The 72,089-nt window shown below is 40.1% G+C and overlaps 1 protein-coding gene and 2 long non-coding RNA genes across 3 annotated transcripts in view; all 3 read left to right on the top strand.

Annotated features, from left to right (window-relative positions):
- LOC123739079 (uncharacterized) overlaps positions 1-1,793 on the top strand; it is a 4,668-nt gene extending 2,875 nt beyond the window's left edge. The window contains exon 3 of the long non-coding RNA XR_006767614.1: positions 1,690-1,793. This is a non-coding gene — a long non-coding RNA (uncharacterized lncRNA). The remainder of the gene's footprint in view (positions 1-1,689) is intronic.
- Positions 1,794-12,746: 10,953 nt separating this feature from the next.
- Positions 12,747-15,758, top strand: LOC106598822 (haptoglobin). The gene is made up of 4 exons (XM_014189827.2): positions 12,747-12,932; positions 13,261-13,373; positions 14,540-14,808; positions 14,994-15,758. The coding sequence occupies exons 1-4, from the start codon at positions 12,928-12,930 to the stop codon at positions 15,555-15,557; spliced, it is 951 nt and encodes a 316-aa protein (XP_014045302.2). The 5' UTR covers positions 12,747-12,927; the 3' UTR covers positions 15,558-15,758.
- Positions 15,759-21,825: 6,067 nt separating this feature from the next.
- LOC123739078 (uncharacterized) lies at positions 21,826-40,654 on the top strand. Its single transcript, XR_006767613.1, has 3 exons — positions 21,826-22,117; positions 23,075-23,264; positions 40,598-40,654. It is a non-coding gene; the product is annotated as an uncharacterized lncRNA (long non-coding RNA).
- The last annotated feature ends 31,435 nt before the right edge of the window (positions 40,655-72,089 follow it).

The following is a 72,089-nucleotide window of genomic DNA, read 5'->3' as shown; positions in this document are numbered from 1 at the left end:
ACATTCTCTGTCCTGCTACTGGTAGGACTATAACATTATGTTGATCTGAACAGGTTTAGACTGGTCATCTATGATATGTAGGTTATATACAGTACATTCTCTGTCCTGCTACTGGTAGGACTATAACATTATGTTGATCTGAACAGGTTTAGACTGGTCATCTATGATATGTAGGTTATATACAGTACATTCTCTGTCCTGCTACTGGTAGGACTATAACATTATGTTGATCTGAACAGGTTTAGACTGGTCATCTATGATATGTAGGTTATATACAGTACATTCTCTGTCCTGCTACTGGTAGGACTATAACATTATGTTGATCTGAACAGGTTTAGACTGGTCATCTATGATATGTAGGTTATAGCCGAGGTATAGACCTTGATCTGCATATCACTAACAAACTGCTATTATACATTATAACCTAGTCTACTTTACATAATATAACATCTCTCACTTGATGCAAAAAAAAAAACTTCCAGAATGGATCAACAATTTCCTCCTCGGATCAATCATGTCCGTTTTAGCCCTTCTGTCTACATTCTCAGATACGTTTAGAAAAGAACAGATTGAAAGACAATAAATAGTCTACTGTTAGTGAATACAAATACGTGTGAGACATGGCCTCGTGTTGCTGTACTGTCTATAACTACCTTAACAAACAGTGACTTATTATTATTATTATTATTATTATTATTATTATTATTATTATTATTGTTGCTGTTCTGTCTATAACTACCTTAACAAACAGTGACTTATTATTATTATTATTGTTGTTGTTGTTCTGTCTATAACTACCTTAACAAACAGTGACTTATTATTATTATTATTATTATTATTGTTATTATTATTGTTGCTGTACTGTCTATAACTACCTTAACAAACAGTGACTTATTATTATTATTATTATTATTATTATTATTGTTATTATTATTATTATTATTATTATTATTATTATTGTTATTATTATTATTATTATTATTATTATTATTGTTATTGTTATTGTTGCTGTTCTGTCTAGAACTACCTTAACAAACAGTGACTTATTATTATTATTATTGACAGTTACCATGGAGATGAAATGTCACAACTACATGTTCATGTGATGCTTTAAATCACCTGACTGTTTCCATGTGTCTGTTAGTAAATGTTTCATAAGAGATAAGAGATAATTAATAAATGACAACAATTGACATTAAAGAATGACTGTGTTAACCACAACCAACATGCTGGATCTCTGTTTAGTTGTCACTGTGTTAACCACAACCAACATGCTGGATCTCTGTTTAGTTGTCACTGTGTTAACCACAACCAACATCCTGGATCTCTGTTTAGTTGTCACTGTGTTAACCACAACCAACATGCTGGATCTCTGTTTAGTTGTCACTGTGTTAACCACAACCAACATGCTGGATCTCTGTTTAGTTGTCACTGTGTTAACCACAACCAACATGCTGGATCTCTGTTTAGTTGTCACTGTGTTAACCAACATGCTGGATCTCTGTTTAGTTGTCACTGTGTTAACCACAACCAACATGCTGGATCTCTGTTTAGTTGTCACTGTGTTAACCACAACCAACATGCTGGATCTCTGTTTAGTTGTCACTGTGTTAACCACAACCAACATGCTGGATCTCTGTTAAGTTGTCACTGTGTTAATCACAACCAACATGTTGGATCTCTGTTTAGGGGTCAGTGCTCTAAAATGAGTCTCTCTGGGGAGAGAGAGGAGGGACCTGCCTCTAAAATGAGACTCTCTGGGGAGAGAGAGGAGGGGGGTCCTGCCTCTAAAATGAGTCTCTCTGGGGAGAGAGAGGAGGGGGGCCCTGCCTCCAAAATGCATCTCTCTGGGGGACATGACACCAAAGCTAAGAGGTAAGATGACAATTTTATGAATACTTGATTTAGTTTATTTCCTAAATAAATAGCTATCTTAAGGTGAATGCACTTACTGTAAATCTCTCTGGATAAGAGCATCTGCTAAATCAGGGGTTCTCAATCCAGGGTCTGTGGAGGTACTGCAGGGGTTCTGCAGGAAGCTCGGGGAGTGGTGGTGTATCCAGGGAGAAAACTAAACTAATATTCTGAAATGTCATTGTGGTCTTATGTTCCCATCTATTGGAATTATTTAGCAACTGCAGTAGTGCTGAAAAAATGTGTTATTCCTTACTAAAGTAGTAATTACTGAGAATTACTAGTTAATTTTATCACTTACAATCATAAAATAACAACTTATACCATAACAAACAATTAAACTGACATAAACCAAAATCACTATATATGTAGTTATTTAGTTAATTACCAAATTGAGCTGGTCGGTCACATTTGAGAGTGAGGGAGATATATAGCATTTTGCATAAAAAAACATGCTTTTTGTCTCTCTGAAATGAAACCATCAAGTGATAGATTTTAAACAAATCCTTGTCTGTGAGAGATGTAATAATTAATACATAATGTCTTTAAACAATAAAAGCTCATTTCTGTAAAGTGATATGTTGCGTTTTGGAACTCTTCTTATGTTTCCCATCTGAGATCAGAGTAGATGAGAGATGTAATGTTTGTCTCTGTTGTGTTGAAGTCCAATCAAGCAGGAGAGACCAGCCTCCCCTGTTCCCAGCTGTGTGTCCATGAAGAGTGACTGGTCTATGGAACCTCCTATCATGTTTAGAGAGGGAGACTTTTCTACTGAACAAAGGTAAGAAGAACTCATGGGTCATGGTCAGTGAGTTAAACAACACTGTCTCTAGTCATTTCTCCTCTCCCATTTTCACATTTATTTTTTCAATTTTCATAATCCATAGGCTAATCCTTTAGTCCATTTTCATAGTCCTTAAACAATATTAAACAAACATAACATTCCCTCCCTGTGTGTGTGTGTGTGTGTGTGTGTGTGTGTGTGTGTGTGTGTGTGTGTGTGTGTGCTCTCCCTGGATGAGGAGATGTAATCTCTATCCTGATTGCCTAGTCACTTTTACCCCTACCTACATTTACATATTACCTCAATTATAGCCTCATTATTACCTCAACTACCTGGTACCCCTGCACATTGACTCAGTACTGGTACTCCTTATAGTCTCATTATTACCTCAACTACCTGGTACCCCTGCACATTGACTCAGTACTGGTAATCCTTATAGCCTCATTATTACCTCAACTACCTGGTACCCTTGCACATTGACTCAGTACTGGTACTCCTTATAGTCTCATTATTACCTCAACTACCTGGTACCCCTGCACATTGACTCAGTACTGGTACTCCTTATAGTCTCATTATTACCTCAACTACCTGGTACCCCTGCACATTGACTCAGTACTGGTACTCCTTATAGTCTCATTATTACCTCAACTACCTGGTACCCCTGCACATTGACTCAGTACTGGTACTCCGTATAGCCTGATCTCTGAGAGTGAGACAGATATATATTATTACTGTGTTAAACCTAGCAGTACTACTGATTTCTCTGAGAGTGAGGCAGATATGTATTATTACTGTGTTAAACCTAGCAGTACTACTGATTTCTCTGAGAGGAAGATATATATTATTACTGTGTTAAAACTAGCAGTACTACTGATTTCTCTGAGAGTGAGGCAGATATATATTATTACTGTATTAAACCTAGCAGTACTACTGATTTCTCTGAGAGGCAGATATATATTATTACTGTATTAAACCTAGCAGTACTACTGATTTCTCTGAGAGGCAGATATATATTATTACTGTATTAAACCTAGCAGTACTACTGATTTCTCTGAGAGGCAGATATATTTTATTACTGTGTTAAACCTATCAGTACTACTGATTTCTCTGAGAGGCAGATATATATTATTACTGTATTAAACCTAGCAGTACTACTGATTTCACTGAGAGGCAGATATATATTATTACTGTGTTAAACCTAGCAGTACTACTGATTTCTCTGAGAGGCAGATATATATTATTACTGTGTTAAAACTAGCAGTACTACTGATTTCACTGAGAGGCAGATATATATTATTACTGTGTTAAACCTAGCAGTACTACTGATTTCTCTGAGAGGCAGATATATATTATTACTGTGTTAAACCTAGCAGTACTACTGATTTCTCTGAGAGTGAGACAGATATATATTATTACTGTGTTAAACCTAGCAGTACTACTGATTTCTCTGAGAGTGAGGCAGATATATATTATTACTGTGTTAAACCTAGCAGTACTACTGATTTCTCTGAGAGTGAGGCAGATATATAGCATTTAGCAAAAAAACATTATTTCTCTCTCTGAAATGAAACCATCAAGTGATAGATTTTAAACAAATACATGTCTGTCACTGAACAACGCCATGCCATGATTAGATAGTGAAAAAACACACCAATCTCTTCCATAATTTCTTTAAACCATAAAGGCAAATTTCCGAACATTTCTGTAAAGTGATATGTTGCATGTTGGAACTCTTCTTATGTTTCCCATCTGAGATCAGAGTAGATGAGAGATGTAATGTTTGTCTCTGTTGTGTTGAAGACCAATCAAGCAGGAGAGACCAGCCTCCCCTGTACCCAGCTGTGTGTCCATGAAGAGTGACCGGTCTATGGATACAACCTATATGGGTCAACCTATATGGTTTAGAGAGGGAGACTTTTCTACTGAACAAAGGTAAGAAGAAATCATGGGTCATGGTCAGTGAGTTAAACACCACTGTCTCTAGTCATTTCTCCTCTCACATTTTCACATTTCTTTTGGTTGTTTTGATAATCCATAGGCTAACCCTTTAGTCCATTTTCATAGTCCTAAAACAGTGTGTGTGTGTGTGTGTGTGTGTGTGTGTGTGTGTGTGTGTGTGTGTGTGTGTGTGTGTGTGTGTGTGTGTGTGTGTGTGTGTGTGTGTGTGTGTGTGTGTGTGTGTGTACTCCCTGGATGAGGATATGTAATCTCATGTTTTGTCCACAGAAACCAACAGGAGAGATCAGAGTCAGAGATTCTCAGTGGTCAGTCTTCCCAGAGTCATCAAACAGACCTGGACTCTATATTCAGTGTATGTGGTCCTGTTATGAACATTTGTTTTTGTTTACCTCAAGTAAAGTTGATCTGTCAATCATTCATTAATGTGTTAATGAGAAATCATTTATTCTCTTGCTTAACTTATTTACTTGATTTATTTTAGTTGCTTGAAGAGAAAATTATGACATTTGTGAAGAACGAGCTGAAAATGTTCAAGAGGATTCTTAGTCCAGAACTCCCAGAATGCTTTGAGAGTCAGAAGCAGGATGAGGTATTGGTGGATGCTGAAGATGAGAAGCAGGAGAGCAGTGCCAGAGAGGGGGCTCTGAAGATCACACTGCACGTCCTGAGGAAAATGAACCAGAAGGAGCTTGCTGACACACTGGAGAAATGTAAGATCTGTCTGCCTCATGTTGAATGCTGTTTTATAACATTTAAAAGCTGTGGCTAAAGTACAGCTAAAGTAGCTGTGTAACTCAATGATATTGTAGCAGCCTTAACACAACACCTAGTGGCTACATCAAGTAGCAGCAGGGATGTGTTGTGTTGATTAATTTAGACAGAGAGAGAGAGAGACAGAGAGACAACATTAATAATACCATCAATAATACCAATAATAATATAATCAGTCACACCAGTCTGTAATGCATTATGAAAACATTTACACGTTTATACTGTCAGTTAAGAGAATAAATGATTATAATTTAAAATTTTATAACAGTCCTACAATACTGTAGGCATTAAAACAGACGTAATATTAATATCCTCTGTGTTATTTCTTCATTCAGATGAGCTTGCTGTGATTTGCCAACGTGAACTCAAATCTAATCTAAACAAGAAGTTTCAATGTGTATTTGAGGGGATCGCTAAACAAGGAAACCCAACACTTCTCAATAAGATCTACACAGAGCTCTACATCACAGAGGGTGGAACAGGAGAGGTCAATAATGAACATGAGCTGAGACAGATTGAGACAACAACCAGGAAACAAGCAAGACCAGAGACTGCAATCAAATGTAACGACATCTTCAAACCCTTAACTGGACAAGACAAACGTATCAGAACTGTGCTGACAAAGGGAGTTGCTGGCATTGGAAAAACAGTCTCTGTGCAGAAGTTCATTCTGGACTGGGCTGAAGGAAAAGCAAATCAGGATGTTCAATTTGTGTTTTCATTCCCTTTCCGGGAGCTGAATTTGATGAAAGAGGAAAAACACACTTTGATTGAACTTCTTAATCACTTTTCAATGGAAACCAAACAATCAGGAATCTCAAACTTCGACAAGTACAAAGTTGTGTTCATCTTTGATGGTCTGGATGAGTGCCGACTGCCCCTAGACTTCCAGAAGAACAAGATCTGTTGGGACGTCACAGAGTCAACCTCAGTGGATGTTCTGCTGACAAATCTCATCAAGGGAAATCTGCTTCCCTCTGCTCTCCTCTGGATAACTACCCGACCTGCAGCAGCCAATAGGATCCCTTCAGGGTGTGTTGACCAGGTGACAGAGGTACGAGGGTTCAATGACCCACAGAAGGAGGAGTACTTCAGGAAGAGATTCAGGGATGAGGACCTGGCCAACAGAATCATCTCACACATAAAGACATCAAGGAGCCTCCACATCATGTGCCACATTCCAGTCTTCTGTTGGATTTCTGCAACAGTCCTCGAACACATGCTGAAACATAAGAGAGAAGAGATGCCCAAGACTCTGACTGAGATGTACACACACCTTGTGGAGTTTTATACCAAACAGAAGAATGAAAAGTATCTTGGGAAAGAAGAGACAGGTCCACACTGGAATAAAGAGAGCATTCTGTCACTGGGAAAACTGGCTTTTCAACAGCTAGTGAAGGGCAATCTGATTTTCTATGAAGAAGACCTGAAAGAGGCTGGCATTGATGTCAATGAAGCCGCTGTGTACTCAGGATTGTGCACACAGCTCTTCAAAGAGGAACCTGGGCTGTACCAGGACAAGGTGTACTGCTTTGTTCATCTGAGCATTCAGGAGTTTCTGGCTGCTGTATATGTGTTCCTCTCATTCATCAACAACAATGAGAATCTAATGGCCGAACCGCAATCAACGTCCAGGAACCTTTCTGCGCTGTTCAGAGACAAGTCTGAAGTTTCTTTCTACAAGAGTGCTGTGGATAAAGCCTTACACAGTGAGATGGGAAACCTGGACCTTTTCCTCCGCTTCCTTCTGGGCCTCTCACTGGAGTCCAATCAGAAGCACTTACAAGGTCTACTGACAAAGACAAGAAGCAGCTCACAGAGCCATGAAGAGACAGTCAAGTACATCAAGGAGAAGATCAGGGAGAATCCCTCTCCAGAGAGGAGCATCAATCTGTTTCACTGTCTGAATGAACTGAATGACCATTCTCTAGTGGAGGAGATCCAAAGCTACCTGAGATCAGGAAGTCTCTCAGAACCCAATCTGTCACCTGCACAGTGGTCAGCTCTGGTCTTTGTGTTGCTGACTTCAGAAAAGGAGCTTGATGTGTTTGACCTGAAGAAATACTCCAGATCAGAGGAAGGTCTTCTGAGGCTGCTGCCAGTGGTCAAAGCCTCCAGAGCTGTTCTGTGAGTACATAAAATGACATATAAAATTTAATCATCAGGAAGAAATATTCAGGTTAAAGAAAAATATGCATTATAATATGTGTATAATATTATATTGAAAACATTGAATAAATGCATTGATTTTCACATTAGTATAACAATATGACCATACAATTCTAGGAGACAGAAGAAGAATCTATATGTTGTTTGGGAGAATTAACCAAATGCATCTGCCATTGTCCTTCTACACTAAATTAACAATGTGTTTGAAGTCATGATCTCTTTGTCTCCAAAGAATAGCAGTGTGGTTTTAATATGATTAGACTCTTTGCAGGCTGTCAGGCTGTGGAGTCACAGAGGAAGGCTGTGATTCTCTGGTCTCAGCTCTGAGGTCAAACCCCTCACACCTGAGAGAGCTGGACCTGAGTAACAATGACCTGAAGGATTCAGGAGTGAAGCTGCTCTCTGCTGTACTGGGGAATCCCCACTGTAAACTGGAGACTCTGAGGTCAGTATTATCAGATATGAAAGTACTTTATGCATGTAGTTCTCCCATTTGAAAAAGTCGTAATTATTCGGACATATTACTTATAGTGTATTAAAGTAGTCATAAGTTTAGCATGTTGTCCCATATTCCATGCCTGCTGTCACGTTTCTCTAAGACAGAACCCAGAAGCAGACCAGGACAAGGTGAGTAAAATGAAGGTGAGTATTTATTGGTAGTCTTGATGTGTAATTTGAGTGATCCAGGAGACGAAGCGGAGGTGAGTTGATGAGAGTAGATGGGTGGATTCAATGACGTCACTGTATCCACCGACGGCCAGGCAAGGGAGTTGAATGTTCCGGGAGGTTGACTGTAGAAAGAGTAAACGGGAGTAACCAGTAACAAGAACAAAACAACAAGACTAGCTCAGGAAACATGAGGCTGTTCGTTGCTAACGATCCAGCAGGGAATGGATGTCAGCTCAGGGCTTATGAAGAGGTGATGATCAGGACCAGGTGTGCAGAAGGTTGATGAGATGCAGGTGTAGGGTAATCACTAGATCTCCCGCCTAACTTCGTCGCCTGGCAACCAGATAGGGTAATCATATCACTAGATCTCCCGCCTAACTTCGTCGCCTAGCAACCAGATAGGTTTCTGAACGCACCCTTAGACTCCAAACAGAAAACAGTCAGCTCAGGCAGAAACAGACTCAGAAAGCGGGATTCCTGACACCTGCAGTGAGGCTTGTGATTCTACTAACTTGTTGAATTCATTTGCAGTTTGTCTTGGTTGTGTTTTGGATGATGTTTTTCCTAATAGATACTGAATAGTAAATAATGTCCTGTCATTTTGGAGTCACTTCACTTGTATTGTCAGTGACTTCTACATTCATGTGGATGCTACCATGATTATGAATAACCATGAATGAATCGTGAATGATGATAAATGAGAAACGGAGGCACAAAGATCAAACCCCCTCTGTTATTGGTAATGGTGAGAGGTTAGCATGTTTTGTTGTAGCCTCTGTTATTGGTAATGGTGAGAGGTTAGCATGTTTTGTTGTAGCCTCTGTTATTGGTAATGGTGAGAGGTTAGCATGTTTTGTTGTAGCCTCTGTTATTGGTAATGGTGTGAGGTTAGCATGTTTTGTTGTAGCCTCTGTTATTGGTAATGGTGAGATGTTAGCATGTTTTGTTGTAACCTCTGTTATTGGTAATGGTGAGAGGTTAGCTGTTTTGTTGTAGCCTCTGTTATTGGTAATGGTGAGAGGTTAGCATGTTTTGTTGTAGCCTATGTTATTGGTAATGGTGAGAGGTTAGCATGTTTTGTTGTATCCTCTGTTATTGGTAATGGTGAGAGGTTAGCATGTGTTGTTGTAGCCTCTGTTATTGGTAATGGTGAGAGGTTAGCATGTTTTGTTGTAGCCTCTGTTATTGGTAATGGTGAGAGGTTAGCATGTTTTGTTGTGGCCTCTGTAACTTTCTCACTCATTATGATTCATGATTCATTCATGATTCTTCTTAATCATGGCATCATCAGAATTTCGTTTTTAATCGTGAATCACATACAGTTGAAGTCGGAAGTGTACATACACTTAGGTTGGAGTCATTAAAACGTGTTTTTCAACCACTCCACAAATTTCTTGTTAACAAACTATAGTTTTGGCAAGTCGGTTAGGACATCTACTTTGTGCATGACACAAGTAATTTTTGAAACAATTGTTTACAGACAGATTATTTCACTTATAATTCACTGTATCACAATTCCAGTGGGTCAGAAGTTTACATAGACTAAGTTGACTGTGCCTTTAAACAGCTTGGAAAATTCCAGAAAATGATGTTATGGCTTTAGAAGCATCTGATAGACTAATTGACATAATTTGGATGTATTTCAAGGCCTACCTTCAAACTCAGTGCCTCTTTGCTTGACATCATGGCAAAATGAAAAGGAATCAGCCAAAATCTCAGAAAAAAAAATTGTAGACCTCCACAAGTCTGCTTCATCCTTGGGAGCAATTTCCAAACGCCTGAAGGTAACACATTCAATCAATAGTACGCAAGTCTAAACACCATGGGACCACACAGCCATCATACCATCCCAACTGTGAAGCACGGCGGTGGCAGCATCATGTTGTGGGGGTGCTTTGCTGCAGGAGGGACTGGTGCACTTCACAAAATAGATGGCATCATGAGGTAGGAAAATTATGTGGACATATTGAAGCAACATCTCAAGACATCAGTCAGGAAGTTAAAGCTTGGTCTCAAATGGGTCTTCCAAATGGACAATGACCCCAAACATACTTCCAATGTTGTGGCAAAATGGCTTAAGGACAACAAAGTTAATGTATTGGAGTGGCGATCACAAAGCCCTGACCTCAATCCGATAGAAAATCTGTGGGCAGAACTGAAAAAGCGTGTGTGTGCAAGGAGGCCTACAAATCTGACTCAGTTACACCAGCTCTGCCAGGAGGAATGGGCCAAAATTCACCCAACATATTGTGGGAAGCTTGAGGAAGGCTACCCAAAACCTTTGACCCAAGTTAAACAATTTAAAGGCAATGCTACCAAATACTAATTGAGTGTATGCAAACTTCTGACCCACTGGGAATGCGATGAAAGAAATAAAAGCTGAAATAAATCATTCTCTCTACTATTATTCTGGCATTTCACATTCTTAAAATAAAGTGGTGATCCTAACTGACCTAAGACAGGGAACTTTTACTAGAATTAAATGTCAGGAATTGTGAAAAACTGAGTTTAAATGTATTTGGGTAAGGTGTATGTAAACCTCCGACTTCAACGGTATATCTCCCTGACTAACTTCAAGCATCAGCTATCTGAGCAGCTTACCGATCATACACAGCCCATCTGTAAATAGCCCATCCAACTACCTACAAATCAAATCAAATCAAATGTATTTATATAGCCCTTCGTACATCAGCTGAAATCTCAAAGTGCTGTACAGAAACCCAGCCTAAAACCCCAAACAGCAAGCAATGCATGTGAAAGAAGCACGGTGGCTAGGAAAAACTCCCTAGGAAAAACTCCCTAGAATGGCCAAAAACCTAGGAAGAAACCTAGAGAGGAACCAGGATATGAGGGGTGGCCAGTCCTCTTCTGGCTGTGCCGGGTGGATATTATAACAGAACATGGTCAAGATGTTAAAATGTTCATAAATGACCAGCATGGTCAGATAATAATAATCATTGTAGTTGTCGAGGGTGCAACAAGTACGTCCGGTGAACAGGTCAGGGTTCCGTAGCCGCAGGCAGAACAGTTGAAACTGGAGCAGCAGCATGGCCAGGTGGACTGGGGACAGCAAGGAGTCATCATACCAGGTAGTCCTGAGGCATGGTCCTAGGGCTCAGGTCCTCCGAGAGAAAGAAAGAAAGAGAGAAAGAGAGAATTAGAGAGAGCATATTTACATTCACACAGGACACCGGATAAGACAAGAGAATACTCCAGATGTAACAGACTGACCCTAGCCCCCCGACACATAAACTACTGCAGCATAAATACTGGAGGCTGAGACAGGAGGGATCAGAAGACACTGTGGCCCCATCCGATGATACCCCCGGACAGGGCCAAACAGGCAGGATATAACCCCACCCACTTTGCCAAAGCACAGCCCCCACACCACTAGAGGGATGTCTACAACCACCAACTCACCGTCCGAAGACAAGGCCGAGTATAGCCCACAAAGATCTCCGCCATGGCACAACCCAAGGGGGGGGGCGCCAACCCATCCCCATATTGTTTTATTTACTTTTTTTGTTCTTTTGCACACCAGTATTTCTACTTGCACATCATCATCTGCACATCTATCACTCCAGTGTTAATAACACTGGATTTTTTTATTGTGTTATTGACTGTACTTCTGTTTATTCCATGTGTAACTCTGTGTTGTTGTTTGTGTCGAACTGCTTTGCTTTATCTTGGCCAGGTCGCAGTTGTAAATGAGAACTTGTTCTCAACTAGCCTACCTGGTTAAATAAAGGACTTGTTCTCAACTGGCCTACCTGGTTAAATAAAGGTGAAATAAATGTTTTTGTTTATAAAAAAAAATGTCTGACATCAATGTGTGAGCAACTACAATAATTGAATATGGTCAATTTCAAACATTTGTATATAACATAAACATACTGTTGACATGTAGGCTATGGTGTAATGGAATGGTTTGCCTTGTGTGGTAGGTTTTGTGGGTTTTGACACTCTTATGTAGGTGTTATAACCAGCCATAAAATAACTCAATATATGTCACAACAGGTCCAAATATGTGTCATAACAGTGTTATGACCATATTATAACAGGCTATGACAAGTTATGTCAGCTGTTATGACATATTATGACATGGTTATGACTGTGTCATAATGTTTTATGACGCTGGATGTCAAGTACAGTGTTACCAAAGTGAGTCGTAAACAGCAAATGTGAGTCAACAACAAACAACAACAACCATGACGGTATCACATTTTTTAAATAATACACTCTGATGCGGCATTTATATGCACCTCATTTACTTTCAATAAACCAAATTGACGCACAAATTATAGATGTGCTGTGTCCTGTTCTGATTTCATAATTCATACCCTATGAAATGATTTATCCCTCAGATGGTCTTCTCTGATACTAGTTGGCTGTGGCTGAGCTCCAGATGGGGTCAGGGTTAGGGTTTGGACACGATTCCAATAATGGGTTGGCATGAACAGAGATTTTGCAATCTCTCCGATTTTCGGGAATCAGAACTGAAGCTGTGTCCAGCAAAATTCCCAGCGGTGGGCAGACAGGGGGTGAGTTCTCTCCTCAGCAGATATAAGGCCTTGGTCCTATAACTTCTCACGGAGTACCATCGTCTTTACAGAGGAGACACAGCTCAACATACAAACTGATAAACAGATATTTCCATCAAAATGTGGTATGTTATACTTTTCATATTCTTTCTTCAACAAAACCCTAGTTGCCTGGCAATTGTTGTCATTGCAGTACCAATCCAAATGAATCTCTGAAATGTCTTTGGACAATGGATCTTTGTAAAATGGCAGGGAAACACAGCTACTTAAATCTTTCAAAAAACATTCAAATTGCTTTAGCTAGAGACCTTTTCTAAATATAGGTTAACAAGCAAGCCCAGAGACTTCCTAAGTAAAGGAACCGTTAGTTGTGGTACTAGTGAGTGTTTGGGCGCTGTCTGTCAGTTGGCTCTGTGTGTGTGTACTGTACTTATGTGTTCCTTCTGTCCGCAGGTCATCCCTGGTAGTGCTCCTCGCGGCCTCCTGTGTCTGTCTGGAACAGGACAAAATCAAAATCAAAATCAAAATCAAAACCAAATCAATTGATGAGATGTCAGACAATTCAGGTAGCTATCTGTCTAACTGACACATAACCAACTCCCTGCCTTATGCCAATACGGGCTTACTTTTTCTGATTTAGATTGAAATGTCAACAAAGTGAGAGGGATGAAACGTTTTCAAACAAAAACATGTACATTTTAAAGATCATTGACAACCTTTCTTGTCCCATGTCTATGTTAAGGTGGGTGTTAGTGACACCATTGATGCAGAATATCGCCCAAAAATATTGGACTTACACATTACACGTGTGTTTTCACACGTGCAATTTGTCTATTTCCGAAACATATTATATTTGCTGGCCCATTGTGACTGGTTCGTGTAAGGATATCACTCACATTTCAATTACACTGTCACTCTCATCGGATGTTCTGAAGCCAATCTTCACTATGGATCCCCTTACGCAACTCTGAGCTGAGCAGACACAAGCTGTTCCTATTCAGCCTGTTGGAGAATACAGTAGCTGTGGCCAAAATGAGGATGTCACTATCACTTTCAAGTGAGAACCTTGTTAAGTCTCACGGCTCACAGCTATTATCCCGATTATCTTAAAAATCGATTCAGCAGCGACACACATGAGATGACAGGGATCAAAGAGAAGGCAAGCAGGGAGGAAAGGAAGGAGAGATCCTCAGTCTCAGCTTCCTCCAAGCTGGATGGTAAAATATGTCATTAGGAAAATCTACAGAGCATGAAAGCCTTGAAAAGTAAAATTCCTCAAAATCCACCTCTCATCAAACGTTTCAGGAAAATGTTTGAGAAGAGAAATGACACTAATTCCATCCTCATCTAGGTTTCTGCGTATTGTGACCTCCAAGGTAATTCTGTGAAAGCTAGCCTTGTCTGGCTCAAGTCATGACAACACTTATTTTTTTTAGATAATAGTAGATGATTAATGAATTTACTGAACTTTTGTCAGGTCAAAGCTAAAAGGTTCCAGAAAGCTACTACCAAATGTTATGTGTATTCAAGTGAATAGTGTTGATTTTAGCAAACTCAAACTCAAACTAAAACAAAGGCTGGAATTGTATTGAGGCACATTTCATTTTTCTGCAATAATCTTTTATGGTTGTGTTTGAGTTGCACAGCAGTAAGTGCTAGGTGGTGCTGAGTTGGGGATGTTTTAACCATATAGAGATTGTATAGAAATAATGTTGTTGTGTTTCTTGCCCAGACCTGCGCTTCAGGCGTATGGTTGGGGGCACCCTGGCCCCTCATGTCCCCTGGCAGGCCATGGTCTATCTGAGTAAAAACGTCATGAACGGGGGCTTCGCTGGGGGAGCTCTAATCTCTGACCGCTGGGTCCTGACCGCTGGCAGGAACTTGTTTGTCAGGAAGAGTAGGCAGGACACCCAGGGGAAAGAACCAATCATCCCCAAGGTGTACCTAGGCATCACGCGATACTCCCAAGCCAATGACTCCAAAGAAGTTGCTGTAGAAAAGGTGAGCTAGTATACCCATTACCATCTCTTTCAAACAATATACAGACAATTCAGTATTTACAGCAAGCAGAACTGCACTGGGCTCTCTCACCTACATCATCATTTTCAGTCTTATAGGTAGTTAGAGCACAAATACAGTAGATCGTCAAAAAAAAGGTCCTATGAATTATTCCCTTCCCCTTCTAGGTGGTTCTGCACCCAGGCTTCCAGAGCGTGTCAGACTGGGACAACGACCTGGCTCTGATTCAGCTGAAGGAGCCATTCACCCTGAGCGAGGCTGTGATGCCCATCCCTCTGCCTGAGAGGGGTGAGGACCTGGCTGAGGCAGCCCAGGAGAAAGGCATCATCACAGGCTGGGGTTGGGGGGTCCACTTCACCCCCGCTGAGTCACTGAAACACCTGGTATTGCCTGTGGCATCGCATAGCTTCTGTAAGGCAGAGTACAACCGTGGTGGCAGCACTCCAACCATAGACGACAACATGTTCTGTACTGGAGCCAGCAAGTACCAGGAGAATGTGTGCTTTGGGGATGCAGGCGGTGCCCTGGCAGTCCAGGACCCCAAAGACGGCAGAGTGTATGCTGCAGGGATCCTGTCCTTCGATAAGGCCTGTGCCGTGAGGAAATACGCTGTCTACATGAAGCTCTCTGCCTACATGCCTTGGATCAACAGTGTCCTCAGGGGTGACAGTGAGAAATCAGCCAGTCTCCGCTCCAGTGTAATGTCTGAGATGTTTTCGAGGCAGTTGTAGCCTCCACTCAGCACAGTTTCAGATATGAGAGCCGGGGCTCATAATCTCCATTATGCCTTTGCTAACAAAGTAATTTTCTGACTTGATCTTGTAAAACTCTCTCAAGTTTCGACTTTCATTGAGTGTGTGCCCCCGCCTGATTGAGTGTGTCTTCCGATGTTGATTTCAAAGGATTTTCAATAAATTAATCTCTCCTAAGAAGTTTGGTTTCCGATGTTTCACCTTATAACTTTTATTCACATTTTCTTCAACTCATTTTAGAATGCTGGGAAACATGTTTTAGATCATCTCTACAAGCTGGAACCTTAGAGCATGTTAGAGCCATTAAAACAAGTAGCCTACAGCTAGGACATGAGACGATTTTGAAGTTCATTTAAGTAATGGAATTATTAAGGAAAATTGTTATCTGGCCAAGGAGGATATTGTGTTGAGACCAGCAAGGGTTTTTTAGTAGATTTGTCATGAAAATCATTCAAGAAGGAAATAACTTGTTCTAAAATAGAGCTACATAAACGAGGGTCTAGAATCCCTCCCAGCAGGGGAATGGAGGTCATGTCACTCCTGGTTAGTGACTAATTTAAATACAGAAGACAAAAGGCTTGTCATCACAGCTCAACACTAGTTAATAGCTCTCTTGCTTTGGAGCAGCCTGCTGTACCACAATTTGTTCAGTTTCAACAAGAGATATCTCAGAAATGGTGCCGAAGAGTATGGCTGATGTTTTACAACTTATTTTGTACATAATGTTGCTGCTACTGTCTCTTACGACCGAAAATAACTTCTGGACATCAGAACTGGGATTACTCACCACGGACTGGTAGAAGCTTTTTCCTTTAATCTCTATGTACTAGGGGCTATGTGGGACGCATGCGTCCCACCCCTGGTACACCCTATCAACAACAGGTGAAATATCAAGAGTGCCAAATTTGAAAACAATTAAATGTCATAATTCAAATTTCTCAAAAATACAACTATCTTACACCCTTTGAAAGATAAACATCTCCTTAATCTAACCACGTTGTCCGATTTCAAAAAGGCTTTACGGCGAAAGCATAAAGTTAGATTATGTTAGGAGAGTACATTGACAATAGCTGTGTGTAATGTTTTGTCAATTCAAAGACAGGCATCACCAAAAGCAGAAAACCAGCTAAAATTATGCACTAACCTTTGACAATCTCCATCAGATGACACTCCTAGGACATTATGTTAGACAATACATGCATTTTTAGTTCTATCAAGTTCATATTTATATCCAAAAACAGCGTTTTACTATGGCGTTGATGTTGAGGAAATCGTTTCCCTCCAATAACCGCCAGTCAAATCAGCACGACAAATTAAATAATTACTATTCGAAAACATTGGTAAAATATTATATTGTCATTCAAAGAATTATAGATTTACATCTCTTGAACGCAACCGGATTGCCAGATTTAAAAATAACCTTACTGGGAAATCACACTTTGCAATAATCTGAGCACTGCGCCCATAAAAATACGCTTTGCGATACAGACTAACCGCCATGTTGGAGAGATCTAAAATCGAAAATACTATGTAAATAATCCATTACCTTTGATTCTCTTCATCAGATGTCACTTCCAGGAATCCCAGGTCCATAACAAATGTAGTTTTGTTCGAAAAAGCTAATAATTTATGTCCAAAAAGCTCTGTGTTGTTAGCACATGATCTATGCCAGCCGAACTTCTCATCATGAACGAGGGGAAAAAAATATTTATGTTCGTTCAAACATGTCAAACGTTGTATAGCATAAATCATTAGTGCCTTTTTCAACCAGAACATGAATAATATTCAAGGCGGACATTTGCATTCTCTTTTCAAACGTTTCGAACGAGAGTACCCAACATGAACTCGCGCGCCAGAGTCTAATCGGCCACCACCGTTCCAAGGCTCTTGTTCGTTCAGTTCTCACAGTATAAGACTCAAACCACTTTCTAAAGACTGGTGACATCTAGTGGAAGCCATAGGAAGTGCTCAACAATTAATAAGCCCCTGTGTGTTTCAATGGCATAGGCTTAAAGGTAATTCAACACATCAGGTATCCACTTCCTGTCAGAATTTGTCTCAGGGTTTTGACTGCCATATGAGTTCTGTTATCCTTACAGACACCATTCAAACAGTTTTAGAAAATTCAGAGTGTTTTCTATCCAAACCTGAACAATAATATGCATATTCTAGCTTCTGAGTTGGTGTAGGAGGCAGTTAAAAATGGGCACATATTTTTTCAAAATTCTCAATACTGCCCCCTAGCCCCAAGAGGTTGTTCCTTTTTCCCCCACGCTGTTTGTGGGGTGTTGCCTCTTTGTGTTTTGAGCAGTTAACGTATCTGCATTTTCTTGGTTTTGTGTACGTGTTTATTTCAGTGTGAAGAATAAACATGTGTTCGCTCCCAGCTGCGCTTTGGTCCTCTTCCTCATCACCCGACGACGATCGTTACACAGAGATGTTAAAAATCTGTTTAAAAAATCGTCAAAGAGTAATTATTTTAACCTAAAGCATTTAATAAAGACACTTATAGTACAATATTATGGGGAATAGGAATGAGAGGGCTACGTACACCATTTTAGGAAGGGATCACAGCAGTGATTGAATGAGGGTATGAGGCATGAGTTGAGGTGTTCAGAGGCTTGACCAGTGCAGGACAGGATTTGACTGGGAAGACAATAACACAAAAACACTACACAGTGAGACAAAAGAGCTAAGAATGAGTCATAGATGTGTAATAATGTGATTGTGTTTGTGATTGACTCTACACAAAGTAATGAGAGAAAATTGACAGGGGTTTCCTCACAGTGCTTGGAGAGGAAACATTCAATGTGCCAGTGGATGAGTGGGCCACATGAGACATGGCTTCCAGTTCATGTGAGGAGGTAGTTGACAATGGTAGTGGAGTGGTCATCGCTTGTTAAATCATGGAACAGGAGGGAATTCAGTTGGAAATACAAATAGCAGATACGTTCCCTTGAAGCTGAGCCATCGTAGGTTTGAACAACAAGTTTGTCCATGAAGATAAACACGGAATTCAAATCTCACCCACTTGGCAAATCAAAGTAGCCCAAGAAACTTTTTCTGTATAAAGCCCTGATCATCCACATACAGTACCTGACGATAACTGAGAACGGCAAGCAGACTGGTGGCAACCATAGGTCCCAGAGTGGGGGGGGGCAATTTTTTTGCCCTGGGACCCAGAGTTTATCCTTATCTGTTGACCTAACCAGGAAAACTCTGGACCCTATGAGGTATGACAATGATGAATCAGTTGTAAAAGGTTTTGTAAGGGCTCTGATGGAACCAGTTTTAACTAAATCAGGGCACATGGTTTTAATAGCTCTTAGGGCTCGCGGACCGCTACCGGGACACCTACGACAACATCCGGTGAAATTGCAGAGCACCAAATTCAAAATAGAAATATCGTAATATTAAACATTCATGAAAATACAAGTGTCATACATCATTTAAAAGCTTAGAATCTTGGCAATCGAACTGCGTTGTCAGATTTCAAAAAGGCTTTACGGTGAAAGCATAGCATTCGATTATCTGAGGACAGCACCCCACAATAACATATTTTCCAAACAAGCACAGGCGTCACAGAATCCCAAATAGCGATAAAATAAATCACTTACCTTTGAAGATCTTCCTCTGTTTGCAATCCCGAGGGTCCCAGCTACACAATGAATGGTCGAGTCCTTCTTTATATCCCAAATCAGTCTGTTTAGCAGGCGCCATGACTTCAGAAATCCACTCCTTCAACATGCAGACACCAGCACACCACTGAAGCCATTAAGAACTATATTCAAAAACACACCTGGTAAACTGTTCAATCACCAGGCACACGACTCAACATAGTTCAATGACAGAGACTGTGGACTTAGAATAAAAAATAAAAATTGTGAAAATTAATAAAATAAAGTTGCAGCTGTCTTTGATATGCTCAAAATTAACTAACTGCTATCTTGAAATGTAGAGAAAGTGTTTTAAAATAGGCATCCAATCATTTGAAAATTAGTCGAAAGGCTAAGTGATTCTCTTCCTGAGAAGAAGCTGACAGCCTTCAAACAGAGCAAAAAAGTGGTCCCAAAAAATATGTCAAAATGAATTTAAAAAATGATACAGCTGTCTTTAATAAGATCAAACTGAACTAACTGCTATCTTGAAATGTTGAAAAAGTGTTTTTAAATAGGCATCCTATCATTTGAAAATTAGTTGAAAGGCTAAGTGATTCTCCTCCTGAGAAGAAGTTGACAGCCTTCAAACATAGTGCAAAAAAAGTGGGCGTGAACATAGAATATTTTTGGGTCCCAAAAATAATATACAGCTGTCTTTAATAAGATCAAACTGAACTAACTGCTATCTAGAAATGTTGAAAAAGTGTTTTTAAATAGCTCAGTCATATCACTCAATATGAGTCAAAATCTGTCACATCCAGGAGTGCTCATTATGTCAAAAATGAAAAAAATAACAACTCACAGCTGTGTTAATAGACCCAACTCAAACATCTGCTATCTTGAAATGTCCAAAAAAGGTATTTAAATGGGTCTACCAGACATCTTCTGGAGAGAAGAAGGCTCGATCTTTTCTCAAGAAGAACAATCTTCATACCATAAGACAGTTCTTCTTGAGAGAAGATAAGGTCAGGGACTCCTGTCTTACTCTCCGTCATGTTGAAATAGGTTCTCCTGTCTTACTTTCTGTCATGTTGAGATGGGTTTCCCTGTCTTACTTTCTGTCATGTTGAGATGGGTTAGTTCTTCTTGAGAGAACTAACCCAAAATTTGTCTAACTAACCCAAAATTAGTTAGGTGTGTCCATCCAGGGGAACGTCCCTGGTGGTGTGTCCTTCCAGGGGAACGTCCCCGGAGGTGTGTCCTTCCAGGGGAACGTCCCGGTGGTGTGTCCTTCCAGGGGAACGTCCCCGGTGGTGTGTCCTTCCAGTTGAATCAGTGCCAGTAGCTCTTCTTTAAAGTAATTTCCATGAAAATAACAGACATAAACACACATCTGTGCTACATGGGTGTTGTCAGTTCTCTCATCAATAGCCAGGGGAAAATGCTCAGCCTGACTGAGCCCCTCCAGAACAATCCTATACACGTCATCCGCCAGAGCACAGACACGGCGTCCGGCTGATGTCACAGACAGGGGCACCTGTTTGACAGACGCAATTAGGCTATCCATAGACTTGTCTGTAGCCAATTCCTCCAAAACTGTCACCATGCATTTTTTAAACAGCTCTGCGTCTGTGAAGGGCATGTTGTGTTTGGTTAGAACCCAGGATGCTTTTAGGAAAGCACTTGTGACCTTCTGTTGTTGGATCAGGCCATGAAGGAGGATTCTACTGCCGTGTTTGTAGCTTGTAGTTAATGCTTCAGTGATTCTGCTTCAGGCCTCTGTCTGGGGCGGGAAGGCTACTTTGAAAGTACCATGTTTAGATTCATAATGCCGTCTGAGATTGAATTCTTTGCAAACAAGACACACTCTGGCTTGGCATTGGAGAAATATGGTAAGATGAATGGATCTCTCTGTCCGTTCTTCCCTGAAACTTTGATTTTCATTATCCACCTTTCTTTTGTTACTTTTTGAGAGCGACATGTTCTCTTGCTATCAAGCTCATTGTTCTGAATGAATGTTGACATTAATAAAGTAGTGTAGACTACAGTAGGCTACGTAGACCTGTTTTTCCCCACCAATCAACGCACAGAGAAATAAACAAAAAGTTATAATTGAATAGAGATATTGGTGATTTTATGATTTTATCAGATCTAAATTATTTTATTGTCACTGAATGTACTATCTACTAATCAAATGTTGTAAACATGTTGTTCAATTTGTAGTGTAGGCGTATTAATTGTGCTAATATTATACGCTAATTATGTTCTGGCCCGCCCACTTTAACTCAGAAAAAAATTCTCCCGATGTCACGTCCTGACCATAGAAAGCTGTTATTTTCTATGGGAGAGTAGGTCAGGGCGTGACAGGGGGGTTTTCTAGTTTAGTTTTTCTATGTTGTTTTCTAGTTTTGTATTTCTATGTTGGGTTTTGTTTGGGATGATCTCCAATTAGAGGCAGCTGGTCATCGTTGACTCTAATTGGAGATCATACTTAAGTAGGTGTTTTTCCCACCTGGGTTTGTGGGAGATTGTTTTTGAGTAGTGTATGTTTCACCTCTGCATCACGGTTTGTTGTTTTTTTGTTCTTTAGTTTATGTGTATGTATTGCATAGTTTCACAGTTCAATAAAATATGTGGAACGATAATCACGCTGCACTTTGGTCCGCTCCTCTCTATGACAACCGTGACACCCGAAGCCAAATCTAGTTGACAAACCCTGTTTTATAGTATGTCATGGCCTTTTCTGGCCAACTGCTGTTATGTTTATGATATACTATGGTGTTGTGTCACTAGACTTTGACCAGATATTATTGCATCCAAAGATCAACTGTACCTAGAACATAGATACAGAGCCACTTGTTATCAGGAAGCTGCTCTCTCAGCACAACGGAAAATATCTCAATAACTTGACATGTTCTGGTTGTGAATTCAGGCTACAAGGTAAGAATCTTCCCAGGGATTATTGGAAAGTGTGTAGAGAAATTAAATGTATGGTGTTATTTTAGTATAGTGACTGACAGTAAAACACTCAGATCTAACAGTCCATTTCACCTAGGACAGTTATGTGACAGTTCAATCATACAAAATGGCGCTAACTGGGCGTAGGCAAGTCAAATTCAATAACATATTGTTCATATATTCGTATATTGTGGTTATTTTACAATTTGTATATTTTTATGTATAAGTTGTAAATCGTCTTTTCAAAATATCGTAAAATTTGTTTTCTAAACTACAATGAGCTCCTCTTTCCTGTGTAATTTGGTATGAAACCACTGAACATACTTTTCTTAACATTGTTATTATGAACTGAATTCAGTAACAGCATAATAATATCATACCTGTTGAACAAAGCAACACACTAGAATGAGAGAAATTATTAAAAGAGAAAGTGACTTATTAATATTATGTTATTATTATTATTATTACTATTAGTTCCACTACATGGAGAAAAGGTGAAAAATATCAGTCACGACTACATGTTCATGTGATGCATTAAATCACCTGACTGTTGGGATGTATCTGTTAGTAAATGTTTTATTGCTAAGAGATAATTAATAAAATACAACAATTGACATTCAATAATTAGTTGTCACTGTGTTAATCACAACCAACATGCTGGATCTCTGTTTAGTTGTCACTGTGTTAACCACAACCAACATGCTGGATCTCTGTTTAGTTGGCCCTGTGTTAACCACAACCAACATGCTGGATCTCTGTTTAGTTGTCACTGTGTTAACCAACATGCTGGATCTCTGTTTAGTTGTTACTGTGTTAACCACAACCAACATGCTGGATCTCTGTTTAGTTGTTACTGTGTTAACCACAACCAACATGCTGGATCTCTGTTTAGTTGTCACTGTGTCAACCACAACCAACATGCTGGATCTCTGTTTACAGGGGTCAGTGCTCTAAAATGAGTCTCTCTGGGGAGAGAGAGAGGAGGGGGGCCCTGCCTCTAAAATGAGTCTCTCTGGGGAGAGAGAGGAGGGGGTCCTGCCTCTAAAATGAGTCTCTCTGGGGAGAGAGAGGAGGGGGGCCCTGCCTCTAAAATGCATCTATCTGAGGGACATGACAACAAAGCTAAGAGGTGAGATGACAATGGACTTTGTTTCTTAAACATTATTTCCAACATTTGTTATTTTTAATCGGAAATGATTTCTTACGGGTACCTTCATGTGTCTGTAAAATATTGTTGTTGTAAGATTTTAATTCATAGATTTTTGTGTATTAATTTTTGTTTTGCAAAACGCTACATAGCTGGAATGAAATGTTTGTATCCTGTATATTTCACTGTGATATGTGGTTGTCTCACCAGCACACACACACACACACACACACACACACACACACACACACACACACACACACACACACACACACATCTTTACCAGTATACACACACACATATCTATAGAATTTTAGCATGACACAATCATTTAGTCTACTCTTAATTATTGCCTAATATGTTGGCAGGCATAACTTTATTGTTCTTACTAATTCTGATCGTTGTTACAAGCTGAATTTGGACAATATATCCGTTATATCAACCCACTCTTCACTCCTGTTTAAACCAAAAAGGGTTCTATCTTTCTTAATATACGGAACCACTAAAGTTCTACATAGAACCCTTTATAGGAGGTTAGCCTGTCTGAGTATACAGTATATATAGAATATATATATAGAACCCTTTATAGGAGGTTAGGAAGTGTCTGAGTATACAGTATATATAGAATATATATAGAACCCTTTATAGGAGGTTAGGAAGTGTCTGAGTATACAGTATATATATAATATATATAGAATCCTTTATAGGAGGTTAGGAAGTGTCTGAGTATACAGTATATATATAATATATATATAGAACCCTTTATAGGAGGTTAGGAAGTGTCTGAGTATACAGTATATATAGAATATATATAGAACCCTTTATAGGAGGTTAGGAAGTGTCTGGGTATACAGTATATATATAATATATATAGAACCCTTTATAGGAGGTTAGGAAGTGTCTGAGTATACAGTATATATAGAATATATATAGAACCCTTTATAGGAGGTTAGGAAGTGTCTGAGTATACAGTATATATAGAATATATAGAACCCTTTATAGGAGGTTAGGAAGTGTCTGGGTATACAGTATATATAATATATATATATAACCCTTTATAGGAGGTTAGGAAGTGTCTGAGTATACAGTATATATAGAATATATATAGAACCCTTTATAGGAGGTTAGGAAGTGTCTGAGTATACAGTATATATAGAATATATATAGAACCCTTTATAGGAGGTTAGGAAGTGTCTGAGTATACAGTATATATATAATATATATAGAACCCTTTATAGGAGGTTAGGAAGTGTCTGGGTATACAGTATATATAATATATGTAGAACCCTTTATAGGAGGTTAGCCTGTCTGAGTATACAGTATATATAATATATATATAGAATCCTTTATAGGAGGTTAGGAAGTGTCTGGGTATACAGTATATATAATATATATAGAATCCTTTATAAGGCTCTTTGATCAGAACTCTAGAGGTTCTTCTTCGCTGAATTGATCTTCATTATATCCAAACACACTGGTGGTCAGGGAGGCATTTCTTTGTTTGAACGATGGCCCACGTCAACTCTGGCTGACTTTTTTACAATATGATATATTACAACACATTATAATACAATACATTATAATACAATACATTATAATACAATACAATACATTACTATACAATACAATACATTACAATACAATACAATACATTACAATACAATACATTACATTATAATACAATACATTATAATACAATACATTATAATACAATACATTATAATACAATACATTGTAATACAATACATTGTAATACAATACATTGTAATACAATACATTGTAATACAATAAATAAATCACTTAGGAAGACAGACAACAACTGACTTTTTTTCAATACTATACATTACTATACAATACTATACATTACTATACATTACTATACAATACTATACATTACTATACAATACATTACTATACAATACTATACTATACAATACTATACATTACTATACAATACTATACATTACTATACAATACTATACATTACTACACAATACTATACATTACTACACAATACTATACATTACTACACAATACTATACAATACTATACAACACTATACATTACTACACAATACTATACAATACTATACATTACTATACAATACTATACATTACTATACAATACTATACATTACTATACATTACTATACATTACTATACATTACTATACATTACTATACAATACATTACAATATATTACAATACATTGCAATACCCCCCCATATACCTATAAGAGTAAATTGTCTTCATTGTCAGCACTTCTAAAATCAATCTCAAAATATTGTTTTAAAAAATGAATAATTCAGTTTTTCATAATAATAATAAAAAATGAATATTACTAATGTAACCCACTGTAAAGACTGGGTTTAGTTTATTGTGTGGCACTGCTCATGTCCGCGTTCTGGAACTGTCCCCGTCCCCGTACAGAACTGTCCGCGTCCGGTGCGGCGCCAAGCATATTGTCACGGTTACGCGCAGAGTGGCTGAGGTGATCTTGGAGAATAACGATGGAGTTCGCTACAGTGTTGAGACGTCGAAGTTTATTGTTGAATTTGCTTTTTGCTTTACGGTCAGGGACAGTATGAGTGTCGCCAGATCCTTTTCACTCTCTGTCCTTGTTTCATTTTGTGGTTCACCGGATTCATCATCATCCTCGAGACGAAGTACAGAACAACCTGCTACCTAGCCAAGCTAGTCGGTACAGCTAGGTAAGCTAGCTAGCTACTCTACCAGCAGCATCCTAGTTATCCTGGCTAGTCGATAAAGCTCGGTAAGCAAGCTAGCTACTCTACCAGCAGCATCCTAGTTATCCTAGCTAGTCGGTACAGCTAGGTAAGCTAGCTAGCTACTCTACCAGCAGCATCCTAGTTATCCTAGCTAGTCGGTACAGCTAGGTAAGCTAGCTAGCTACTCTACCAGCAGCATCCTAGTTATCCTAGCTAGTCAGTACAGCTAGGTAAGCTAGCTAGCTACTCTACCAGCAGCATCCTAGTTACCCTAGCTAGTCGGTACAGCTAGGTAAGCTAGCTAGCTACTCTACCAGCAGCATCCTAGTTATCCTAGCTAGTCAATACAGCTCGGTAAGCTAGCTAGCTTCTCTACCAGCAGCATCCTAGTTATCCTAGCTAGTCGATACAGCTCGGTAAGCTAGCAAGCTACTCTACCAGCAGCTTCCTAGTTATCCTAGCTAGTCAATACAGCTCGGTAAGCTAGCTAGCTACTCTACAAGCAGCATCCTAGTTATCCTAGCTAGTCGATACAGCTAGGTAAGCTAGCTAGCTACTCTACCAGCAGCATCCTAGTTATCCTAGCTATCCCAGCTAGTCGGTACAGCTACGTAAGCTAGCTAGCTACTCTACCAGCAGCATCCTAGTTCTCCTAGCTAGTCGGTACAGCTAGGTAAGGTAGCTAGCTACTCTACCAGCAGCATCCTAGTTATCCTAGCTAGTCGGTACAGCGAGGTAAGCTAGCTAGCTACTCTACCAGCAGCATCCTAGTTAACCTAGCTAGTCGGTACAGCTAGGTAAGCTAGCTAGCTACTCTACCAGCAGCATCCTAGTTATCCTAGCTAGTCGGTACAGCTCGGTAAGCTAGCTAGCTACTCTACCAGCAGCATCCTAGTTATCCTAGCTAGTCGGTACAGCTAGGTAAGCTAGCTAGCTACTCTACCAGCAGCATCTTAGTTATCCTAGCTAACACTACATCATCACCGGCTGCCTGTACTTCTTGTGGACCGTTGGAGCTCCCCAGTTATTTCTTCCACCTGTTAAATCCCGTGGAGGGCTTCTCCCTCTCTCGTTGATGGATGCTGTAATGCGTTGCGTGCTGGTGGCAGGGAAGTCAGGCGCAGGAGAATGAACTTGGTAAAAATGGAGCTGTTTAATAAACATCAAAACCTCGGAAAACCAAAGTATACAAAATAACAAATAGAGGGTGCAAAACCCGTCCCACACCAGAATAACAATAAACACCTACATACAACAAACAATCTCCGACAGGGACATGAGGGGAAACAGAGGGTTAAATACACAACATGTCATTGATGGGATTGGAACCAGGTGTGTAGGAAGACAAGACAAAACCAATGGAAAATGAAAAATGGATCAGTGATGGCTAGAAGGTCGGTAGTGTCGATCGCCGAACACCGCCCGAACAAGGAGAGGGACCGACTTCGGCAGAAGTTACCTCTGTCCGATTCTCCTCTCTTCACTAGATGGACTGTAACTTTAGTGTTTAACCCCTCTGTGTCCAAGGACCGAACTTTTGAATATTATTTTCGGGCGCCTCAAGTAGGCTGGACACATGACATTTTTAACAATGTTTTTTTTCTGATGAAAACTAGTTCATTGCATCCTCCATGGAGCTCAGTTTCATAATATTACGTTATGTTATGAAGTAATCGCTAAAAAACAGACCTTATTTTAGGTCATTTTTCAGCTTTTCTAGTTGAATTGAGCACCGTGACGCCAACTCACCTTCTGAACATTCTATTCCCAGCTCATTGTTCTGCGTTAAAATGGCAGCTTCTCTATTGTTATCAATGAGACCTGTCGGCAATAACCGTGAACGCCGACCTCGGGTAAATTACTATTAACCTTGTAGGCTGACCTCAATTATTATTATTATTATTATTATTATTATCAGGTAACTTATTATTATTAACAGGGTTCTGGCTACTTTGTGAGTGTTATCCCTGTTCGCTTGGGTACATATTGTGGTGGCCCACAGTCCTAAACGTTAACCATTTTCTGGTCATGGTTAACCATATTTGTTTTCAGAAAAAGGTATACCACCTAAACAAAACGCATGTCCCTGTCCTCTTTGTCAGATGTGGCCGATTTAAACATCCAGAATACATTTTTTAATTAAGAAATAACACTTTTTTTGATGACTTGTTGTTTCTAAATGGCTGCTGGGTAATTTGATATGCATTGTACTAAATAGCAATTTGATTATTTTGTTATTCAAAACCTGTCTAAGCATTTTGCTGTTTTTGTTTTCTTATTTTATTATATATTATTGCAAGGCAGAACACTTGATAAACAAGCCACATTCGTTTTATTTTTTCAATGTGGTTTGAACTGGGGCGGCAGGTAGCCTAGTGTTTAGAGTGTTGGACTAGTAACCAAAAGGTTGCAAGATTGAATCCCCGAGCTGATGAGGTAAAAATCTGTCATTCTGCCCCTGAACAAAGCAGCTAACCCACTGTTCCTAGGCTGTCATTGAAAATAAGTATTTGTTCTTAACTAACTTGCCTAGTTATATAAAGGTAAAATATATATTTTTAAACTGGGTGACCTAGTAACCTCTATGTGAAAGTCCAGCAAATGAGGTTTGAGATCTAAGGAATTAAGAAGAATAATACACTTTATTTCTCAACTGCCTCACCAATGTCTTGTCGTGTCTTTGGCTATGCCGGATTAAGTGATATGACAGGCTAACTTATAAAATGATTTCTCTGTAATTAATATTACCTGACTAAGCTAATCATGTAAATGTAATTAACTAGAAAGTCGGGGCACCACGGAAGAACGCTTATAGAGCCGTTATCTTCCGAATAAACTCTTAAAATACTTAGTAATATTTTACATCGATAGCAGTCAATATTAACCCTTACCTTATTTTCAGTCTCATAATGAAAGTTGTAAATTCTTGGCTATCTTCACGAACCCTGGCTAACAAGTTGAATCAGCAATACAACATTGGGTTTAATTATTTATTTACTAAATACCTAAACTAATCACACAGAATTACAAATACACAGAATACAAATGATGTCATACAGAAAACATTCCTGGTGGACGGAACCTGTATGATGGCTGGTTACACAAAGGAAAGGGGGGTTGGGCTTGAATGAAAGAGCAGGAAGATTTAGGAACAGAGAAACAGCAGCTATGCTATCGTAAATACATTATCTTATGCATTCTAAATTACCGCCCATTTGGAAAAGGAAAATGCAATAAATATTTACTCTGAGCTGCGCTCGGTAGGTTGGTCGTAGATGTTGGCCGGGTTGGCCAACAGATCTTCCTGTCCTCGGAAGAATGTCTCTGGTGGTAAATTGGATACGTGGTGGTATCTTCATCTGTTTGTTAGACTGGATGCGTCGTCCGTCCTTTCCTAGCCCACGTCTACAGCGGCTGCTGCTAACTCAACGGCTAGGAAGTATCACTTTTGTAGTGAATAAGCTCAAAGTTCATACCATTCGCTACCAAAGCTCACGCCGAGGTTGGCTTAGTTCTGTACTTGACGTGTGTCCTTCTAACGTAGAGGCTGCAGACCTCACGTACTGGAACATGAGGCTATCTTTTCGTCAAAGGCTTATATAGTGGAGAGGGGGGAAGGATGTGTTTCATCGTTTATAACCCCTGTCTCTTCACAGGGTGGGCCACTGATCAAGCAGGGCACTTTCCTTATGAAAACCCAATTCTCTCATTTGGAAGCTAAAATTACATTTAATCTCTTAACAAACTATTTCAATATCAAACATTTCAATTGCATAACAATTCCATGTGACTCTGATAACTAGAGGGTGTATACTTTCCCCAGGTACAGTCATAATGTCTCAGATGACAACCGAACTGACATCCATACTCATTACATTCCAAAGCATATTTCCAACTGGTTTTATTACCAAAATATGGTTCCTTTCCCCATTTGTTTGATGTTCCCAGACTCTCTATATTTAACAGGACGCAGTCCTTCAGGACAGCAGTCCTTCAGTAGGGTCAGAAAGAGAGGGGAAGGGAGAAAGGTATTTATGGGGGGGGGTCATAAACCTTACCCACAGGCCAACGTCATGACAGGCTTCTGTGCATAGGGTCTCACCGCATATCTCACATACCCAGGTTTTACATAAGATGGGAGAACCAGTTCACCAAACGACAGTAAAACCTTCCGTCTATCATTCAATTTAATGGACGTGCGTATACCTGGAATGTTTTCCCTAAACCACCCAGCCTCTATGTCCAACGCAACACCAGAGATGACACTTTTAACCGGTGCCCTACTCTGAAAGTCATAGCCTTCCACATTGTACGTCCACATCTTGTTGAGTCACAGAGCTTCTCCTTTTGTGCAGTTGACACACGAAATCAGCATCATACCGCTCCTGGTCACTCGAACCGATTCCACTTTACCCAATTCATCCTTCACCATCTTTGAGACCTCTAACGGGTCACCCAAAAAAACATCCTTGCTGATGATTCCCACTCCAACCATAAACTGCTGTTCATTACCAACTTTAGCCCCTTTCACTCCACTGTTCTTCACCATCGTCCACTCAGTCTCACCAACTGTACAGAGTCACTGTTCTTCACCATCATCCACTCAGTCTCACCAACTGTACAGAGTCACTGTTCTTCACCATCATCCACTCAGTCTCACCAACTGTACAGAGTCACTGTTCTTCACCATCATCCACTCAGTCTCACCAACTGTACAGAGTCACTGTTCTTCACCATCATCCACTCAGTCTCACCAACTGTACAGAGTCACTGTTCTTCACCATCGTCCACTCAGTCTCAACAACTGTACAGAGTCACTGTTCTTCACCATCGTCCACTCAGTCTCACCAACTGTACAGAGTCACTGTTCTTCACCATCGTCCACTCAGTCTCACCAACTGTACAGAGTCACTGTTCTTCACCATCATCCACTCAGTCTCACCAACTGTACAGAGTCACTGTTCTTCACCATCGTCCACTCAGTCTCACCAACTGTACAGAGTCACTGTTCTTCACCATCGTCCACTCAGTCTCACCAACTGTACAGAGTCACTGTTCTTCACCATCATCCACTCAGTCTCACCAACTGTACAGAGTCACTGTTCTTCACCATCGTCCACTCAGTCTCAACAACTGTACAGAGTCACTGTTCTTCACCATCGTCCACTCAGTCTCACCAACTGTACAGAGTCACTGTTCTTCACCATCGTCCACTCAGTCTCACCAACTGTACAGAGTCACTGTTCTTCACCATCATCCACTCAGTCTCACCAACTGTACAGAGTCACTGTTCTTCACCCTCGTCCACTCAGTCTGCACAACTGTACTCACACCAATAGAATCCCACAATGCTTCCTCCATTGCTCCTCCAGTGATCCCCTGGACTCCCTGCTCTTTGCTGTGAAAGATGAGAGTTTGTGTTCTCGAAGTAGCATCTATATTGTTCTCATTCCAGTACAGTTGCTGCTTCACCAACTTTTGAATAAAAAATAGTGAAAATGTTGTCCATATCGCCCAGCCCTACCTAGCCTAGCTAGACTAAAGAGCCTCCTGACTAACGTTGGCTAGCATGCATAACTTCTGGTGAATGAAGCTTACTTGTGTTCCCCGGGCTTTTAAAAGAGATTTTGTGACAATTAGCTTAGGAACTGTGTGTCACAGCATCACAATGTGAAATGCGATTGGTCGACAGTCTCTTGGACGGGCATTATACGTTTTGACATTTTCTGGAAAAGTTTTTCTTTGGAAACTTTTGTTTACTAGCCTGCCTATTGAATTTGGAATGCGCTGTAGTGCTCATCTCTGAAACTCACTTAGATAATTCCTTTGATGTAGCAATACAGGAATATAACAACTACAGAAAAGACAGGAATGCCTATGGGGGAGGTGTTGCTGTATACAGTGCATTCGGAAAGTATTCAGACCCCTCTGTCAGGTTGGATGGGGAACGTCACTGCACAGCTATTTTCAGGTTTCTCCAGAGATGTTAGATCAGGTTCCAGTCCGGGCTCTGGCTGGGCCACTAAAGGATATAGAGACTTATCCCGAAGCCACTCCTGCGTTGTCTTTGCTGTGTGCTTAAGATCGTTGTCCTGTTGGACGGTGAACCTTCACCCCAGTCTGAGGTCTTGAGCACTCTGGAGCAGGTCTTTCATCAAGGATCTCTCTGCACTTTGCTCCGTTAATATTTCCCTGGATCCTGACTAGTCTCCCAGTCCCTGCTGCTGAAAAACATCCTCACAGCATGATGCTGCCACCACCATGCTTCACCGTAGGGGATGGTGCCAGGTTTCCTCCAGACGTGATGCTTGGCATTCAGGCCAAAGAGTTCAATCTTTGTTTCATCAAGACAGAGAATCTAGTTTCTCATAGTCTTAGAGTCTTAAGGTGCCTTTGTCAAACTCCAAGCAGGCTATCATGTCAAATCAAATGTATTTATATAGCCCTTCGTACATCAGCTGATATCTCAAAGTGCTGTACAGAAACCCAGCCTAAAACCCCAAACAGCAAGCAATGCATGTGAAAGAAGCACGGCGGCTAGGAAAAACTCCCTAGGAAAAACTCCCTAGAAAGGCCAAAAACCTAGGAAGAAACCTAGAGAGGAACCAGGCTATGAGGGGTGGCCAGTCCTCTTCTGGCTGTGCCGGGTGGATATTATAACAGAACATGGTCAAGATGTTAAAATGTTCATAAATGACCAGCATGGTCAAATAATAATAATCATAGTAGTTGTCGAGTGTGCAACAAGCACGTCCGTGAACAGGTCAGGGTTCCATAGCCGCAGGCAGAACAGTTGAAACTGGAGCAGCAGCACGGCCAGGTGGACTGGGGACAGCAAGGAGTCATCATGCCAGGTAGTCCTGAGGCATGGTCCTAGGGCTCAGGTCCTCCGAGAGAAAGAAAGAAAGAGAGAAAGAGAGAATTAGAGAGAGCATATTTAAATTCACACAGGACACCGGATAAGACGAGAAATACTCCAGATGTAACAGACTGACCCCTAGCCCCCGACACATAAACTACTGCAGCATAAATACTGGAGGCTGAGACGGAGGGATCAGAAGACACTGTGGCCCCATCCGATGATACCCCAGACAGGGCCAAACAGGCAGGATATAACTCCACCCACTTTGCCAAAGCACAGCCCCCACACCACTAGAGGGATGTCTCCAACCACCAACTTACCGTCCTAAGACAAGGCCGAGTATAGCCCACAAAGATCTCCGCCACGGCACAACCCAAGGGGGGGGGGGCGCCAACCCAGACAGGAAGACCACGTCAGTGACTCAACCCACTCAAGTGACGCACCCCTCCCATGGACGGCATGGAAGAACACCAGTAAGCCAGTGACTCAGCCCCTGTAATAGGGTTAGAGGCAGAGAATCCCAGTGGAGAGAGGGGAATCGGCAAGGCAGAGACCGCAAGGGCAGTTCGTTGCTCCAGCCTTTCCGTTCACCTTCACACTCCTGGGCCAGACTATACTTAATCATCGGACCTACTGAAGAGATAAGTCTTCAGTAAAGACTTAAAGGTTGAGACTGAGTCTGCGTCTCTCATATGGGTAGGCAGACCATTCCATAAAAATGGAGCTCTATAGGAGAAAGCCCTACCTCCAGCCGTTTGCTTAGAAATTCTAGGGACAATTAGGGAGGCCTGCGTCTTGTGACCGTAGCGTACGTGTAGGTATGTACGGCAGGACCAAATCGGAAAGATAGGTAGGAGCAAGCCCATGTAATGCTTTGTAGGTTAGCAGTAAAACCTTGAAATCAGCCCTTGCCTTAACCTCTCTAGGGTCGGCGGGACGAAATCGTCCCACCTACGTAACAGCCAGTGGAATCCTGTTGCGCGTTATTCAAATACCGTAGAAATGCTATTACTTCAATTTCTCAAACATATGACTATTTTACACCATTTTAAAGACAAAACTCTCGTTAATCTAACCACACTGTCCGATTTCAAAAAGGCTTTACAACGAAAGCAAAACATTAGATTATGTCAGCAGAGTACCCAGCCAGAAATAATCAGACACCCATTTTTCAAGCTAGCATATAATGTCACATAAACCCAAACCACAGCTAAATGCAGCACTAAACTTGGATGATCTTCATCAGATGACACACCTAGGACATTATGTTATACAATACATGCATGTTTTGTTCAATCAAGTTCATATTTATATCAAAAACCAGCTTTTCACATTAGCATGTGACGTTCAGAACTAGCATACCCATGCAAACTTCCGGTGAATTTACTAAACATTTACTATATTACTCACGATAAATGTTCACAAAAAGCATAACAATTATTTTAAGAATTATAGATACAGAACTCCTCTGCACTCAATATGTCCGATTTTAAAATAGATTTTTGGTGAAAGCACATTTTGCAATATTCTAAGTAGATAGCCCGGCATCACAGGGCTAGCTATTTAGACACCCAGCAAGTTTAGCACTCACCAAAGTCAGATTTACTATAAGAAAAATGTTGTTACCTTTGGTGTTCTTCGTCAGAATGCACTCCCAGGACTTCTACTTCAATAACAAATGTTGGTTTGGTCCCAAATAATCCATAGTTATATCCAAATAGCAGCGTTTTGTTTGTGCGTTCAAGACACTATCCGAAAGGGTAAATAAGGGTTACGCCGCACGATGCATTTCGTGACAAAAAATGTCAAAATATTCCATTACCGTACTTCGAAGCATGTCAACCGCTGTTTAAAATCAATTTTTATGCCATTTTTCTCGTAAAAAAGCGATAATATTCTGACCGGGAATCTGTGTTTAGGTTCAAAGACGATAGAAAATAAAAACATGGGGTCGACTCGTGCACGCGCCTCAGCCCATTGTCCTCTGATAGAGCACTTGCCAAAAGCGCTAATGTGTTTCAGCCTGGGGCTGGAATTACATCATTCAGCTTTTTCCCGCCTTCTGAGAGCCTATGGGAGCCGTAGGAAGTGTCACGTTACAGCAAAGATCCTCAGTCTTCAATAAACAGAGTCAAGAAGCTCAAGGAATGGTCAGACAGGCCACTTCCTGTAAGGAATCTTCTCAGGTTTTTGCCTGCCATATGAGTTCTGTTATACTCACAGACACCATTCAAACAGTTTTAGAAACTTTAGGGTGTTTTCTATCCAAAGCCAATAATTATATGCATATTCTAGTTACTGGGCAGGAGTAGTAACCAGATTAAATCGGGTACGTTTTTTATCCGGCCGTGCAAATACTGCCCCCTATCCCCAACAGGTTAACAGGAAGCCAGTGTAGGGAGGCTAGCACTGGAGTAATATGATAAAAATGTTGGGTTTAGTCAGGATTCTAGCAGCCGTATTCAGCACTAACTGAAGTTTATTTAGTGCTTTATCCGGGTAGCCGGAAAGTAGAGCATTGCAGTAATCCAACCTAGAAGTAACAAAAGCATGGATTAATTTTTCTGCATCATTTTTGGACAGAACATTTCTGATTTTTACAATGTTACATAAATGGAAAGAAGCTGTCCTTGAAACAGTCTTGATATGTTCGTCAAAAGAGAGATCAGGGTCCAGAGTAACGCCGAGGTCCTTCACAGTTTTATTTGAGACGACTGTACAACCATCAAGATTAATTGTCAGATTCAACAGAAGATCTCTTTGTTTCTTGGGACCTAGAACAAGCATCTCTGTTTTGTCCGAGTTTAAAAGTAGAAAGTTTGCAGCCATCCACTTCCTTATGTCTGAAACACAGGCTTTCAGCGAGGACAATTTTGGGGCTTCACCATGTTTCATCGAAATGTACAGCTGTGTGTCATCCGCATAGTAGTGAAAGTTAACATTATGTTTTCGAATGACATCCCCAAGAGGTAAAATATATAGTGAAAACAATAGTGGTCCTAAAACGGAACCTTGAGGAACACCGAAATGTACAGTTGATTTGTCAGAGGACAAACCATCCACAGAGACAAACTGATATCTTTCCGACAGATAAGATCTAAACCAGGCCAGAACTTGTCCATGTAGACCAATTTGGGTTTCCAATCTCTCCAAAAGAATGTGGTGATCAATGGTATCAAAAGCAGCACTAAGGTCTAGGAGCACGAGGACTGATGCAGAGCCTCGGTCTGACGCCATTAAAAGGTAATTTACCACCTTCACAGGTGCCGTCTCAGTGGTATGATGGGGTCTAAAACCAGACTGAAGCATTTCGTATACATTGTTTGTCTTCAGGAAGGCAGTGAGTTGCTGCACAACAGCTTTTTCAAAATTTTTTGAGAGGAATGGGAGATTCGATATAGGCCGATAGTCTTTTATATTTTCTGGGTCAAGGTTTGGATTTTTTCAAGAGAGGCTTTATTACTTTATTACAAGATAAAGCAAAGCAGTGCAACAGAAACAACAACACAGAGTTACACATGGAATAAACAAGCGTACAGTCAATAACACAATAGAAAAAAGGAAAGTCTATATACAGTGTGTGCAAATGGCATGAGGAGGTAAGGCAATAAATAGGCCATAGTAGCAGAGTAATTACAATTTAGCAGCTTAACACTGGAGGGATAGATGAGCAGATGATGATGAGCAGATGAAGGTGTGTAAGTAGTGATACTGGTGTACAAAAGAGCAAGAAAGTAAATAAAACAATATGGGGATGAGGTAGGTAGATTGGCTGGGCTATTTACTGATGGACTATGTACAGCTGCAGCGATCGGTAAGCTGCTCAGATAGCTGATGTTTAAAGTTAGTGAGGGAAATGTAAGTCTCCAGCTTCAGCGATTTTTGCAATTCGTTCCAGTCACTGGCAGCAGAGAACTGGAAGGAAAGGCGGCCAAAGGAGGTGTTGGCTTTGGGGATGACCAGTGAGATGTACCTGCTGATATAAATCAAACAATTATATGCATATTCTAGTTTCTGGGCAGGAGTAATAAACAGATTAAATCGGGTACGTTTTTTTATCCGGCCGTGAAAATACTGCCCCCTATCCATAAAAGGTTAAGCAGGTGATTCAAGCGAGCCTTACAATTATAATCCATATTTAACTTCTCTAGGGTAGGGGGCAGTATTTTCACGGCCGGATGAAAAATGTACCCAAATTAAACGGCCTACTACTCGGGCCCAGGAACTAGAATATGCATATTATTAGATTTGGATAGAAAACACTCTGAAGTTTCTAAAACTGTTTGAATGATGTCTGTGACTATAACAGAACTCATATGGCAGGCAAAAACCTGAGAGAAATCCAACCAGGAAGTGTCATTGCCTATCTAACAACCAGTGACTTCAAGTTCATTTTGCACTTCCTAAGGCTTCCACTAGATGTCAACAGTCTTTAGAACCTTCTTTCAGCCTTTTGCAGTGAACAGAGAGCGAACAAGAAGGCTGGGAAGTTGGTGACTCAGGGAAGGACATGGGTTTGTGACGCGCGTTCACGTGAGGAGGTAGCTGTTCCAAAACGTTTTTCAAGACATTGCAATCGTCCGGTTGGAATATTATTGAGTTTTAAGTTTTAAGTTAAAATGGCCCTAAAGATTGATGCTATACAACGTTTGACATGTTTGAACGACCGTAAATCTAACTTTTTAAAAAACTTTTCGTCGTGAAACTTTCGGGTGCTTTCTACATTTGGAGTAGCTTACTGAACGCGCAAACAACAAGGAGATATTTGAACATAAATTATGGACTTTATCGAACAAAACAACATTTATTGTGAACCTGGGATTCCTGGAAGTGCCTTCTGATGAAGATTATCAAAGGTAAGTGAATATTTCTAATGCTATTTATGATTTTAGATGACTCCAAAATGGCGGGTATCTGTATTGCCTGATGAGCGCCGTACTCAGATTATTGCAAAGTGTGCTTTCCCCGTGAAGTTATTTTGAAATCTGTCACAGCGGTTGCATTCAGGAGATGTTAATCTATAATTCTTTGAATAACAATTTAATATTTTATCAACGTTTATGATGAGTATTTTTGTAAATTGTTGTGCTGATTCACCGACAGTATTGAAGGCACTATATTTTCTGAACATCACGCACATAAAATGCTGTTTTTGGATATAAATATCAACTTGATCGAACAAGTAATGCATGTATTGTGTAACATGATGTCCTTGGAGTGTCATCTAATGAAGATTATCAAAGGTTAGTGCATAATTTTAGCTGGTTTTCTGGTTTTTGTGACGCCTGTCCTTGCTAGGAAAATGGCTGTGTGGTTATTCTTGTGTTGTACCTGTCCTAACATAATCTAACTTTATGCTTTCGCCATAAAGCCTTTTTGAAATCGGACAATGTGGTTACATTAAGGAGAAGTGTACCTTTTAAAATGGTGTAAAATATGTTATGTTTGAGAACTTTGAATTATGACATTTTGTGGTTTTTGAATTTGGCGCTCTGATTTTTCACTGGCTGTTGAATCGTGTGTCCCGTGGGTGAAACGATAGCGTCCCACCTGCCCGAGAGAGGTTAATGTGAAATGCACTTGTGTTGCATAAGCAACCTGTAAATGGAGGCTATTTTTGCTGTCAGCCTATGAGAACTCCCCTGAGTTTCTCCCACGGTGGTGAATTAGTAAATAGACACAGAACTTAATGTGAGTTTCGTTCAGTAGCACTCCTGATCTTGCGCTGATTGTGAGCTGTAATATTCAGAATACATTGTGAAAAACTAAAATCTTCGCTCACCATTTTTGCTCCAGGCAGATATACTACATCCATAACTAGTGGTTTCCTCATTACCAGATATACTACATTCATAACTAGTGGTTTCCTCATTACCAGATATACTACATCCATAACTAGTGGCTTCCTCATTAGCAGATATACTACATCCATAACTAGTGGTTTCCTCATTAGCAGGGAGGTGTTTCTGTAATCAAATTGTGTGTGCTTTGCCCTCACGCTGCAATTTTAGCTAACACAGAAAGGGTCCTATATTGGAGACCAAAAGTCATCTGGCACACTGCTTAGAGTTACAACAACTTTAATAACTTATTTCTAGTTACTACTAATGTGAAAACAAGACAAAATATGATTGTTGTTGCTAAGTTGACTATCTTAATTGTCAAATAATTTAACCTGTTGGGGCTAGGGGGCAGTATTTGCACGGCCGGATAAAAAATGTACCCGATTTAAACTGGTTACTACTCTTGCCCAGAAACGAGAATATGCATATAATTAGTAGATTTGGATAGAAAACACTCTAAAGTTTCTAAAACTGTTTGAATGGTGTCTGTGAGTATAACAGAACTCATATGGCAGGCCAAAACCTGAGAAGATTCCATACAGGAAGTGCCCTGTCTGACAATTTGTTGTCCTTCTGTTTCATCTCTATCAACAATACAGCATCTGTGGTGTAACGTGACACTTTCAAAGGCTCCCATTGGCTCTCTAAAGCCGCCAGAATGTAGAATGGGGTGTCTGCTGTCTCTGGGCAGAGAACAGCAGCAGAGTTTGTGAGTGGTCAGCCTGGGGACAGTGAGACTGAGATGCGCGTTCACGAGACTACTCCATTTTTTTCTTTCAGCCTTTGAATGAATACAATGTTGCCCGGTTGGAATATTAGCGCTATTTTACGAGAAAAATAGCATAAAAAATGATTTTAAACAGCGTTTGACATGCTTCTAAGTACGGTAATGGAATATTTTTAAATTCTTTGTCACGAAATGCGCTCACTCGTCACCCTTCGGATAGTGACCTGAACGCACGAACAAAACGGAGCTATTTGAACATAACTATGGATTATTTTGAACCAAAACAACATTTGTGGTTGAAGTAGAAGTCCTGGGAGTGCATTCTGTTGAAGAACAGCAAAGGTAATCCAATTTTTCTTATAGTAAATCTGAGTTTAGTGAGACCCAAACTTGGTGGGTGTCAAAATAGCTAGCTGTGATGGCCGAGCTATGTACTCAGAATATTGCAAAATGTGCTTTCGCCGATAAGCTATTTTAAAATCTCACACCGCGATTGCATAAAGGAGTTCTGTATCTATAAATCTGAAAATAATTTATGTATTTTGTGAACGTTTATCATGAGTAATTTAGTACATTCACCGGAAGTTTGCGGGGGGTATGCTAGTTCTGAACGTCACATGCTAATGTAGAAAGCTGGTTTTTGATATAAATATGAACTTGATTGAACAAAACATGCATGTATTGTATAACATAATGTCCTAGGAGTGTCATCTGATGAAGATCATCAAAGGTTAGTGCTGCATTTAGCTGTGGTTTTGTTTTTTGTGACATATATGCTTGCTTTGAAAATGGCTGTGTGATTATTTTTGGCAGGGTACTCTCCTGACATAAGCTAATGTTTTGCTTTCGCTGTAAAGCCTTTTTGAAATCGGACAATGTGGTTAGATTAACAAGAGTCTTGTCTTTAAAATGGTGTAAAATAGTCATGTGTTTGAGAAATTGAAGTTGTAGCATTTTTGAGGTATTTGTATTTCGCGCCACGCGATTCCACTGGCTGTTGACTAGGGTGGGACGCTAGCCCATAGAAGTTAACAGATGTTAATTGTTGTAAAACTTCATGGGTATGATCTGGGCGTCACCTTTTACCTAAAATAAACAATGGATTTCTGCTGTTGTGGGCCTTTAACCATCTGTCTGACTTTGTTGTTCACACAGGAGAGATACGGGACCGTTGTGAATCCTCTGGGGAGCCTCAACAACCTCATGATGCTGACAAAGCAGAGAAGAGTCTCTCCAGATCAGAACACCTCAAGAAACACCAGCAGAGACCCACAAGGAAGAAATCTCACTGCTGCTCTGACTGTGGGAAGAGATTCACCTTATCAGGCATTAAAATTCATAAGAAAATCCACACAGGAGAGAAATCTTATAGCTGTGATCAATGTGGGAAAAGTTTTACTGTCTCTACCAGTCTGAATAAACACCAGAGAACACACACAAGAGAGAAATCTTATAGCTGTGGTCAATGTGGGAAAAGTTTTGGTCAATCTGGCCATCTGACAGTGCACCAGAGAATACACACAGGAGAGAAACCTTATAGCTGTACTCAATGTGGGAAGAGTTTTGCTAGATCTTGCATTCTGACTCTACACCAGAGAATACACACAGGAGAGAAATCTTATAGCTGTGGTCAATGTGGAAAGAGTTTTGCTAGATCTTACTATCTGACTCTACACCAGAGAATACACACAGGAGAGAAACCTTATAGCTGTGGTCAATGTGGGAAAAGTTTTGGTCAATCTGGCCATCTGACAGTGCACCAGAGAATACACACAGGAGAGAAATCTTATAGCTGTACTCAATGTGGGAAGAGTTTTATTCAATCTACAGATCTGACAGTGCACCAGAGAATACACACAGGAGAGAAACCCTATAGCTGTGATCAATGTGGGAAGAGTTTTGCTGCATTTAGCATTTTGACTCTACACCGGAGAATACACACAGGAGAGAAACCTTATATCTGTGGTCAGTGTGGGAAGAGTTTTGGTCAATCTTCAGTTCTGACAGTGCACCAGAGAACACACACAGGAGAGAAACCCTACAGCTGTGATCAATGTGGAAAGAGTTTTGCTGCATCTATCAATCTGACTCGACACCAGAGAACACACACAGGAGAGAAACCTTATAGCTTTGACTAGAGATAATCTGATTATAGTACATACGTGGAGTTGTTTCATGATATCAATGAATTAATGTCACAATGTAGAATGTTTTAACATTGTAGTAGGAGTATTTTAATGATGTCACAATGTAGAACCTAAACGTTTTCCCACGTTGGTGACCCACTGGAATCAAAATGCAACACTTCAAAATGTAGCCAGCTGTTTTCTACAAATTGTCCTCTAACCAGTGATGTACACATTATTCCCAGATTCCATGTGGTTTTTGAGCTGTTAGTTTTAACAGGATGTGTAACCTCATCTCCCGCTTCTCACACAAATGATTTTAGCATGATATTGATGAGTTATGACAAATAAGTGTTCCTTTGTTCAGCGACCCCTCCATTTAAATGCATCACTCCAAAATGTAGCTGACTGTCTTCTGCAGGTTGTCCTCTAACCAGTGAGGTAAAATATATCTCCCATTTCCATGTGTTTTTTAGTTGTGTTAGTTTCAACAGCACGTACAACCTGATTTCCCCCCTAATGGATATCAGTGATTTATTGCTACTTGTCAAAACAACAGCGTTTCTGGTGCTTGTGCAGTTTATAAGGTGCTTGTTTTAAAAAATACAAGTAATATGATTATTGTGGCAGATGTTTGTGTATATAGCACATGTTATGTTTAGGTTTTCAATTTATCACAAACTGTTTCTGCATATTGGTTATTGATTTGGACACATTAAAACTGTGTTTTGACATTGGGGCTATCCCATCTAGCAACATGTAATTGAAAAGCTGTTGAAAATAAGACTATGCAACCAAATATTTCATATTTACATTTCATGTAACATTTAGTAATAATTATTTATGTAACCAACTGACTATTATATTGACATTGCTGCCCTGCTTTTAGAATATCAGGGTTCATTCTCAGATGTGCCAACCCAAATGTACTAGAGCATGACATTGGGGACTGGGCCCCGATCCAACAACATGCCTATGTAGTGAACCCTGAGAAGAGAGAGAAGCTCCGCAGTGAGGTGGAAAGTTACTACGGATATTGCAGGAGTTTCCTCTTGAAATCAGACATGTCCGTGGTGAGGACAACTTGGTTGCTGATTGTCTCAAGGGTGGGCAGTCAAAAAGTTTTGTGTTTTGCATTTAGCCAGTCCGTTGCCATTTATTTTGACTGCACGTTTTTCCGTATTGGAGATGAGTTTTGTTTGGGCTCGTTCCAAGGAGACGAGAGTTCTAGAAGCTAAAAGGGTTTTTCTTTTGTTTTCCTCTTCTTGGGCAGATTTAGTGGGTCTCATGGTGGGTGTCTTTTAGGTCCCAGTTGTTGTTACTAGTCAACTTTCAGTGGACACTGAGAGCAAAACTGCAAGATTATGTTATAATACTTTTATTTCATCAAATGGTTGTTTTATGCAACAGAATAGAGGGTTCTTAGAACTATTGTGTCTGTGTTCTACTGAGGATGGGCCTCTGGGAGAAAACACTGACAGGAGATTTACAATGTCTTTTGGGTGATAAAACCTAAAGAGACCGCATTCCAGAGCATGAGTTAATGTTTCTGTTCTATATGATACCAGGGAGAGATGACCTCAGGGCCAGACCCTGGTCTCTACACAAAGAGTACTGTTTTTATAGCAGATACTGTCTGCTGAGAATTATAAGTATCTTTCATACAAATCTTAACCTTGTGACCCGTTCTATACATCTGTTGTTCGTCATGTAGGTTAAAAGGGGTGTATCTTGGCTGTAAAAGACCTTTGTACTTTTGTCTCGGGGCTCTCAACGAATCATCTGGGGGTGATTCATCTCTCAACGAATCATCTGGGGGTGATTGTTCGACCAGCCATCACTATCATAGGGCACCCAATTGATTGACTTTATATGTGTGTTGTATTGACCTGCTCCCTTATAAGTGAATAAAGATTTAGTTTAAGAATAACTCTGACTTGTGTGATAAGTTTGTCTCAATTAATATTAACCACCACATTTGGCGATGGGGATGTGAATCTTGACTTGGTGACCGCTCCTGGTGACCTGGGTAAATGGTGCACAAGGGATCCCTCAAACATGGGATCTCAGGGAGACCACACTTCAGGAACGGAGCAGATGGACCCACCTTTGATCTGAGAGGCAGCGAGCCGAGTGGATACCACATCTCAAACGTAGTTTTAAAAAAAGAGGAGTGAAACACGCAAAGTGGAGTTTTTAGAAAAGCCTCGTAGGCTCTGAGTGTGTATTCCTGTGTGGAGGTGTAAACAGGGCCCAGTCAGGAGGCTCTGAGTGTGTGTTCCTGTGTGGAGGTGTAAACAGGGCCCAGTCAGTAGGCTCTGAGTGTGTATTCCTGTGTGGAGGTGTAAACAGGGCCCAGTCAGGAGGCTCTGAGTGTGTATTCCTGTGTGGAGGTGTAAACAGGGCCCAGTCAGTAGGCTCTGAGTGTGTATTCCTGTGTGGAGGTGTAAACAGGGCCCAGTCAGTAGGCTCTGAGTGTGTATTCCTGTGTGGAGGTGTAAACAGGGCCCAGTCAGTAGGCTCTGAGTGTGTATTCCTGTGTGGAGGTGTAAACAGGGCCCAGTCAGGAGGCTCTGAGTGTGTATTCCTGTGTGGAGGTGTAAACAGGGCCCAGTCAGGAGGCTCTGAGTGTGTATTCCTGTGTGGAGGTGTAAACAGGGCCCAGTCAGAAGGCTCTGAGGCTGAGTCAGCTATCTGTGAACTGGATGAAAACTAGAATCTGTGTTTACTAGTTAAGACCATTTGTGATATAGTATAAGATGGTACGGTGCACCTGGAATTATTTTAAACCTGTACCCCATTTTAGAAGTATTGAAAGATGTAAATGTATGAGTTTCATTATCCTAGGAACTAACCATTAGATAAATGTGAAAATATTCCTGCAGGTTAAAATATTGTTGAAAAACAACTAATTGATTAGGTATGTTTGGGAATAGCATTGTGTGACTGTGATATGAGAGTTGTGTGACTGTGATATGAGAGTTGTGTGACTGTGATATGAGAGTTGTGGAAATGAGTCTTCATTTGATGTTTGCATAGTATCATAGAAATATGCTGAATCGGATGATTGAAATGTGGATAATAAGCGGGATGATATTTTAGAAAGCAGCGGAAGGTCTATAGTTCCTGGGAGGCTTGATTTTGCCGTGGTCTCTGGGAGGTTAGAGAACCGTTGAGGATCCCATGGTCATTGTCTGGGAAACTAAAGTTTATTTTTTGTTCTGCTGGGAGGATGTTTGGAGAGATGCTTCGTAGCTATGGAGAGTCCCTGAAAAAGCAAATGGAATGGTTGTCGTGACTACCTGAGAATTTCTTACGTTTTATATGGATTCTGTGAATATATGAACATATGATGAATTGTATGTGTGTATAATGATTACTAGAGATTTGATGAAGTAATACTGGGAATATAATTAGATACAATTTAAACAACCCATATGTAGACGAACATAGGCTTTGAGTTGGTATCTTTAATGGATCATTTGATAAAGATGAGGTTTAAGCATTATTAAACAGTCTACAAAGTCTGAGCAGTTGTCTCAGAAACTGATGGGAGTGTGTCCACTTTAGGTTAAGTTACTCTAAGGATGAAACTATAAAACGCTTATTGGATTTTCTCCGTCCGGGTACTACATTTCAAATACATGTAAATCTACATTTGAAATGGGGGGGGTTCTTCCTGGTATGAGAGGAGTTGGGGGGGAGTTTAGTTAGTTAGTTAGTTAACGAAGCTAACGTTAGCTAGTTCATTATCACAAAAGTGAGAACTGCTCTAGATTGGAAACTTACGTTAATGAGTGTAAAGCCATGTTGGCTTTATGGAAACGATATACAATATATGGGAAAGAATATAGTTGAGGAAATAATCCAAACCTAGTTGTGCCTAGTTAGGACATAACGTTAGCTAGCTAGCTAGCTAACGGTACTGTACTGTAGCTCATACAACGCCGACGGTCAAACCCGGCTTTCTAATATTTACGTTCATTAACTATAGTAACGTTATGGAAGATATTCACAGAAAACCATCATTGTCATTCATTATTAGTATGTTATATTATTATAATAAATGATTTCGAGACATATTCAGAGCCAAACATCAACCCAACTTAACCTTTTTAACTGTTGTCGCATCCAAACTTGTCACCATCGTTTTCAGTTGTAATTGCGAAGTTCCCGGAAGAAGTCCAGCAACAACGGAGGTTCCTCGATGAACCCACCTTCTAACAAGTTCTTTGAAGAACCTTTTGGGGCTGTTTTTCATTGACCAAGAACCCTACGGTTCTTAGGGGATCTGAGAACAACTCCAGTTGAACCCTTCATTTTTAGAGTGTAGTCGGCTCTATTTACTCTCAGATTCAAACATGATGATTAGTATCAACGATCAAGTCAGCTGCTGCTGCTCCAATACAGTATGAGGTGAGACGGTGAACTGATGTTGAACCGGGCAGTCAGCTGCTGCTGCTCCAATACAGTATGAGGTGAGACGGTGAACTGATGTTGAACTGGGCAGTCAGCTGCTGCTGCTCTAATACAGTATGAGGTGAGACGGTGAACTGATGTTGAACTGGGCAGTCAGCTGCTGCTGCTCCAATACAGTATGAGGTGAGACGGTGAACTGATGTTGAACTGGGCAGTCAGCTGCTGCTGCTCCAATACAGTATGAGGTGAGACGGTGAACTGGTGTTGAACCGGGCAGTCAGCTGCTGCTGCTCCAATACAGTATGAGGTGAGACGGTGAACTGATGTTGAACCGGGCAGTCAGCTGCTGCTGCTCCAATACAGTATGAGGTGAGACGGTGAACTGATGTTGAACTGGGCAGTCAGCTGCTGCTGCTCCAATACAGTATGAGGTGAGACGGTGAACTGATGTTGAACCGGGCAGTCAGCTGCTGCTGCTCCAATACAGTATGAGGTGAGACGGTGAACTGACGTTGAACTGGGCAGTCAGCTGCTGCTGCTCCAATACAGTATGAGGTGAGACGGTGAACTGGTGTTGAACCGGGCAGTCAGCTGCTGCTGCTCCAATACAGTATGAGGTGAGACGGTGAACTGATGTTGAACCGGGCAGTCAGCTGCTGCTGCTCCAATACAGTATGAGGTGAGACGGTGAACTGATGTTGAACTGGGCAGTCAGCTGCTGCTGCTCCAATACAGTATGAGGTGAGACGGTGAACTGATGTTGAACCGGGCAGTCAGCTGCTGCTGCTCCAATACAGTATGAGGTGAGACGGTGAACTGACGTTGAACTGGGCAGTCAGCTGCTGCTGCTCCAATACAGTATGAGGTGAGACGGTGAACTGATGTTGAACTGGGCAGTCAGCTGCTGCTGCTCCAATACAGTATGAGGTGAGACGGTGAACTGACGTTGAACCGGGCAGTCAGCTGCTGCTGCTCCAATACAGTATGAGGTGAGACGGTGAACTGACGATCAACCGGGCAGTCAGCTGCTGCTGCTCCAATACAGTATGAGGTGAGACGGTGAACTGATGTTGAACCGGGCAGTCAGCTGCTGCTGCTCCAATACAGTATGAGGTGAGACGGTGAACTGATGTTGAACTGGGCAGTCAGCTGCTGCTGCTCCAATACAGTATGAGGTGAGACGGTGAACTGATGTTGAACTGGGCAGTCAGCTGCTGCTGCTCCAATACAGTATGAGGTGAGACGGTGAACTGATGTTGAACTGGGCAGTCAGCTGCTGCTGCTCCAATACAGTATGAGGTGAGAAGGTGAACTGATGTTGAACTGGGCAGTCAGCTGCTGCTGCTCCAATACAGTATGAGGTGAGACGGTGAACTGATGTTGAACCGGGCAGTCAGTCATTCATTCTGTACTATGAGTCTATCAAATCAAATTGAATTTGACCTTACAGTGAAATGCTTACTTACAAGCCCCTAACCAACAATGCAGTTTTAAAAAGTACAAATAAGAATAAGAAATAAAAGGAACAAGAATGAAAGAGCAGAAGTTAAATAACAATAGCTAGACTATATACAGGGGGTACCGGTACAGAGTCAATGTGGAGGCTATATACAGGGGTACCGGTACAGAGTCAATGTGGAGGCTATATACAGGGGTACCGGTACAGAGTCAATGTGTGGGGGCACCGGTTAGTCGAGGTAATATGTACATGTAGGTAGAGTTATTAAAGTGACTATGCATAGATGATAACAGAGAGTGTGGGGGGGGCCTTCCTCTGACACCGCCTGGTAAAGAGGTCCTGGATGGCAGGGAGCTTGGCCCCAGTGATGTACTGGGCTGTACGCACTACCCTCTGTAGTGCCTTGCGGTCAGAGGCAGAGCAGTTGCCATACCAGGCAGGGATGCAACCAGTCAGGATGCTCTCGATGGTGCAGCTGTAGAACCTTTTGAGGATCTGAGGACCCATGCTAAATCTTTTCAGTCTCCTGAGGAGGAATAGGTTTTGTCGTGCCCTCTTCACGATTATCGTGGTGTGCTTGGACCATGATAGTTTGTTAGTGATGTGGACACCAGGGAACCTGAAGCTCTCAACCTGCTCCACTACAGCCCCGTCGATGAGAATGGGGGCGTGCTGTCTTCCTTTTCCTGTAGTCCACAATCATCTCCTTAGTCTTGATCACGTTGAGGGAGAGGTTGTTTTCCTGGCACCACACGGCCAGGTCTCTGACCTCCTCCCTATAGGCTGTCTCATCGTTGTTGGTGATCAGGCCTACCACTGTTGTGGCATCGGCAAACTTAATAATGGTGTTGGAGTCGTGCCTGGCTGTGCAGTCATGAGTGAACAGGGAGTACAGGAGGGGGCTGAGCACGCACCCCTGAGGGGCCCCTGTGTTGAGGGTCAGCGTGGCGGATGTGTTGTTACCTACCCTTAAAAAACATGAGCTGGCGCACACCCAGAAGAATAGTTTGTGTGGAGGTGCTGACTAACGGCGAATAAACTATAAACTATCAAAATAAAGTTGCACACTCCATGTTTAAACTCCCTGCAATTTATTGGGTATTTACCAACGTTTCAGCATCACTGTGCCTTCCTCAGGGTGATGTCATCAATACTTGAACCAGGTTATGTAGACAAACAGTGCAATTAGTGCAACCAATGACAATAGAGAGGGCTGTGTCATAATGATTAAGTTAATTACAATGAATTAGTGAAACTGTTAAAAAATAGTATATGACATATTAAATATATTACTCTATTGTTATCATATAGAAACATCATGGAATATTGTACATCATATTAGCATCAACATACATTATTGTCTCATTCAATTTCACATAATAAGGATATTTAATATTTTCAAGTTCAGAAGTCAGAACCCATCACCTGCTATGTAAAAGAGACAGAAGAATGCACAATGGTCAATGCTATCTGGGATCCTTGGGACATCCCTACCCTAAACCCTAACCTTAACCCCTACCTTAACCATTTTAAATGTTGGTTATGGCTGCTGTTAAGGCTGCATGTGTTCAAATCTGATATAGGAACAAAGAGTCAATTAATCTTCATATTATGTTAATATTTATTCAGCAGTAAATGCAAATTCCGTATATACGGGTTCACTGTAACACCTCGCAGGGCAAACAGAGAACTGCAAATTACATCATAAGTTCTTCATTAAATACTCTGACAGAGATAGTTCCAGCTCACTGCTGGCCTGTCAGAGGGAGGATGAGCGTGGTTTAAACTTACTCATCCTATCGTTGACGTGCAGGCTGGTCCCAGCCTCTAGACGCATCTTTGTTGCCAACCATAGTTGTCTTCTAGCTTATCTTCATGTGTGTACCCGAGAGTCATACACCCAAGGACAGTGCCTGTTTTTATGCTACAGTTAGGACAGTTTCTGCTTCCATTCTACCAGCCCCTCCCGTACACCTGTCCTTGAGCGGCCCCACAACCAGGCATTGTGTGTGTGTGTGTGTCACGAGTCTACTCAGCCTACACTACTAGTCAGCAACCCTCCAGTTAGTCATGTCTGTTATATGTCGCTCAATGATAGGTGTGATTACATAAGTTCTTAAAATTTCAGGGCAATTTTGAGATTCCCCCTTTTGACACCCCCTAGGGTGTCACTCAACACAATAGTAAATTTTCGATTTAATGATTAGATGATTAGTTATAAACCCTCAAGTCCTTCCGGCTACACCTAACTTGTACTAGGTTGACTACCAGTCACCCAGGAACTTCAAACCTTCACATAAGGAAAGACAAATAGTACACAGGATAAATTCAGAACATATTATTTAAAAAACGTATAAAAAGAAGACCTTTTGCGACAGTGGCTACACCTAACATGTATGGGACAGACTCTTTGTCCCAGTACTTAAAACCTTCACATCCACCTGCCACTACATTCAATAGATATGAGAACATTTTGGATAAGCTTTATTCAACCACTTTCCCAACAGCAAACCAAGGATTGTCCTCAGACAGACCCGTCTTTTGCCCAGAGGTTGATTCAGTATCCACTGGGGTCACTACCATCAAAGACATCATTCCCGTTGCTCTGACAACTTCTGTAAGATATTTTCTCAAGCAAGGGATTATACAGGCAACACAACACAACAATAATAGGAACACAAGCACTAGGGTCAGAAATCCAGTAACCACCATAGATGTGTACTTACCAAAAAAGGTATTCAGCCAATTCCCCTCGTATACCCCCGCTACACCCTTCATTTCAGCAGATAGCTTGTCAAGTCCCAGTAGGGCTTTGGTAATGCTACCATCAGGGCTGGTGTTATTAGGGATAAAAGTACAGCATTGTTCACCAAACGTTTTATACACCCCCCATTATTAGCCAATATCATATCCAACTCCAATCTATTTCGTCTAGCGGTTCTAGCGGTAGCCTCTAGTTGCTCAGCCATACCTGTCAGTGCAGTGCGAGTATAGTTAACAAATCTCTGTTACACACACATCAGTAAAGAACTCAACCCAGCTTTAGGCGGCTGTATTTTTCCCACAGTACACATACATTCCTTATCAACCTTGCCACCTGTCTTCTAATCTCCTGCCCACTAGCCGTTCCCAGGTCGTTGTTTCTCTCCCTAACTTAGGGAGGCTTCTTCTCCTGTTCCTTTCCCAAGGTCGTCTTATCAACTCTGCCCTGCTCATTCTGGTAACAGTGTCTTACTCACACAGTATTGGAATATAGTTTTTAACCCATTATTATAGCTGTATTTCCAATACATTTCAACAGGTTATAAGGTTTCTGAGTGAAATCTTTTAGTCAAACCTTTCATTACATCCACCCGATTGGCTAAGTATTTCACATACATTATAACACATCTATTTTTATTGGATTCAGAAATTTCACACAAAATCAAACTAATTCAGGAAACTCTAAAGATGGTCGCATCTTATCATGGGCTCCTCATAATTGAATGAATCCTCCACCAGGCTCGGCGTTAGGTATTTGTCATCCCACTGGTCTGAACTTGGAATCGGTCCGTATCTCACCATCTGCTCCGTCATCGATCTCTCCAGAGCCCTGGAAATGAGACCTCTCGTACAAGGGACCAAACAACAACCACATAATATCAACACAGTCATACAGGTGAAAGCAGCCCACAACACAGTGATTACAACCTTTTTCCATTTCCCAAACATGAGCTATATTATCAGAAATGTACGTACAGCAATGAACCTAATCATTCTACCTACACCATCCTCTTTTGCCAGTAACATATCGAGAGTCAGTCTATTTTACCAGGTCATGGTCATGAGGGAGGTGGCGGATAATTGGTCAGAGAACCTCTTTACTGCATCCCCGTTTTCATTCATGAATCTCTGTTGATTATAAAAGATGTCATTAATCTCATCCACATTTTTATTTATTGTTAACCACCAAAATAATGTAGTGTTAAAGCCTTCACATATTTGATTCATAGCTTTGTATTCATCTGGAACTTCCCTGAGGATGCCAATAGCATCCATCTAGACAGGGCTACTCCCATCCTGGTCAAAACTCCTCCTGTGCCTACTTTAGCCTCCTATAACTGGCCTCTGATGACTAACTCGAACTGGTTGGACCTATAACCCCAGGTCGCAAGCTAACCACCCTTTGTGGTCATTTCTGTCGTATGCGTCCTTTGCTGGTACTAGCCCACCCTTCATCAGTTATAGGTGCTGTGAGGTTAAGAATTTTCTATTCATCTTTCAAACCTAATTCAGTCACATTAACGATTACTTTCAGCCATTAAAATCATATGAGTTCTCGGTGCCATTCTTGTATCTATAACACTGGTACTCATCAGGAGTTAAGGTGAACCGAGGTGGGTTGGCTGAGTACTTCAATCTGGCCAACCCCAATTCCTGTACAGTTGTCTGCTTCCCCAGGAAATTGTTTAATGTTTACCTTAAATTCTACATCTTGATTTTCTTTGATTCCTTATTCTGTACGTCACTCATCAGTGTATTATATAGTTTATCTTTTACTTCTTCTCAGTGACAACGGTATCCTATGATTAGTACCAGTAGGTGGTGGATCTGAATATATCAGAAAGATTAGACTATGATGCAGCTCAGAGTCTCTACTCTTCCCAAAAACCGCCAACCCTCTCCTGCCCTTAGTCTGTCTGCTAGGTACCACCCCATACTCACACCTCTAGGAGCACACACAGTGATGAACGGTCGGGATAGGAAATCTTCGTTAAGGAGGTAACCCCCGGACCCTGTTGGTACTCGGTTCTTCTCCTAACTCTGTGTGTGATCAGCAGTGCTCATATGTGTACATACCTTCTTGCAGTGGATAATGTGGACCCAAGTGACTCTCTCAGCTTTTCTAATGGCAAAGGCAGTGGTTTAACAGCACCTGGTATGGGCCTTCCCAACGGGGCTGCTTCCAGTCTTTTCTCCTCAGGGACTGGATCCACACCCAGTCTCCTAGTTGTACTGAGTGAATCACCTTCTCCTGTAATTCACCTGTTGGACACAAAATCTTGGACATACGGGTTTGGTTAACAAACAGTCTTCTCATGTGTCTGTTAGTATTACTTCAACTTCTATGTCTACCTGTTCTGGTATCTCTATTCTCCCTAACTCTGGCATTCTATAGGCTCTACCTGATTAGCTAAAATGTCATCCATCATTTAAAGAGATCCCAGTAAACCAACTCTAGGGATCATATCTTGACCTCATTTTTTAGTTACCATAATCATGTCCACCAAGTAAGTTGGGAACGCTTCTACCCATTTGCTATACTTATCTATTATTGTTAAACACCCCTTCTTCCCCTCAAATCTGAAATGAAATGTATGCATTCACTACTGTAAGTCGCTCTGGATAAGAGCGTCTTCTAAATGACTAAAATGTAAATGTAAATCGGAATAGTTCACTAAGTCCATTTCCAAATGTTGGAATGGATATTCTACAAAAAATGTTTTTGTTTAAGTAATTATCCTTGTTTATCCTAACCTGTTCTATCACCTGCTCTACCATACTCCCCCTATTTATACATGGCTCAAGCCATGTATCAATATTGCTGCATATCTAAACAAATTATCCTTATGTCAGCCCTTCTCTTGTAGGATTGCCCCCTTTCATTTTCCACATGTCCAATTCTCCCTGGGGCATTCATCCTTAGCTACCCTGTAACAATTCTCTGTCAAGTGTCTTATTTAAGATTTATCTGTGCTGCTTTGTATAATTTTAAATGCCTATGTGCTTGTCTGTGTAAACAGTCATATCTCTTCTTAGCGAATTTACCAAACATAAACTTAAAATCTAAACTAAAATACATGCCAAATGGAGCCGATAGTCTCTCCATGAATTAATATCCTAACTAAGCGAACCAAACTAAATTCTCTTCCTATCTTCTATTCTTATTATGTATTTTCTGTCTGTCCCAGTATTATTTCTGTCCTCACCTGTTTATAATTTAACTATGCTGGTCCGTTGGCTTAGAATATATCCTAATACCTGACATAAGTCTACCATTATTAAACTTATTCAACAACAAAATATAATAATACTATTATATTAATTCCACAGCCTTGTTGTGTTAAATCTCTTCCACTGAATACAACCACAGCTGACTTCCTAAGGGAAAATAAACGTATCTAGATAATGTAAAAAGTACCCCTAATTATCAAACGATATTCACATAACATAATCAGATCAAAACTATTAATCTAAACTACTCCACAAAGAAATTATTGTACCCTTATCGTCATTCTGTCTTCTCATTGGTTCAAATTATCAATTGTGTCTAAGAACTTTAACCCCATCATAATTATCAGTTCTACAAATGTCCTTAAAGTCAGTATCACAAATGACCTTAAATTCACCATCCAAATGGCTTTTCAATGTGGCTGATCAGACCACACAGTCATACCACCCTTTCAGAACCGTGTTTCTTACTACATTACACAAATGAAAGCTAAGAACTTTATCTACATTTTGTATCCCAGGTTCCCAGGACATTCCCTATCAAAAGAATTTCACGTGTTTAATTAAAACTCAGAAAATAAAACTTAAACGATTCCATGGGTGTATAACTTCTAAGATTCCATGTGTGTGTATACCCCTTTAAGATATCCTGTCCCTAGGAATTTGAAACACTCCTTTTTCCAGAAAATACAACCACTTGGTCAGCATTTCATCCTACTACACCGATTCAAAAACCCAAACGTTGACTACAATAAAACCTAATGATACTTATAATTCCATTGTACTCCCCCCCAATCATTAGTTTTAAACTTAATTGAACATGCGCTACCCTTGGATACAATATTTTACTTCAATCTATGAAACCCCATATTTTAACGTACTACTTGACTAATTTAACCCAAGATTGCTTAAAGGCCCTTCAGTTTGTCTGCAAACCGGCCCATTCTGTTTGCTAGGAATACCCTGCCATTATACACAACTGTGTTTAATGTGCACCGTCCCTGTAAAAATAAAATTAACTCCACCTTTAATTCACTTTAATGACTTGATATTTTTCCATGCAATGTTCAATTCACCGGTGTTACTAAACAATCAATACCACGACTCAATAACCAGAATTTATCACAAAACTTTTACGATTCCATTATTCAGACCAGAATCGCTTCCAGCCACATACTCATAGGAATAAAATATTACCTCTTTTCAAACAGCGTTCTGCCTTTCCTCTATCGCAAGATTAATACCAATGTTACAACTGTATCTCTCGTTTGGCTTCACACTTATGAAATGTCTATGACCTTAAATGTAACATGTAAATCGCCAAATTTATAAAATACTGACTACAACTTAATACTACTCCCTTCAAACCTATCCGCTCATTATAATTCATTAGATTTCGGTAACTGTCGCTTCAATTTAAACTAAACAAGCCATCAAAACGTTTGGTTTATACCTTAACAACCACTAACAACCGTACCTTTCCAGGCAAAACACACCAACAGTTGAATAACAATCAGCACCTACATTTTTTATCCACTGATGCATAGGCTGAGAAGCGAACCCGAGTCTCCCGCATGGCAGGCGAGACTTCTACCACAGAACCACCAACGCGCTATTAAACTGATGGACACTCCTCGCAAATAACCGTATTTATCAATGTCTGTAGTCGTACAATAAGGCACGTACTATCGATACAATTTCCAGAATATTGCCCTAATGTAAACGTCTAAGCCTTTCCCATGCGACCGTTGACTCTGCCTCTCTCTCCTTCTACACTTGCCTTCTTCTGCGGGCTCCAGACAGCCACACCCTGGCTATGTCTAACCCTCGACATGCTGTTTCCCTGTCTTGTCCCCACATACCTTATGCATCTTTCTTACCATTAGTACCAACTTTTCCACATCCAAACTTCCATCAAATTCATACTTCCTTCTCCACATTGGACCGAAATAAATATTTATTTTATAACATTTAACTCCATGTATCGCTCATCTCCCGTTAATTCCTGCACCTCCTTTAAGGTGTTTGTTTGTTAAATTACTATCGTAGTTATTCTGCTCCTTTTCCCACTCTAGAATTTTTTAGAAGGAGTATTCGTATGAATCTTAAATTATATTTTATTCTATGTGTTTTTTTTAAAACTATGATTCAATTACAATCTGTGTGTACTTGCTATTGATCTCTATGTGTGTGCTGTATTTTCCTTTGTCCATGTCCTATTGGTAATTTCCTCTAGGATCCCAGAATAATTTCTTTCATGACTTTTGATAGATCCATTAGGTCTCACATGTATATGGCTTTTGACCCTCTTATCCATCTCACACGCAATTATCCTCTTACCCCTGTGGAAACTTCCCAATGTGTCTATGTGTTGCAATATCTCCTTTATTCTACACCTAATTTGGACATATAATTTTATCTTCAAACTTCTATTATGCTATCCTTCCCTTGCCTTTAAGTTCCTAATTTATTAGCCCCCTTTTATCTCACCTACAACCTCACCTCCTTTCCTAAGAATTACTCCGCCGAACCCTTAATGTTACGGATCTTGCCGGTCACCCAGTATTCTATATAAAATTTCCCGATCCTTGCCGGGGTAATTCCTCGAACCTAATCGTACCCTACGTTACGAATCTTGCCGATACCAATTACTAAACCAATTATTCCCTATATCTTCGAACCTAATCGTACCCTCGAAGTTACGAATCTTGCCGAAAGATTTCAGTATTCTCCCTGAACCTAACCGCACCTTTGTATTCACAAATCTTTCCAGTGGACCAATACTCTATGGTACCATGGTACTAACAACACATTCACCACAGGTTTGCATGTCACATTTACATTTAAGTCATTTAGCAGACGCTCTTATCCAGAGCGACTTACAAATTGGAATTGGAACTCACAATTATGACTCTATAATATTTCTTATCTACTCATAATAATTCATAATTTGGTTCACTTACATCGAACAGGTGCTTCACAAAATGAATTTGGTTAAAGCCAATATGCAGATCTTTAGTTATTATAACAATAGGTGTCTGCTTACCTGTTTTTAGTTGTCCGGACTCTTTGTGAAGCACACCGTTCCACGATAGCGATGTCCAATTGGCTGATCAATACTCAGCGAAGTCCCTTTACCAGATCACGTCGGGGTCACCATGTTAGGTCGCGTCAATTCGAATCTGGTATCAGAACAAAATAGTCAGCACATGGTAACTTCTGATTTCTTTGTACTTTAATTAATGCAAACACTTGAACGGTAAATAGGTGGTTCGTATATACGGGCTCCCTGTAACACCTCGCAGGGCAAAACAGAGAACTGAGTTTCACATCCTTTGCTTTTCATTAAATACTCTGACAGAGATAGTTCCCGCTCACTGCTGGCCTGTCAGAGGGAGGATGAGCGTGGTTTAAACTTACTCATCCTATCGTTGGCGTGCAGGTTGGTCCCAACCTCGAGACGCCTCCTGTTGCCGGGCGTAGTTATTATCTTTGGCAGTCGATTTATCTTGTGACTGCACAATGCACAGTTCTCTAAAACCCCGACACCCCTCCGCATATACATTTCACCCATATCCTGCCCTTATCTTTTAACAAGCTCTTCCATATCCCTGATTTACAGCATCTGCATTCTTTCCATATGACTCAACATCCCATGAGCCCCTTCCTCTCACACAGCAGTATGCTCTTATCATATAGAGTATAAACTTAATATTATAGCATAGCTTCTTTGTTATATTATTTAGGTTATGCAAACAAATAGTTGGTCAAACCCTAACACTCACAAGGGGGCATAACGTTACATGTACAATACTATCCCATTTTGGAAACGTTACATGGACAATACTATCCCATTTTGGAAACGTTACATGTACAATACTATCCCATTTTGGAAACGTTACATGGACAATACTATCCCATTTTGGAGACGTTACATGGACAATACTATCCAATTTTGGAAACGTTACATGTACAATACTATCCCATTTTGGAAACGTTACATGGACAATACTATCCCATTTTGGAGACGTTACATGGACAATACTATCCAATTTTGGAAACGATACATGTACAATACTATCCCATTTTGGAAACGTTACATGTACAATACTATCCCATTTTGGTAACGTTACATGTACAATACTATCCCATTTTGGAAACGTTACATGGACAATACTATCCCATTTTGGAAACGTTACATGTACAATACTATCCCATTTTGGAAACGTTACATGTCCGCCCCCTTGTGGAGGGAAATTAATATCTTAGATGGTAGCTGTAGATGGGTTTCGAATGCAAAGATATCTTGAAATGTGATATTAGGGCTGTATGGCAGTACTGTTACTGTATGGCAGTACTGTATTGGCTAGTGCTTTCTCCAATATGTTCTTCTATTTTACATGCAATTGTATGTCGATGCCATTTATCTTTCAATATTTATTTAATATATATATGTTTTAATGCTTGTAAGACTATTCTTTGACACATTTTCTCTTCCTTTGAAATTCTTATAGGACAGAACATGGACACAATGCAATTGGGATCAAGAAGAAGGTACAGATATGTTGTAGGACAGCTGCATTGAAGTGTACATTTAACCTACATAGCAGTCAATACAAACTGACATCTATTAGCATACAAATGTGTGCAAATGATCTTCTCAGAAATGAATCAAGTCCATGGAATGGATATAGACAAAAGATAATTCAAGGACTATCAGAGGTAGAGAGTCGAGGCAGGGGTGAGGACATCATCCTGCTATTTTGACAGTCCCTGAAGGACAATACAGAAGAGGGATTTGCTCTTATTCCTTCACTTTCTCTAATGAATTTTCTAGTAAAATTAGCAAGTGTAGTAAGATCATTGCTTTACTTTACTAGGACTGGAGACCACAGCAGCGATTCTGCTCTTGCCCTACCTCTTCAATGAGGACCCGAGTGGCCTTTATGTCCGTGACAAGGTATGTCTATGCACCAATCATCTGTTTCTTCATAAACATAGGTGTGCATGCTTATATAAAACTACAGCTGAACATTTGTTATGTTCTTTGTTAATTGTTTGTGTATTAATCTTTTCTTACTTTTGTTGACACAGATTTCACCGCTCTTCACTCCTTTACTGCACATCGGTGGAAATCCATTTCACCATGAGAGTGAAATCCCGCTGGCCTTTGATGGGGAGAACATCCACGCCTCGAGGACGTCCCCATGGGACTTGGGGCTCTGCTACGACTGGATTTTTATTTTCCCTTAAATTTCCCCAAAATGTCAGTAAAACACTTATGTTGTTAAGTTACTGTGTTCTGGGGATCAGAGAAGTTGGGGAGAAGTTAACAGGGCCGGTCATAAAGATGGAAAACTTCCTAACATAACTAAGTGGATTCGATATACACACTAAAGCTGAAAAATCTGTATTTAGCATCAAGTCTACAATATTGTTAGTTTCCCTGTGATTCATTTTTTAATGTTTTTATTGTACATTTATTTATATATTGTAAATGTCATGAAAAGCACTATACAAAGTAAATGTATTATTTATTATGGTCTGACATGTCTGCAGAAATGTTGCAATTTCTTAACCTGTTATGGTGTAGGGGGCAGTATTTTCACGGCCGGATAAAAAACGTACCTGATTTAATCTGGTTACTACTCCTGCCCAGAAACTAGAATATGCATATAATTAGTAGATATGGATAGAAAACACTCTAAAGTTTCTAAAACAGTTTGAATGGTGTCTGTGAGTATAACAGAACTCATATGGCAGGCCAAAACCTGAGAAGATTCCATACAGGAAGTGCCCTGTCTGACAATTTGTTTTCCTTTTGTTGCATCTCTATCGAAAACACAGCGTCTGTGCTGTAACGTGACATTTTCTAAGGCTTCCATTGGCTCTCAGAAGGCGCCAGAAAGTGGAATGAAGTGTCTGCTGTCTCTGGGCGAAGAACAGCAGGAGATTTTGTTAGTGGTCAGCCTGGGAACATTGACACTGGAGATGCGGGTTCATGAGAATTCTCAATTTTTTTCTTTCAGCCTTTGAATGAATACAACGTCGCCCGGTTGGAATATTATCGCTATTTTATGAGAAAAATAGCATAAAAATTGATTTTAAACAGCGTTTGACATGCTTCGAAGTACGGTAATGGAATATTTAGAATTTTTTTGTCACGAAATGCGCTCGCGCGTAACCCTTCGGATAGTGACCTGAACGCACAAACAAAACAGAGCTATTTCAATATAACTATGGATTATTTGGAACCAAAACAGCATTTGTTGTTGAAGTAGAAGTCCTGGGAGTGCATTCTGACGAAGAACAGCAAAGGTAATCCAATTTTTCTAATAGTAAATCTGAGTTTAGTGAGCACCAAACTTGGTGGGTGTCAAATTAGCTAGCCTGTGATGGCCGAGCTATCTTCTCAGAATATTGCAAAATGTGCTTTCGCCGAAAAGCTATTTTAAAATGTGACACCGCGATAAAATAAAGGAGTTTTGTATCTATAATTCTTAAAATAATTGTTCTGTATCTATAATTCTTAAAATAATTGTTATGTATTTAGTGAACGTTTATTGTGAGTAATTTAGTAAATTCACCAGAAGTTTGGGGAGAAGTTAACAGGGCCGGTCATAAAGATGGAAGTTGACTAGGCATATGCTAGTTCTGAACATCACATGCTAATGTAAAAGCTGTTTTTTGATATAAATATGAACTTGATTGAACAAAACATGCATGTATTGTATAACATAATGTCCTAGGAGTGTCATCTGATGAAGATCATCAAAGGTTAGTGCTGCATTTAGCTGTGGTTTTGGTTTTTGTGACATATATGCTTGCTTTGAAAATGGCTGTGTGATTATTTTTGGCAGGGTACTCTCCTGACATAATCTAATGTTTTGCTTTCGCTGTAAAGCCTTTTTGAAATCGGACAGTGTGGTTAGATTAACGAGAGTCTTGTCTTTAAAATTGTGTAAAATAGTCATATGTTTGAGAAATTGAAGTTATAGCATTTTTGAGGTATTTGTATTTCGCGCCACGCTCTATCATTGGATATTGGTGAGGCGTTCCGCTAACGTCTGTCCTTAAGAAGTTTTAATGTGTTTTGTAAATATTAATTCACATTTTGTGGTGGCACTAAATAAACAATGAATTATTTAAATCAATATTGTCAATATTGTTGTTATTAAAATATGTTTTTTATAATGCAGGGAGGGTGGACCGAGAGTTAAAAAAATGAACCCCAAAATGTTCTTTGAGGAACTTATAGGGGTTCCCCCACAGTTTCAATGTTGAATTTGAAGAACCCCTAAACTCCAGGAACCTTTACGGGACGCTTCTTCAACATCAACAGCTAGTCAGACACCTTGGTTCACTCTAACTTTATGGAAAAAGGTTTATTCAATAAATCTAGCAACTCCTCTCATACTGGGAAGAACCCTACGCCTTAAGGGCAGTTTATTTCAATTAAGGTACCCGGACGTTTTATAGTTTCATCCTTAGGGCAACTTACCCTAAAGTGGACACACTCCCATCAGTTTCTGAGACAATTGCCCAGACTTTGTAGACTGTTTAATAATGCTTAAACCTCATCTTTATCAAATGATCCATTAAAGATTCCAACTCAAAACCTACATTCATCTACATATGGGTTGTTTAAATTGTATCTAATTATATTCCCAGTATTACTTCATCAAATCTCTATTAATCATTATACACACATACAATTCATCATATTTTCATATATTCACAGAATCCATATAAAACATAAGAAATTCAGGTAGTTACGACAACCATTCAATTTGCTTTTTCAGGGACTCTCCATAGCAACGAAGCATCTCTCCAAACATCCTCCCAGCAGAACCAAAAATAAACTTTAGTTTCCCGGACAATGACCATGGGATCCTCAACGGTTCTCTAACCTCCCAGAGACCACGGCAAAATCAAGCCTCGCAGGAACTATAGACCTTCCGCTGCTTCCTAAAATATCATTCCCCTCTCAATACCACCCCGTGATATTCTATGATGGCAGTGAAGGAACGGAACCACAAGATAACGTTAGTTGGTAGAGCATGGTGTTTGCAACGCCAGCATGGTGTGTGCAACGCCAGGGTTGTGTGTTCGATTCCCACGGGGGGCCAGTACAAAAAATTACAAATGTATGAAATGTATGCGTTCACTACTCTAAGTTGCTCTGGGTAAGAACATCTGCTAAATGACTAAAATGTAAAATGTCAATCATCTGATTAAGCATATTTCTATATGAAGAACTATAGATCTCTGTGAGGAACTACAGATCTCTGTTACTATCCAAACATCAGATTAAGACTCAGTCACACAACTCTCATATCACAGTCATACAATGCTATTCTCAAACAAACCTAATCAATGAGTTGTTTTTCAACAATATTTTAACCTGCAGTAATATTTTCACATTTCTATCTCATGCTCATCTATACTCGGCTCGCTGCCTCTCAGATCAAAGGTGGGTCCATTTGTTCTGTTCCCGCAGTGGGGGTCTCCCTGAGATCCCAAGTTAGAGGGATCCCTGGAGCACCATTTACCCAGGTCACCAGGAGCGGTCACCAAGTCAAGATTCACATCCCCATCGCCAAATGTGGTTGTTAATTTCTTTAAAATCAAATGAGACCAACTTATCACACAAGTCAGAGTTATTCTAAAACTAAATCTTTATTCACTTATTAATTAGGGAGCAGGTCAATACAACATACACATATAAAGTTAATCAATTGAGTGTTCTACAATAATGATGGCTGGTCGACGAATCACCCCCAGATGAAAGTACAAAGGTCTTTTATAGCCAAGATACACCCCTTTCAACCTACACAAACAACAGATGTATAGAACGGGTCACAAGGTTAAGATTTGTATGAAAAATACTTACAATTCTCAGCAGACAGTATCTGCTGTAAAAACAGTACTCTTTGTGTAGAGACCAGGGTCTGGCCCTGGGGTCATCTCTCCCTGGTACCATATAGAACAGAAACATTAACTTATGCTCTGGAATGCAGTCTCTTTAGGTTTTATCACCCAAAAGACATTGTAAATCTCCTGTCAGTGTTTTGCGCTCAGTGTCCACTGAAAGTTGACTAGTAACAACAACTGGGACCTAAAAGACACCCACCATGAGACCCACTAAATCTGCCCAAGAAGAGACAAACAAAAGAAAAACCCACACCAAACTTAAAGACAGGAAGCAAACCAAAAAGGTGGAGCAACTAAAGGTGTTGACTCTCCACATGTATCAAGACAACTGGAGCACTGGGCCAGACACTCTTAAATAGAACCTGGACCAGCTCAGGTGAAACACCTTCCCACTAACGAGATGGACAAGCCAGCACAGGTGTAACACATACTGACTAACGAGGTGACACCAATCAGTGCGTCCTACGGGCTAACGAGCTAGACGAGCTGACGTGCTAACGAGCTAGACGTGCTAATGAGCTAGACGGGCTAACGAGCTAGACGGGCTAACAAGCTAAAGTCCAACCACAAAACATAAATGGAAAAACCAAAGCCTGTAGCACCTTCCCCCTTATGACAACAAATATATCCTACATTTTTGTTGGACAAGTTTGCTCACCACCAACAGAAAACAACTTGCTGTCAACAATTAAAAACAAGAAAAAAACGTATTTCTAAATAATAATATACAATCATATAATTTTTCTCCTTTTTCTTTCTATAGAATCCTAAATCCCACTAGCTTCTAGAACACTCATCTTCCTAAAACTCACTAGCTTCTAGAACTCTCGTCTTCCTAAAACTCACTAGCTTCTAGAACTCTCATCTTCCTAAAACTCACTAGCTTCTAGAACTCTCATCTTCCTAAAACTCACTAGCTTCTAGAACTCTCGTCTTCCTAAAACTCACTAGCTTCTAGAACTCTCGTCTTCCTAAAACTCACTAGCTTCTAGAACTCTCGTCTTCCTAAAACTCACTAGCTTCTAGAACTCTCGTCTTCCTAAAACTCACTAGCTTCTAGAACTCTCGTCTTCGTAAAACTCACTACCTTCTAGAACTCTCGTCCCCTTGGAACAAGCCCAAACAAAAATCAAATTGTATTAGTCATGTCTGATTTCAAGAGCAAACTCCTGCAATATCTCGATAGGCATGTTGTTGGATCGGGGCCCAGTCCCCAATGTCATGCTCCAGTACATTTGGGTTGGCATATCTGAGAATGAACCCTGATATTCTAAAAGCAGGATAATGATGGTTGCATCAATAATTATGATGTCTAAATGTTACATGAATTGTAAATATGAAATATGAAAAGCAAATGTACACCCCTTTGTTAATATGTATTGGCAATAATTAACTTAAGGGTGAGGCATGGAATAATAAAACACGTATCTTTTGTCAGGCTGAATGTTTGAAATATGAGGTGATTTGAGACCTGCTTCTTCAGAAGTGGAATAAAGACATATAACACTTGGATGTTGTAAATAAATACTGGAGTGATGTAAGATTGTTACATTTTTTTTTATTATAGACCAATTTATTACACTGCGTCCTTATGTATAGGCTGCAAGTACCTTGAAATTAAGTTGTTTTCAAGTCATTGAAAGAACGACCGAAAATACATCTTTTGAACTTTCACTTTGAACTACAAGCGAACATATATATAGTCTTATTTTCAACGTCTTTTGAATGACATTTTGCTAAATGAGAATAGCGCAATGTCAAAACACAGTTTTAACGTGTCCAAATCAATAACCAATATGCAGAAACTGTTTGGGATATATTGAAAACCTAAACATTTTGAAGTGTTGCATTTTGATTCAAGTGGGTGACCAACGTGGTAAGTGTAACACAACTCTATTTTTGTTAGTCACTTTTTGTTACATCTCATAAATAGTAACTCTTTCAATTCAGAGCCTGGATTTTACTTTCCACTGAGGCTAATATCAACTGAACATTTAGGGTTCTACATTCATTCCTTAAAATACTGCTACTACAATGTTAAAACATTCTATATTGTGACGTTACTAAAATACTTCCACAATATTAAAAACATTTTACATTATTTCATTGATATCATGAAACAACTCCATGTATTTTCTGATGTTTAGTCAGAGATTTTTTATTAGAGTATCTCTTCCCACATTGATTACAGCTATGAGATTTCTCTCCTGTGTGTGTTCTCTGGTGTATAGTTAGATTGCTAGATGTAGAAAAACTCTTCCCACATTGGTCACAGATATAAGGTTTCTCTCCTGTGTGTGTTCTCTGGTGTATAGTTAGATAGCTAGATGTAGTAAAACTCTTCCCACATTGATCACAGCTATAAGATTTCTCTCCTGTGTGTGTCCGCTGGTGTACTATCAGGCTGTATTGCCGAGAAAAACTCTTCCCACATTGATCACAGCTATAAGATTTCTCTCCTGTGTGTGTTCTCTGGTGTTCAGTCAGAGAGCCAGATATACAGAAACTCTTTCCACATTGACTACAGCTATAAGGTTTCTCTCCTGTGTGTGTTCTCTGGTGTTTTGTCAGACAGCCAGATGCACCGAAACTCTTTCCACATTGATCACAGCTATATGGTTTCTCTCCTGTGTGTATTCTCTGATGTATAGTGAGATAGCTAGATCTGGTAAATCTCTTCCCACATTGATCACAGCTGTAAGGTTTCTCTCCAGTGTGAATTCTTTGATGTATTTTAAGGTCTGATGAAGTGTTGAATCTTTTCCCACAGCCAGAGCAGCAGTTAGATTTCTTCCCTGTGGGTCTCTGCTGGTGTTTCTTGAGGAGTTCTGATCTGGAGAGACTTTTCTCTGCCTCTTCAGCATCATGATGTTGTTGAGGCTCCCAGGAGGATCCCCGATAGTCACGTCTCTCTCCTGTGTGAATGACAAAGTCAGACAGACGGTTAAAGGCCCACAACAGCAGAAATCAAATCAAATGTATTTATATAGCCCTTCTTACATCAGCTGATGTCACAAAGTGCTGTATAGAAACCCAGCCTAAAACCCCAAACAGCGAGCAATGCAGGTGTAGAAGCACGGTGGCTAGGAAAAACTCCCTAGAAAGGCCAAAACCTAGGAAGAAACCTAGAGAGGAACCAGGCTATGAGGGGTGGCCAGTCCTCTTCTGGCTGTGCCGGGTGGATATTATAACAGAATATGGCCAAGATGTTAAATTGTTCATAAATGACCAGCATGGTCAAATAACAATAATCACAGTAGTTGTCGAGGGTGCAACAGGTCAGGACCCCAGGAGTAAATGTCAGTTGGCTTTTCATAGCTGATCATTGAGAGTATATCTACCGCTCCTGCTGTCTCTAGAGAGTTGAAAACAGCAGGTCTGCAGGTCTGAGACTGTTTATTTGAGGTGATGCCCAGAGCATACCCGTGAAGTTGAACAACAATTCATATCTGTTAAATTATTTGACAATTAAGACAGTCAAGTTAGCAACAAGTCATATTTAGTCTTGTTTTCACATTAGTAGTAACTACAAATAAGTTATTAAAGTTGTTGTAACTCTAAGCAGTGTGCCAGATGACTTTTGGTCTCCAATATAGGTCCTTTCAGCACGAGGGCAATGCGCACACAATTTGATTACAGAAACTCCTCCCTGCTAATGAGGAAACCACTAGTTATGGATGTAGTATATCTGGTAATGAGGAAACCACTAGTTATGGATGTAGTATATCTGGTAATGAGGAAACCACTAGTTATGGATGTAGTATATCTGGTAATGAGGAAACCACTAGTTATGGATGTAGTATATCTGGTAACGAGGAAACCACTAGTTATGGATGTAGTATATCTGGAAATTGAGGAAACCACTAGTTATGGATGTAGTATATCTGGTAATGAGGAAACCACTAGTTATGGATGTAGTATATCTGGAAATTGAGGAAACCACTAGTTATGGATGTAGTATATCTGGTAATGAGGAAACCACTAGTTATGGATGTAGAATATCTGCATGGAGCAAAAATAGTGAACAAAGATTTTAGTTTTTCACAAAGCATTCTGAATATTAGAGCGCAAGATCAGGAGTGCTACTCAAGGAAACTCACATTAAGCTCTGTGTCTATTCACTAATTCAGCACTGTGGGGGAAACTCAGGGGAGTTCTCATAGGCTGACAGCAAATATAGCCTCCATTTACAGGTTGATTATGAGTGCATTTCACACTACTTTTGGATTATAACTGTAAGACTCGCTTGAATCACCTGCTTAATATGTTTGTGTTATTGTCGCAAATCAACTGCTTTATACTTAAAAAAAACACTTCAACTAGTAAAATGCTCTTTGGCTAGCTTTGCCATCAAGCTGACAATAAGGGTTTGTACACCAAGTGTTTAACAAATTGGCCCATAGCTTCACCTAACAACAACATAGACCTGCTGTAGGACCCATAACATCACCTAATAACAACATAGACCTACTGTAGGACCCATAACTTCACCTAACAACAACATAGACCTACTGTTGGACCCATAACTTCACCTAACAATAACATAGACCTACTGTAGGACCCATAACTTCACCTAACAACAACATAGACCTAAGACTATATATTAAATATTTCAAGTGAAACATGGAAACTAAAATGTCTGTCGTGACATTTCATAACCTGATCACCAGATAATTTTGTGAATAATCCCACTAGGCTACTCTGTAATGTGTTCATTCTAAATGTCCTGAATAAAGGAAAATAGCTCTGTGTGTTGTACAATAGCCTATCCATCAAGGAACAGTTCTCTACACATTATGAGCGAAGTATCTCTGTATCCAAACAGACTAACGAGACCCTACAGTAAATCAAGCAGACAATAACACTTTATAAACATCAATTTGTTAGGGATGTTGGATCCAACGTGGAGCACGGCATAACTGTCTTTACCAGAGTAATGAATGAAGAAGCACTTTGGTTGTTGTTACATGTCGTGATGTTTGTCATGTGACTGTCATTCAGAAAATGATTTCCTGGATCAGCTGATGATAGTTGAACATGTGACTGTAACTAAACAGCTACAGTATTAAGTATTATGTGTAATTGTTGAAGAACCGCGTTAATGACAGTATCCATTTGGGTGTTGTCAATAAAGTTAAGTTGTTTTCATTTATTATTATATCACTTTTCAACGGGAAAAGTTTTTTACAAAATCACTGGAGGGCGTCATGGACAATTCATACAGTACAAAAACATATTCAAGTGTAGAATGCTCTTTTAAAAATCACACATTAGTTCAACAACTGCAGAGTTTGTGTCCCTGTTTTATAAGATAGTACTCACTGTATTTACTGGTGTTAATCAGATCAATGTCCCTGTTTTATTAGATAGTACTCACTGTATTTACTGGTGTTAATCAGATCAATGTCCCTGTTTTATTAGATAGTACTCACTGTATTTACTGGTGTTAATCAGATCAATGTCCCTGTTTTATTAGATAGTACTCACTGTATTTACTGGTGTTAATCAGATCAATGTCCCTGTTTTATTAGATAGTACTCACTGTATTTACTGGTGTTAATCAGATCAATGTCCCTGTTTTATAAGATAGTACTCACTGTATTTACTGGTGTTAATCAGATCAATGTCCCTGTTTTATTAGATAGTACTCACTGTATTTACTGGTGTTAACCAGATCAATGTCCCTGTTTTATTAGATAGTACTCACTGTATTTACTGGTGTTAATCAGATCAATGTCCCTGTTTTATTAGATAGTACTCACTGTATTTACTGGTGTTAACCAGATCAATGTCCCTGTTTTATTAGATAGTACTCACTGTATTTACTGGTGTTAATCAGATCAATGTCCCTGTTTTATTAGATAGTACTCACTGTATTTACTGGTGTTAATCAGATCAATGTCCCTGTTATATTAGATAGTACTCACTGTATTTACTGGTGTTAATCAGATCAATGTCCCTGTTATATTAGATAGTACTCACTGTATTTACTGGTGTTAATCAGATCAATGTTCCTGTTTTATTAGATAGTACTCACTGTATTTACTGGTGTTAACCAGATCAATGTCCCTGTTTTATTAGATAGTACTCACTGTATTTACTGGTGTTAATCAGATCAATGTTCCTGTTTTATTAGATAGTACTCACTGTATTTACTGGTGTTAATCAGATCAATGTCCCTGTTTTATTAGATAGTACTCACTGTATTTACTGGTGTTAATCAGATCAATGTTCCTGTTTTATTAGATAGTACTCACTGTATTTACTGGTGTTAATCAGATCAATGTTCCTCTTTTATTAGATAGTACTCACTGTATTTACTGGTGTTAATCAGATCAATGTCCCTGTTTTATTAGATAGTACTCACTGTATTTACTGGTGTTAATCAGATCAATGTCCCTGTTTTATAAGATAGTACTCACTGTATTTACTGGTGTTAATCAGATCAATGCCCCTGTTTTATTAGATAGTACTCACTGTATTTACTGGTGATAATCAGATCTCCAGTCTTCTCTTCTTCGTCCTCCTCTAATGTGACAGTAATCTCACCCCTCTTCATCCTCCACTCCAAAAACTGCATCTTCCTCCTTTTCTTTCACAGTAACATCCTCCTCCTCTTTCACTCTGAAGGCGTCTTCCTCTTCTTTCACTGTAACGTCTTTCTCTTCTTTTTTCACGGTAACAGCCTCACCCTCTACTTGTTTTTGTATTGAAACAGCCTCCTCTTCCTCCTCTTCTTTCACTGTAACGTCTTTCTCTTCTTTTTCACGGTAACAGCCTCACCCTCTACTTGTTTTTGTATTGTAACAGCCTCCTCTTCCTCCTCCTCTTTCACGAGAGCTTCTTTCTCCGTCCAGCAGACCTCCTCTTCTTTAACAGGAGGAGAGTAGCTTAGTGAACACATGGTCGGGGGATGTTAGCTAGCTAGGCTAGTGCTAACTTAACCAGCCAGCTAGTTGACTTACAACGTAAATTTACATTAAATGGGTAGCTAGTTGTTTCCACATAAGTATGTTTAAATCATAGTGACAAATAAACCACGAAATTGTCTAAAGAACTTGAATGTTCCGACTTTGTCGGCTAGCGAGCTACCGAGGTGGCTGCAGTTGTTGAAGAAGCGTTCCGTCCACTAGATTATACGTCACACTAGAAATATCGCCTGAAAGACACATATCGCCATCTGCTGTCTGGAGGGAGGAAACGCAGTTGAGGAGGGAAAACTATTTTATTCTTCATTGAATTATAATATTATAAAGCAGTTTAGGGAAACGTTTTTTTTCTCTCCATTAAATATTAATATTATATCAACACGTACAAAGAGCAACAAGTGTTGTTTGATTAGTTCATTTTTTTATGAGAATTTAAAACAAACTCTACATCTACTCCACATCTGTATTTCTGATTCAGTCAAATAACTAGATATCAAAATAAGCACCTAGTTATTGATACCCTTGATAAAGATGAGCTAAAATGACTGTATAAAATAAATAAACTTTACCCACAACCAGGATATTTTAGCCGAAAATCATTTCACATTCAAATATGTCATTTTAAATGTCATTTTAAATGGCTCAATTCAATCCAGCTGGGCCTTTTTAACACAGACAGTTGTTCCTGCTGTAGATGTTATGCCTTTGTACAGATCTAGGATCAGTTCTCCTCCACAATGCATATTCAGTACCGGTCAATTGTTTGGACACACCTCCAAATTCAATGTTTTTTCTTTATTTTAACTATTGTCTACATTGTAGAATAATAGTGGAGACATCAAAACTATGAAATAACTCATATGGAATCATGTAGTAACCAAAAAAAGTGTTAAACAAATCAAAATATATTCTATATTTTATATTCTCCAAGTTTATCATTTTAAAAGGCTAATTGATCATTAGAAAACCCTTTTGCAATTATGTTAGCACAGCTGAAAACTTTTGTTCTGATTAATGAAGCAATAAAACTGGCCTTCTTTAGACTAGTTGAGTATCTGGAGCATCAGCATTTGTGAGTTCGATTACAGGCTCAAAATGGCCAGAAACAAATCATTTTCTTCTGAAAATTGTTAGTCTATTCTATTTCTGAGAAATGAAGGCTATTCCATGCGAAAAATTGCCAAGAAACTGAAGATCTCGTACAATGCTGTGTACTACTCACTTCACAGAACAGCGCAAACTGGCCTAACCAGAATGGAAGGAGGCCCCAGTGCACAACTGAGCAAGAGGACAAGTACATTAGTCTCTAATTTGAGAAACAGACGCCTCACAAGTTTTCAACTGGAAGCTTTATCAAATAGTACCCGCAAAACACCAGTCTAAACGTCAACAGTGAAGAGGCGACTCCGGGATGTTGGCTTTCTAGGCAGAGTTGCAAAAGAAAAGTCCATATCTCAGACCGTTTTAAAAAAGGAAAAGATTAAGATGGGCAAACTAACACAGACATTGGGCAGAGGAAGATTGGAAAAAGTGTTATATACAGACGAATCTAAGTTTGATGTGTTCGGATCACAAACAAGAACATTCGTGAGTTCCAGAAAAAATGAAAAGATGCTGGAGGAGTGCTTGACGCCTTCTGTCAAGCATGGTGGAGGCAATGTGATGGTCTGGGGTGCTTTGGTGGTGGTAAAGTGGAAGATTTATACAGGGTGAAAGGGATCTTGAAGAAGGAAGGCTATCACTCCATTTTGCAAAGCCGTGCCATACCGTGGACGGTGCTTAATTGGAGCCAACTTCCTCCTACACCAGGACAATGACCCAAAGCACAGCTCCATTTAGGGAAGAAGCATTCAGCTGGTATTCTGTCTATAATGGAGTGGTCAGCACAGTCACCGGATCTCAACCCTATTGAGCTGTTGTGGGGGCAGCTTGACCGTATGATACGTAAGAAGTACCCATCAATCCAATCCAACTTGTGGGAGGTGCTTCAGGAAACATGGGGTGAAATCTCTTCAGATTACCTCAACAAATTGACAACTGGAATGCCAAAGATCTGCAAGGCTGTAATCGCTGCAAATGGAGGATTCAAAGTTTGAAGGACACAATTATTATTCCAATTAAAAATCATTATTTAAAACCTTGTCAAAGACTTGACTATATTTCCTATTCATTATGCAACTCATTTCATGAATGTTTTCATGGAAAACAAGGACATTTCTAATTGACTCCAAACTTTTGAACGGCAATGTAGGTTCAACAGGTTTGAGCACCGAATCGCATGCGCAGTGTGGCCTTTTTGTCATCTACTAAACCACTGGCCGTGTTCGAGAGCATCAAATCCATGCTGCATTGTGGGTAAATGGTCACTGGCTGACTGATTTATAAATAATAATGAGTAGTTATTTATGATGTAAGGTGATGTGTAGATCAGTCAGTCGGCAGTCGCCTGCAGTGTCGAACAAGCCCAATACCAAACCAATCAGGTGGTTGTTTGATCAAATGAAGCTTCAGACGCCATTGATGACGTGCTGCTGATAAAGTGATACAGGCATCGGTACACTGCTTTGAAGTTTACTGCTTAGCGATTTGGACGCAGGCCTCGTAGCTCCGGTATCAAACATAACATCCCTAATGAAAAGTTGACAAAACAAAAAGTAGCAAGCAGGTTGATTTCCTCTGTCGATTTGAGCCCACAGCAAGAAGGCACCAGAGCCTACCGTGCTAACGGGTTCCCTCTAGATAACACAACCACACAGTTCATGAAAGGTATGAGGTGAAGCTTGAGCTAG

The sequence above is a fragment of the Salmo salar genome, unplaced genomic scaffold (genome assembly GCF_905237065.1).
Source record: "Salmo salar unplaced genomic scaffold, Ssal_v3.1, whole genome shotgun sequence".
In the NCBI taxonomy this organism is placed as follows: Eukaryota; Metazoa; Chordata; class Actinopteri; order Salmoniformes; family Salmonidae; genus Salmo; species Salmo salar.
This window is presented reverse-complemented; position numbering and strand designations above follow the sequence as displayed.

Coding starts and splice junctions, on each gene's coding strand:
- LOC106598822 (XM_014189827.2), top strand. Junction 13,374..14,539: donor TGAGATGTCAGACAATTCAG/GTAGCTATCTGT, acceptor TTTCTTGCCCAG/ACCTGCGCTTCAGGCGTATG. Junction 14,809..14,993: donor AAGAAGTTGCTGTAGAAAAG/GTGAGCTAGTAT, acceptor TTCCCCTTCTAG/GTGGTTCTGCACCCAGGCTT.